Source organism: Trachypithecus francoisi, unplaced genomic scaffold, assembly GCF_009764315.1.
Source record: "Trachypithecus francoisi isolate TF-2019V2 unplaced genomic scaffold, Tfra_2.0 Lachesis_group5, whole genome shotgun sequence".
NCBI lineage: Eukaryota > Metazoa > Chordata > Mammalia > Primates > Cercopithecidae > Trachypithecus > Trachypithecus francoisi.
The window spans coordinates 41,906,971-41,973,421 of NW_022681470.1; the positions used below are offsets into that span (position 1 = coordinate 41,906,971).

Below are 66,451 nucleotides of genomic sequence, written 5' to 3' on the forward strand. Positions count from 1 at the left end.
AGGTTGCAGTGAGCCGAGATCGCGCCATTGCACTCCAGCCTGGGCGACAAGAGTGAAACTCCATCTCAAAAAAAAAAAAAGAAAAGAAAAGAAAAAAGAAAGAAAGAAAATAATCTCTAGCTTCTTGAAAAAATCTACACTGAGAATCAGAGGATTGGGATAAATAATAATGTTGAGGGGAAACTCCAGAGATGTTTGACTCATATACCACTTACTAGAAAGAAGAAAGATACTGTAGTTGTGTGTGCGGCACAGAGTGGCAAGGCAGATGTGGCAGAATGGAATATATCCAGCACTTGGAGTCAAATGACCAAGGTCTGAGCCTCAGCTCTGCCAGTTACTAACTCAATGTTTGGGAGAGTTATTGAGCTGCAGAAGTCACATTTCCCTCCTCCATAAAGTAGGAATAATATCTTGGAAAACTGTTCTGAAAATTCATGAAATAACAGATCTAAAGATTCTTTATAAACTGTGATGCATACATAGCTTAGCATTAACAGATGGTTGGTGGCCTGCATTCTTCATCTCAGATGAGTATTAACCATTAAATGCTTGGAGCATGGCTGAAAATAAATTTATTTGGTAGACATAGAATAGGCAAGTGTGAATTTCCATTTAAGACACACTGCCTAAGTAGAGAAAGCCTCTGGAGAGACTAAACAAACTCTTGACAGAAACTTTCTCTGTTAAGTAATGAAAGTGAAGCAAACCAAGCTCATATGTGCTATTCTATTTCATATACACACTGGAGTCAAAGAATCTCATTCTTTCCTTCTCTTAACACCTATTTATTGAGCATCTACTAAGTGCCAGCACTGTGCTAGTCTCTAGGTATCTGCTGGTGAACAAGAATTTTGCTTTCAAGGAACTCATATCCTAGTTATATTAATGGTTTTATTCCAAGTACTTAACAAAGTGTTTGGCACATACTAGATGCTCAATAAAAGCTGGTTGAGCTGAACTAGTTTTAATTTTGTAGCCTGACTATAGCAGAATGCCAGTTAAGAGGTTATTATATATATATATATATTTTTTTTTTTTGATAAGGAGTCTGGCGGTGTCACCCAGGCTAGAGTGCAGCGGCATGATCTCAGCTCACCGCAACCTCAGCCTCCCAGGTTCAAGCAATTTTCCTGCCTTAGCCTCCCGAGTAGCTGGGATTACAGGCGTGTGCCACCACGCCTGGCTAATTTTTATATTTTTAGTAGAGAGAGGGTTTTGCCATGTTAGCCGGGCTGGTCTCAAACTCCTGACCTCAGGTGATCCACTGGCCTTGGCCTCCCAAAGTGCTGGGATTACAGGCATGAGCCACTGTGCCCAGCCAAGAGGTAACTTTTGTGATCACTTAGAGATACCTACCCAATTCACCATGTAATTAACCTGATACTACTTCTGAAAGTGTTAAAGGAAGACAATTGTTTTTTAACTAGAATTCATCTAGTCATTACCCATAATATACTTCTATTAGGTAGTGTTAATTTAATGTTCTTCTACTTAAAAGACAAATATCACTTCCAATTAGTACATTTAACATGCAGATAGAGCGTTACTAGAAAATGTTTTTTAGAACGATATCCGTTACGTCAGGTCAAAACACTAGCAAAAAGAATGTGGTCTGGATATGTGAATCACTACTGATACATTTACTGTGGAGTTTACATCGATATAATATACGATTAAAACAACAGGGAAGAAAATGGAAGGTCCACTCTATTTACATGACAGTCAACTCTTAATAAGTAAGAGAGTTTACTTTTGAAAGCATAACTTTCTTGGGGTCACTCAAGAGAACCAATGTTACAGAATAAAACCTCTTAGAGTTTTCCCATGGCATCTAGGAACCGAGTGGTGAGGTCAGGGTGGCTGACATTAGCATTGTTCACCAAAGTCCCCGCTTCCCTTTCTGAACTCAGTTCAAGGACTTAGTCCCCTTGCAGATGTGTGGGGCTGTACAACAAGTTCTGGGCAATGAAATGTGATCACTGCTCTCTTTTCCAAGCTAAGGCAATGAAAAATTCACGGGGATTCTTTAGCCATTTTCTTCCTCTGCTGCAGAGAATAAGTTTCTGTGTTCCAGGGTGATACAGCTACAAGATGGTGGCATCTCTATCAGCCTAGTTCCTGGAGTGACTGGAACACAGTGAGTTGGATCCACATGAAGCATGAAGCATAACCAAGCAATAAACTTTTGTTGTGTTAAGGCATGTAGATTTTGGAGATGTTCGTTACTATACCATAACATAACCTTTCCTGATTAATATAGTTAGGGAAGATCCAGTACCAAGTTTCTGAGTAAGAGATAAAATAGATAAAATGAGTTCCATTAATTTGTCAGGAGTGTTTTTCATATTAAGGATGTTAGCCTGCAGTCTAGCTTTTTAATCACATTTAATCCAGATATCCCATAAGTTTTCCATTTTTCCACTAATTCTCCTGTGAGTCTTTTTAAAGCACTATATTTAACTTTCATCCATAAAGTTCCTGCGCTTTCTACAAATGATCACTTTTCTCAACATGAATTGAATTGCTTAATCTAACCACACATCATGATTTTCAAAAGCATTTTAATTAGAGCAAAAGTTCTAAATTATGAACATCCTGTCTTGCTTTAATTGAACTACACATGTACTCCTCAAGAAGAAAGAAGGGAGATGCTCCTGCAACTGCAGTTTCTAGAAAGTGGACTTTCACAAGAAGAGAGAAGCAGAGCGTCCCTGATTATTTCGATTTCGTTGTTGTTGTTTTCTGTTTTGAGATGGAGTCTTGCTGTGATGCCCAGGTTGGAGTGCCATGGAGCGATCTTGGCTCACTGCAACCTCTGCTCCCCAGGTTCAAGAGATTCTCCTGCCTCAGACTCCCGAGTAGCTGGGAGGGACTACAGGCGCGCACCACCACACCTGGCTAACTTTTTTGTATTTTTAGTAGAGATAGGGTTTCACCATATTGGCAAGGCTGGTCTTGAACTCCTGATCTCAAGTGATCCGCTGGCCTTGGGCTCCCAAAGTGCTGGGATTACAGGCGTGAGCCACCACACCCAGCCTTTTTTTCCCCCCACATTGGAGGACGAGTTTAACCTTGAAGGGCTTGTAGAGTCAGATAATTGTCACTTGTTAAAGTTACAGATAGTAGGCAAAACTTTTCAAGCCACTGAGAAAGAATGCTTGTTTCGTTTGACGGATTGTTAGGTAGCATACATAAAGTGCTGTATTTAACACCTGTCCTCTTTCTTTCCATCCATCCAAGGCGTCAAAGACCATCTTAAATCCTGGCTCCTCAGGAAATCATCCCCCAAACACACCAGCTGGAATTGATATTTTTCTTTTCCAAATTCCTGTGTAAACTCATATCATTTATTTGGAATTGCTTATAGAGAGTTTTAGAGCGTTAAAGAACTAGAAAGGACCTAGGATTCAATACAATTCTCCCATCTCGCAGACGAAGAAAATGAAGTGCAGAGGAGCTACGCAATTTACGTAAGTCACATAGACACACATTGGAGGTTATGAACCTAGTTTGCCCGATTCCCACTGCAGTCCATTGCTTTACGCCTCAAGTGCCTTCAGATTTATGGTCTGGTATTGTTGGCTATCTTCTCAATAGAACATGACATCTCAACAATAGTACATCTTGAGATCAGGGAACTTTCCATTCTTCCTTACTTCAGCTCATAATTTATACGCATTAAATGTCGGATAATTTACTGGAGACTAACTGGCTGTGTTTTAGGTAATGATTACATCTATTAATCCATTACTTCGTAAATCCTCAAGTTCAGAAGATAATACCGGAAGGTGCCAAGGAGGTAGGAATAAAGCAGCAGCAAGGTAAATAGTAAGAGCTGATGACCACAATCACAATGTTAAGCTAAGTTTAGAGTGGAAGGTCATTTTCCCTGGAGTAATTACACTTGCAGTTTTATCCTGCAAGGATGAAAAGTGTGTGTTTGTTGTACGAGTGTGGAAGGGAGCCGAAGTTCATGTGAAGTTCTGCAGACCAAAGCTTAATGAGGATTTCCGCCGGTGGGATAGGTTTAAGAGGACGAACTCACGAGAAAGAAGTCTGAGTCCAAACCTCAGAGGCTGGCCAGGGCAGTGTAAAGAGTGGGCCGAAGCCAGGGCAGAAGAACCCAAGCAAAGGTTGAGCACGAGGTGGAAGCGCAGTCACCCGGGCGTTGCCCGGGGGCTGCGTCTGGCCATGGTGGGCGCCGGGGGGGCGTGGCCGGCCAGCCCAGGGCGGGGCGGTGGCTTTGGTTCTGCAGGTCAACACGCGGCGGCGCACCCTCCCCTCGCGCCGCGGGCCTCCCCGCGCCGTGCACGTCCTCGTCCCGCGCCTCCGCCCCTCGCTCGCTCCTTCCCGCCCTCCCCGCAGCGCCGGCCGAGCCGGCTTCCCCTCAGTCTCTCATGAATATTGAGCGGCCCCTGTTGTATTTCCCGAGCTCCATTGCGGAAGCCGAGGCTCGCCATATTGTGCGGCGGCGCCGGCGGCCGCGGCAGCTGATACCCGAGTCTTGCTCCGGCCGCGGCAGCGGAGCCCCAGGCTGGGGCAGGAGCCGGTGAGTGGGGCGGGCGGGCGGGGAGGCGAAGGGCGCGGAAGTGGCGGGCCGGGACGCGCGTCTGCTCCGCCGCGTTGCAGGCGACTGACGGGGACCACGGAGTAGGGGGGGGTGTGTGTCCGCGGGGGTGTGAGGGTACATGGCGCCGCCGCCGCCCCCGGCCGCTCTCGGGGCGGAGACGTGGGGGGGGGAAGGGGCTTCTTATTGTTCCCGTGTCTTCGAGGGTCGTGGGAGGGAAGGGAGCTGGTTTGCGGAGGACCCAGTCAGCGAAGCGCCGGGATTCCTTCCTTCGCCGCGAGCCTTTCGCTACCCTTTTCTCCGCGCGGAGGCCGGAGCTGCGGCGAGACCCCCTTGCCTGCGGGGGCGGGGGCCCCAGCCTCTCTGCAGCCCTACTCCGGAGGCGGACGGAGTGGAATGCGGGTTTTTTCTCTGGGCTTCCCCCTCGCAGCCAGGGATGTGTGTCTGCATCGTGGGGGTGGGGTAGGGGCACTTTGTGCAGATATCGCTCCTTCCTCTTGGGGGGTCGGAGTCGGGGTTCCAGTGTAGAGAAGCTGCTCGACGTCGGAGTTCCTCGGGGAGACCCCTTCTGCTTCACACATTCCTGGAGTGCCGCCTCCTGCTCTGGAGTATCTGTTGCTGCTTTCTAAAGCCGCGAGCTTACCCAGGAGGAGTCGTGGGGGGAGGGTGTCTTGGTTAGTTTCTGCGGGAAGCTTCGCGTTTTGAACCCTGTCGTTTATGCTGAGATCCTAGTACCCACTGTTGCCGGGAGCCCACCCTGCTAGTCAGAATCGTTTGCTTTCTGCAGAAGTCGCCTTCTTGCTTTCAGAGATAGTGTTAGTAAAAATTGATCTCAAACCTTGACGTTTATTTCAGTTATTTGCCCCCTAAGACCAATTATATACCCATCTATTTGAAGCCCCTTTGGGTATCTTTTTCGAGGCTGTCGGAAGTTTTACAGAATGTAACTTTACATTATAAAATGGTTTGAGGATGTCAGGTTTCTTTGAGGTGCCGTGAAAAGGATATAGGTTTGCATTCAGCATTTTAGTAATACGCTGTTTTTTAATTCAAAAAATTAAGGCATGGTTTCAGTGTTTTAAACCGCGGATGTGTTTAAAACGAATGTACGAGCGATTTGCATTACATAATCTACTTTTGGTAGTTGAAGATGATCAGTTGGAATACTTAGTCTAATTGGTAGCTAATCTGTCTGTTTTGCATTAAGTGCAGTTGTTGAATATTTTAATAACTTAGGTTGGTGTGAGAGTTTGCTTCTTATAGTGAAATTTGATCCTTTGATTTATAAAGTATTTAAATAACAGCAATGTGACTCTTGGTTATTCCCTTTTTCCCCTGAAATTTCTACTTTTCACAATCAACAAGTATCTTTAAAAATCTTGATTGTACTCTTAACCTACTTTTTAGTAAAGTAATAGCTGGTTATTAAATGTGACTCCTTTTTTAGGAGTAGCACAGCAAATATGGTCTCTCACTTTTTGTAAGGATTGTAGTTATTTCCCTCAGGTATCCTTGTGGCATCCACATTTAAGGTTAATTATAGTAGAGGCAGATTTATGAAAAAATCTGCCCGAGTCAGGCCAATCCGTTTGAATATTTGAAAAATAAGCTAGTTATCGTAAAGTGTGTTGCATAGAAAATTTTCCAGTTACTAACATAATGTAGGCCATATAGACTTTAAAAATACTGGGAATCTGGAATTTTTCTCTGCCTGTGTGAAGCTCCCAGGTTTGAATGGATAGAAATATAGACCAGGTCAGCAAACATGTTTGGAATTTTATTACTGACCTACAGTTTGTGGTGTCACGTCTGTGTCTCTAATCTGATTTATTCATGATTTGTGTTTATATTATGCAGACTTTGGAGTAAAGGTGATATATATGCCCAATGAATAATATATAACCAGATGTTTCAGTGACAGTTTCATTTCTATACATTAGCAAAGAAGCATAATTTCTTCCAGCAAGAGAAATGAGTTAACATTAAAACGCACTTTATTAAAATTATGGCAGTGTTTCTGGTATGACTTAAAGCGCTTCATAGTTTTGTAATGACTCATTTATTAAATTCTGGATAAACTAAAAATGCATCACAGTTTGCAGCTTTTAAGAAAGGAAAAATACGAGATTATGTACTCTGCCCACAGATGTACAATTGATTTTTAATTCGTGTTGTTTATTGCACACACTGTAGAAGACATTGTCATCAGACAATGGTTAATTTCTTGATTGATTCATTTATTTGACATCTTAGCTGTAATAGCAACTTATTGACTGTTGCTTTGCATTTAATACTGAGTAGGTGCCCATATAATTTAGGGTACAAAGGTGGTATAATAGCATTTACACAGTCCATTCCTTAAAGGTCCACATATCCTGACCGTTTGCCCACTGGTCTTCTCCCCTTTCTACCTAATGTGTCTACTGAGTCTTCTGGTATTTCTCGCGGGAAGTGCAGTTTGATTGGTCTTACATAAATATTTTGACTGTGGTCATGAGACTCTTGGCATTTAAGTAGAAGCTAGTGTTAGTGTGTTGCCAGGTAGGAGCTAGGTAATGAGTCCCTGACTATAGGTGCTAAGAGCATAGGTGACCCATTACCCAGTTTTATGTTGTGTGGAGCAACTCCGGTAGAACTGGCCATGTTCTTAATTCTCCTTTGCTTTACGGTTTTTAGGCAGCTGAGGCAGAGTGGTGTGATTGGGCTTAGTTGTATATCTTGTTGGATGCTCAGGAGCTATAGACATTGCTGAAAATTCTAAGATTTCTGTTGCTTAAATTTACCTTCTCCCATTTCATTTTGAGAATTAACCTGTTTGCCATTTATCATAATTTTTAAAAATCAGTTTGTCTGTATTAAGTACAATGGTGAAGTTATTTTTGAAATTAACCTTGGGTTAAATTTGCTAATGAGGGCATACTGTTAAGTGAAGTAATGAGCCAAATGAAAAACGTAAGCATTTTGGTCATTTGTTTTTAAAAGATGTGTTACTTATGGGCTCTTCTGCAAGGGGGATATCTTTTTTTTCTATGCTATAGAGTGGAGTTGTATGAAAAGGTTAGATTCTAAAGTCGATGCACAGAATGAAAATCACATTTAGTAAAAAAAAAAAAAAAAAAAAAAACTTGAAAATCCCTCAGGAAGGCACAACAACATACCAATAAGTTCAGCTAAGCTTTGCTGTTGGAACAGATTACCATTTCTTTGAGCACTGCGTGAAGTAGTTAGCTTGCATTTAGGGACCTTGCATTTGGGGCAGGGGTGGGGGAGGAGCGTTTGAAGGGGAGTGCCTTTAAATCTAAGAATCTGGATCCCTTGGGAGGCCGAAGTAGGTGAATCACGAGGTCAGGTGTTCGAGACCAGCCTGACCAACTTTGCGAAACCCTGTCTCTACTAAAAATACTAAAATTAGCCAGGCATAGTGGCATGTGCCTGTAATCCCAGCTACTCAGGAGGCTGAGGCAGGAGAATCGCTTGAACCCAGGAGATGGAGGTTGCAGTGGGCTGAGATCATGCCACTGCACTCCAGCCTGGGTGACAGAGCGAGACTCCGCCTCAAAAAAAAAAAAAAAATCAGGATCTCATGCCACAGTATCAGAGGATGTGAGAACTGGGACCACTGGGGAATAGCAGAACAATTTTATCATTTCACATTATTTCTAGGATATGTGCTATATTAACAGAGGTGAGGGCATGTGTTTGGAATAACTTGCACTTTTAAAATTGTTTCTCATTTTCTCTATCATTTAAACAGTGTAGTAGTTTAAATCACAAAAAGTGATTTTTATGCTGCAGCTTAACAGAAGCAAATTTAGAGGGTTTCAAGTTATCCTCTATGAAATAGTTTTTATAAAATAACCCAAATTTTGTTTACGTTCCCCTTCAGTGAAACAGCAAGATATCTGAGAGCAGTTAGAATTATTGTGTTTTACAATGTACTAGGGTACAATAGAGGAAATGGCGACTTCAGTAGGAATTTCAACAGAAAGGATTTAATATAGGGAGTTGGTTAGATGAATGTAAAAAAAAACAAAAGCGGGGGAGGGGAGAACATTACAGTAATCAGAACCTAAGAGCTCAGAGAAGAGGTTCTGTGGACCCGGTGGTGGACTTTTGAGTAGGTCAGCATTGTGCAGTTGCTGCTAGTACTTATAAAGGCATGTGTTACTGCTGGTTCTGGGAGAACCACAAAAACCTGGAGACTGGAACCATTTGCTAACTGCCAGGGTCAGGGACTGCAGTTGCTACTGACAGGAACTGGAAGGTTGTCCCTTCTCCCATCTTCCTGTGTTCCAGTCTTCACTTACTGCTGCTATTGGCAAAGCCTAATGAGATCCCAGCTGGCAAAGGAGTTGGTGAAACATAGTAGCAGTCTTAGCCATAACAACATAGAGTCTGGGAGGGTAGTTTTGGAGTTTAGAGACAATAAATAAGTAAATGATGTGGACAAATAGTGTAGGTTAAGATGTAGTAATTTAAATAGGGATATCTGTGTTAACATTGCCTTTCAAAAAATATTTATCTTCGGTATGCCAGACCCTATGCAAGGGATTAGGAATAGAAAAATGAATCAAACAAGGTCTTTGTCCTTGAGGAATTTATAGTTTAAGTGGCAACAACAAATAAACTACTGTACAGTGTTTTCAGTGCAATAACAAATGAGTGCTGTGTTTTGGGAGCCCAAAGGACATAGCAACCAACTTGCCTCTTCTCTGCCTACCTAAACTTTATAACTACTCTTTTTATCTTCTATCCCGATTAAATCCAATTTCATTCTTTCTGACTACTGTGTTCAACCCAGCTCCTGTGAAAGCTTTTTCTCTGAGATACCTCAATTTTGTCACATAATTATTATTTTGTATTTCTCTGTGCTTTATTCATCTAGATTATAAAGACCAGTGCTTTCTTTGCGCTTTTAGCTTAGTACTGTGCACATAGATGCTTGAGAAATACTTTTTTCAGTGGCTGATGGAAATAAAATATTGATCATTATCTTTCTAGACATCATTTCTTCCTTCCAAGGTCATTAGAAAATAGTTTGGGTAAAGTGTTACTTGATTTTACAGACAGAAAAATTGAAAGGGTAAAATAATCAGCTGGTTTAAACTGCATAGCACCAATAGGTGATCTAAAAATGGGGCTTTGGATTTCTGATCCCCTATCTTTCAGAGCCAGCAATTTTGACAGGCATTCCTTTTGATGGCTAAATAAAATTCTCTCCTACTTCTTGGTATTTTATAAACTAGTGTTCTCAATCTCAAGTTATTTTGGTGTGGGGTAGGGAGAAATTCCTCATTTCAGTTCCCAAAATAAAACATTATGTAGTTTCTTAATTGTCCACTCTTTGTTGTCTTTTTTTTCTCCTTCCTGTATTGATGACCACTACCTCTATTCGCTATTGCGAAATGTGCACATCGACAGTACTTCATTTTGACTTTTTAGAAGAACGTTCTGCTTGTTCCCCCACCATTCACACACCATGTTGATTTACTTTAAAAGCAACTAATTCTTCACTTAAAAAAAAGATGTATGCCTCCATGCCAGTAATTGCATTAAACCCTCACTATTTACACTGTTTGCTATATAGAGTCTTATTCAGTCTGGGACAGCTGTCTTGGAACCCAGCCAAATGTTTTCTAGAAGGCTTTACTATATTACAGAAGGGGTAGTATTGTGTATAGTAGAAGGAGTTGCAGAATTGAATGCAGGAGACTTGGTTTCTAGGTCTGGTTCCACTACTAGCAAGATTCTTGGCCTGAGCCTGTTTTCTTTTTTCAAAAAAAAAAAAAAGTTTAAAAATGTCACCCTCACTGACCTTACAGATTATTTGAAAAGATACAAGAGGTAATGTAGGTAAAGGGGTCTTTGTAAAGAGTAAAGCACGTTGTAAATGTAAGGGGTGTATGTGAAGAAAGAAAGAGTGAGCGTGAGATCCATTGGTCCCTGGCTTGGATCTTAGGGATGGTTTTGTGTCTACTTTCAAGTTGTTGAGTTTCTGTATTTAAAAAGTGTTTAGGGTGGTAATGGGGTGTGAGAGGAGTTGTGGATGTCCTATAACCCTACTTGTCACAAATCTGGTTGATAGTGTAGCATCCTCCCCCCCCCCCCCCCCCGTTAAATAATGTCTTTTTTTTTCATCTTTCAAAATTTTTTATTGAGGTATAATACAACTATGTACAAAAATACACACCAAGTTTTACATATATACACATTTTATGTATATATGTATATACATATTATAAACATGTATATATGTATATTATAAATATGTATATATGTATAAATACAAATACAACTTTTACATACATACATTTTAACATATATATATAAATATATATGCATGCACCCATGTAAGCATGTCTCAAATTAAGAAGTAGAACCTTCTATTACCCAGAAAAGTTTCAGTGTTAGCCTTCCCCTGCTGATCCTTTTCCCTCACCTGTGACACCCCCCATTATTTTCCTCCTATGTTTGATCTGACATCATGGAATATCTGTTCTTCCTTCAGACCATTTCAGACTCATTCCTTCTTCTTGTTCCTTTTTGGAGACCTTTCCTAATAACTGCAGCACTCTTAACTCTCCTACCACCAAAACAGAGGTATGCAAAGTAGGGGATAGGCAATCCAGCATGTAACACACAGGTTTCTAGCACCACTATTCATGATACCCAAAAAATTGAAACAGCTGAAATGTCTGTCAACAGATGAATGGATAAACAAAATGTGGTATAAACTTACAGTGGAATATTATTCAGCCATGAAAAGGAATAAAGTACTAACACGTTACACTGTGGATGAACCTTGAAAATATGCCAAGTGAAAGAAAGCCACAAAAGGCCACATAATGCATGAGTCCATTTCTGTGAAATATCCACAATAGAAAAATCCATAGCTTGGTGGTCATCAGAGGTTTGGGAGATGGGGATGAAACTGCTTAATGGGTAAGGAGTTTTACTTTAGAGTAATGGAAATGTTTTGGAATTAGGGTTAGTGGCTGCACAAGACTGTGAATGCACTAAGTGCCACTAAATGTTCAATTTAAAATGGTTTGTTTCACCCCAGTAAGGTTTTTAAAAAATGAAGTGGCTATCATTTTAGGTGAGCTGAAAAGTTTGAATGAGGCATAGACTCCTTGAATTTTTAAGCCGTGAAGCGCTGGGCAAATATCAGCTGGGGATGCTGAAGGAAGAAACTACCTGAGGGTAGTTTCAAAGCTCTGTGGCTTCAAAAGCTCTGCCTCAAGTAATGATGGTGATAATAAGAGATGATGATAATAATAAGAGATACTACACCTACAATGCTTAATATGAGCCAGGCACTGTTCCAGGTACTTTACATCTAAAAATTACTAAATCCTTACAACTCTTAAGAGGTGGTATGACATCACATCTCCATTATAGACAAGGAATTGAGACGTTTAAATGCAGTCTCCAAGACATGGGAAATGACAGAGTCCACATTTGAATCTAGGCAAGTCAGACTCTAGACACTGAAGTCTCAACGACCAGGCTCTGCGCTAGGAACTCTCCAGGTTTTATCTCATTTAATCCTTTATTAAGGAAGGTATTGTTATTTCCATAAAAAAAGATCCCCTTCATAGTCTCCCTACATTCCGTGCCTTCTAGTTTTTCCCCTATGTTTATTTTTATGTTGATCCACATATTCCTGTCATTATTCTCTCATTTTGCTTCATTTTCCTTTTTTCTTTTCTTTTTTTTTTTTTTAAGAGACAGGATCTTGCTATGTTGCCCAGGCCGGAGTGCAGTGAGGCAGTCATAGCTCACTGCAGTCTCCAACCCTTGGGCTCAAGTGATCCTCCCACCTCAGCCGCCTTTGTAGCTGAGATTATAGGAGTGTGCCACTGTGCACACTAATTTTCTTATTTTCTTTCTTTTTGTAGAGATGGGGGTCTCATGTTGCCTAGGCTGGTCGTGGACTCCTGGTCTCAAGGAGTCCTCCCATTGTGGCCTCTCAAAGTTCTGGGATTACAGGCTTTGGCCACCATATCCAGCCTGAATTTTATTATTTGCATTTTCTTTTGGTCTCCTATTACTAGAAGGCAGGGATTTTAATTACTGTTGATTTTCCAATATCCAAAACAATGTGTGGTACATAATAGGCTCCAAAATATCTAAAAGGAATAGTGCACGTGACATTAACTAGTATTAGGTCTTGTGTGCCTGTGTTTGAGTAAGATTATATAATACGTAATAGTCTCCTTTTTAAACTTAATGTCTCATATTAAAAAAAAAAAAGTACCTAGATGTAGTTCATTCTTGGATGTATGTTAATAACCCAGATTGGATGTAGCAGCATTCACTTAACCAGTTTCCTGTTAATCTACATTCCCCCCAGTGTTTCTCTAGCATGCAAACAATATGGCATTAAACATCTTCAGAAATGACTTTTTTTGTATATGTGTACTTATTTCTCTGTAACTAGTGTCTAGCAGTGAAACTGCCGGGAAAAAGGATATATACTTTAAAAATCTCTGTAGGTAATGCCAAGTTTTGCTCATTATCCACTCCTGGCAGAGCTGCTATGGCACGCAATGGGTTTCAATATGCCTTGGACCAAACTGGATATTATTATTTCTATTTGCTAATCTGATGGCGGAAAACGGACCCCCAGTTTACAGATAAGGAAATGGCGGCTTAAGTTCCGGGACTGTTCACATAACCGGCAAGTGGCAGGGCCGTGATTTGGCATCAGAAGCGACTCCGGAGAGGATGCGACAAAGCTGGACACTCTGCTCTGTGTCCTGGAGCACGTCTGGTGATAGATGGGCCTTGCCATACTGGCAAGCAGGCCTTCCTCCCCCATCTAGGCCTCTGGCACCGCCGGGCCGGCCGAACGCTGGCTCTTCTCCATTACGAGTGCCGTTCCTGAGAGCGGGTTCCTCAGCTCTGAAATGGCGGCAGGACCCCGAGGACACGCCCCTAGAGGCAGGGCCTGAATTCCTAAATAATTGTCTTTCAAGACTGATACGCCGCCTCAGTTTCTTTTTTCTTTTCTTTCTTGTTTTTAATTTTTTTTTTTTTTTAAAAGACAGGGTCTGTTTCGCCGGGTTTGGAGTGCAGTGGCGCCATCTCAGCTCACTGCAACTTCCGCCTTCCGGGGTCAAGCGATCTTCCCACCGCAGTCTCCTGAGTAGCTGGGACCACAGGCGGGCGCCTCCACGCCCGGCTATTTTTTTTCTATTTTTGGTAGAGACGGGGTTTCTCCATGTTGCCCAGGCTGGTCTCGAACTCCTGAGCACAAGCAGTCCGCCTGCCTCGGCCTTCCAGAATGCTAGGATTACCGGCATGAGCCAATGCACCCGGCTGCTTCTTTTCACCTGGGATGCATGTGTTGATTATATCTTGAGAGAACATCACAAAAGTTTCATTGTTCCTTGTTGGAACAAAACTATCACTTTGAAGATTGTTTAAATGACTAGGGCCTGAGGGAGTAGGGAAAGCATACTCTACAGATCGAGTATCCTTTGTCCAAGGTCCATAGGACCAGAAGTATTTTGGATTTCAGATATATTTTTCCAGATTTTGTAATATTTGCTTTATACTTAGCAGTTCAGCATCCCTAATTCAAAAATCGGAAATCAGAAATGCTCCAATAAGCATTTCTTTTTAGCATGACTTTTTTGAGCATCATGTCCATGTCCAAAAAGTTTTAGATTTTCTTTTTGGGGTGCTAAACCTGTATCGTTTATTTTGGCTGGAAATTACTATTGTAGTTTTTTGTTTTTTGTTGTTTTTAAATTTAAATGGAGTCTCGCTTTGTTCCCCAGGCTGGAGTGCAGTGGTGGGATCTCAGCTCACTGCAGTCTCCGCCTCTCAGGTTCAAGCGATTCTCCTGCCTCCTGAGTACCTGGGATTACAGGTGAGCGCCACCACGCCCAGCTGATTTTTGTATTTGGGTAGAGATGAGGGTTCACCATGTTGGCTAGGCTGGTCTCGAACTCGAACTCCTGAACTCAAGTGACCCGTCTGTCTCAGTCTCCCAAAGTCTGGAATTACTAGGTGTGAGCCACCGTGCCCAGCCTGTAATTTCATTTTATATGAGGGTTATATCCGATTCAGAAAATCTCTGCTTTTAAAAATATACTTGCAAGATTGGAAGTTATATCTTGTTTAGTTTTAATGAACCTATCCTTTTGTCGTTGATCTTAAAATTTTTAGTTAGCATATTTGTGAAGAAAACAGGGCTCTTCAAATTAGTGCAAAGGTGTTTTTTTTTTTTTATATATATAGATAGCTGTGGGTTGCTATCCTCTAGGAACATTTCCTCATGTAATTGTAAAGTAATGTATGTTTTTAAAGGCTCTTAAATATTAAAGTACTATCTAGAATAGTAAGACTAAATTTCTTTGTTCTTGATGTTACTAGAATTGTTACAGTTGCATTGAAATGTAGATCCCATTTATCAGTTTGGGTTGTTCTATGATAATTTGTTAGTCTCTTGAAATTTTTTTTTCAGGAGTTCTCTATTACTTGAAGAGTTCTTCATTACTTGAAAAGATAATATTATAGTTGCGTATAATGTAGATAACGTTATTAATGTCAGTTTAATTTGTTCTGAAAGCTTTTGAGTAATCTTTGGAATACTTGATTTAGGAAAATTAAAACAATATTGGTGTGCAGTGAGAAAAAAATTTTACAAGATAAGTTACCCATCGTTTTTTTTTTTTCTTTTTCTTTTCTCATTTTTTTAGAGACAGGGTCTCCCTCTGTTGCCCAGACTGGAGTGCAGTGGCATGATCATAGGTCACTGCAACCTTGAACTCCTGGGCTCAGGAGATCCTCCCAACTTAGCTTCCTGAGTAGGTGGAACTATAGGCGTCCACCGTCACACCTGGCTAATTTATTTTATTATTATTATTTATTTTTGTAGAGACAGGGTTTAGCTATGTTGCCCAGGCTGGTCTCAAACTCCTGGCCTCAAGTGATCCTCACTCCTTGGCCTCCCAAAGTGCTGGGATTACAGGCGTGAGCCACTGCACCTGATCTGTCATTCATTTCTTAAATGGATTGTTTTTATTTTTAATTCCTATGTTCAATATGCTGCTTAGTCCTTTTGGAAGTAGTTTAAGAGCTAAGAATGGGGGGAAGTCCATAAATTATTACTTAAATTGCCTTTGAATAAAATGTTACAGCATTCAGTTGTTGCTTTTTTCATTTTTAAAATTTATTTTTTAAATTTAGGAAATTTGAAGAAGTAGGAAAAACTGCTGTTGGTACTTAATCACACTTACATTTTGCTCAATTTATGTTTGGAAATAAATTTTAGATTTTGGTTTGATTTTGTTTAAAACATAGTTTTAACTGTATTTTATATGTAGATATAAATTTATGTGTGTTTTAAAGTCTGGGCTGGGTGCGGTGGCTCATGCCTGTAATCCAACACTTTGGGAGGCAGAAGCAGAAGGATCACTTGAGACTAGGAGTTCAAGACCAACCTGGGCAACATAGTGAAACCCTGTCTCTATGAAAAAGAAAAATAAACAAAATTAGCAGGGTGTGGTGGTGCACACCTGTAGTCCCACTTACTATGCAGGCTGACGTGCAGGATTGCTTGAACCCAGGAGTTCGAGGCTGCAATGAGCCATGATCATACTGTTTCACTTTAGCCTGGGCAACCCTGTCTCAATAAAAAAAAAAAAAGAAAAATCTATCATTAACATTTTCTGTGCCATAGCTAGTTTGTTAACATTTTTAATGATTAATATTTCAGGTGTCTGAACCATAATGTATTTAATCATTTCCTTGTGGTTGGTTTATAAGGCTTTTTAAGATTTGTATTTATGTTGATGATAAGATCATCTATTATTCATGTGGCAGTGGGATGGAAGTAAAGCAGTACCTGTTGTCTGTGTAAGGTTACCTTTCCAAGAATGAGTCTGTGACTGGCTTTGATGGCAGTAGCTTGTTGTGCAGTAGAGTTGAAGAAAACAAAGAGGGAATGAAAGAAGATAGCCTATTTCCCCATGTAGGCTTGAGAATTCTTTTTTAGGTAGTGCAGAGCATATGTTCGTGACCTTCAGTCCAGGTGTCTCTAAGGATCCACAAATACAGTCATCCCTCTGTATCCATGGTTTTGTTTCCTTGGATTCAACAAACTGCAGATGGAAAAATACTCTCGAGGAAAAAGAAGAAAAACCACAATAAAAAATAAGAGTACAACAGTTTAAAAATAATACGAGTTTTTGGCCCGGTGCAGTAGCTCGTGCCTGTAATCCCAGCACTTAGATGGATGGATCACTTGAGCCCAGATGTTTGAGACCAGACTTGGCAACATGGTGAGACCCTGTCTTTACAAAAACTATGAAAATTAGCCGGGCTTGGTGGTGCACACCTATAGTCTCAGCTACTCAGGAGGCTGAGGTGGGAGCATCACCAGAGCCTGGGAAGGTCGAGGCTGCAGTGAGCCTTGATTGCACCACTGCACTCCAGCTTTGGTGACAGAGTGATACCCCGTCTCAAATAATAATAGTAATAGAAATTTTGAAAATGCAGTCTAGCAACTAGTTATATAGCATTTATATTGTGTTAGGTACTATAAGTAATCTAGAGATGATTTAAAGAATATGGGAGGATGTGTGTAGGTTATGCAGCTTACCCCGTTTTATGTAAGGGACTTGAGCATCTGTGGCTTTTGGTGTCTGTGGTGTGTATCTTCAGAACCCCATGGATACTCAGGGAGGACTGTACTCTGTAATTTTGTGTGCATGTGCTTTTGTATGTCTTTTTTTCTCCCAGAGGTGAGAGTTCCTTACTTTCATCAGATTCTTAAGGGGAATGTAGACCCAGAACAGTTAAAAACCATGGATTACAGGAATTTTGTTAAAAGTAGAGGTAGAGGGAAAACTGTAAAAAGTATTTGAAACGGTATCTGTTGTCTTGAATTAATGTTAGTTTTCCTTCCTCTTTATTGTTAAGTAATGTGGAATGAGTTTTGCTTTTGAGAGAATGGATTTTGCTACTTTAACTTCTTAAGTTTTTGTTTATTGTGTTATGGTTTTCTCTTTTTAATATTGATTATTTGAAGAACTCACATTAAGATTATCAAAGTCTAGTTGTTTATAAGTAGCTTTGCCCTAATGGGCATTTCAGTATATGTATTTTTGTTGTTTGGAGCTCTTTGCATTATTTCCAGAGCAGTAGATTTTTTAAGATACCACCTAAAACATGCTCATTTTATGGAAAAAGAGGTTTAGGTCTGTATATTGACTTTGTTAAAGTCATGTTGATTTCCAGTGTATATGAAATGTGCCATACTTTTGCTGCTTTTGTGAACCTAAATACTATGCTAATTTTAGATTTATCAGACTATAAAACTTCTAGTAGTTTCTGGTTTCTTGTTCTAGCTTCCTCTTCCTGGTCCCTGGCTTTCTTTCAGCCTTTGAAACCTCTGGAGCTACTTCTGCCAGGATTAAGCTTTTTTGTTGCAAGTTGCAGAAATCTGGAGACAAGGCCAGAAGAGAAGAGGGAGATTAAATTAGTTTACCTTTTGGAATTGTTTCAAGAATGAAAAATGAGAATAGAAGTCCCCTGAATCCCAGTCTGGCTGCTACTCCATAATAGTGGTTTTTTTCTTTTTCTGCAAAAGAAAATCTACCTATGTGACAGGGGACATGGGAACCACATTCTTTGCTTATCTGTTCTTGGCTATTTTTGCCTTAAAACTGCTAAAAAAATCTGTGCCTTATTGTAATATGGTAACAATAATAATGGGAGTTGAAAAATTGAGGGAAAAAAGTACCAAGCCTATATTACCTTCTAGAACATAACTTACGTAGCTGTCCTTGTAGCGCTGATGCAAATTAGTGTTATCTCTAATCACATTACCTTACAAGTACTTCAGTCGTTACATATGGTATTGTTATATTGAACGACTGGAAAAATGTCCTGGTTGCAGCAGATACCTTCATATTAATGGCTTTATTGTTGTAGTAGCAGTAGTAATAAATAATATGTTTGGTTGGTGGCTAAGCGTATGGCCTTCTCACTCAACCAGACCTGGGTTTGAGTCTTGCCTCTGACATTTACTGTGAGACCATTAAGCACATTAATAGCATTGTTTTCCACAACTGGGATTACTTGGTCAAATCATACGAAAATTATATTTTTATCTCTAGAAATGAATTCCTTAGCTGGTTTTTGAATGGGTTATTCCAGTTCTTGTTAGAAGAGTGTAAAGGTATTAGCCTTCAGCTTTTCTCTTTATTATCTTTCTGAATCTGATTATTTTCTTAGGTCTCTGCCTGACCACAAATTTAATTTGCCATTAGATTGTGGCCTTCCCAGAAAAGTAGAACTTGTTAGTATATTTCCAGTGACACAAGGGAATGTTACTGTGACTGCTTGCGTTGCTACTTGCTAAAGCTAACATTGGCACTTGATGAACATTTATCTACCCAGGAAAGGATAACAATCTTGAAATATACCACTTTTCAGAAGCTGCTGACTTATGCTATGGCATATGAGGCCTGGACTAAGAGTCAGTAGTTAGACTTCTCTTTTTGTTTTGTCTTTAATTCAAATTTATGTAAATCTTTCAGCTTTGCTTTATGCCTTAGTTGTGTTTCACATATCCGTCACAAAGATACAGATAACTGAACTGTGTCATTAAGTCTACACATTTATTTATTGGGGCCAATCATATGTGGTGTCAGCATAGAGTGGCAGTCAACAGTCAGTAGTAACCTGGATACTGCCACCATATCAGTATACTCCCTCGTTTAGAGGTTTCTATGATCTGGGTAGGAATATAAACTGAAGTTGGTAGTTTCCTCGCTCACTTAAGGACTTAAAATTTTTCTGTTCTGCTTAGGAAATTGTTGACATCCTTTGGTTTTCTTGGTCTAAGGGCACTCGGAGAATTAAAGGTAGTCCTTTATAAGAATGTGATGAATTTGTGGTATAGAGTTGGTATGTGTTCAGGACTGAAAGCCTGGGTTATGCCAAAGTCTGAGGTTTAGATGACTAATGGGTCACTAGATTCAAATAAATTGGATGAATCAGTAGACTGGAAACTCCTTTGGCAAGCAGAGGTTGAAACATCCTTAGAGAAAACGAAAAAATTTAGCCTGGCAGATGAGAACCAGGAGGAATGAGTACTGGTATAAGGAACATGTCTTGTCAGAGGGACAGACCATTAAGAATTGAGGAAACAGGCTGGGCAAGGTCACCCACATCTGTAATCCCAGTACTTTGGGAGGCTGAGGTGGGAGGATCACTTGAGACCAGGAGTTCAATACCAGCCTGGGCAACATAGCAAGATCCCGTCTTTACGAAAAGTTAAAAAAGTAGCTGAGTGTGGTGATGAGTCTGTAGTCCTAGCTGCTTGGGAGGCTGACATAGGAGGATCGCTTGAGCCCAGGAGTTTGAGGCTACAGTGAGCTATGAGTCACTGAACCACTGCACTCCAGTCTGGGTGCTGGAGTGAGACCCTATCTCTTTTTTTTGTTTTTTGTTTTTTTGAGACGGAGTCTCGCTGTGTCACCCAGGCTCGATGGAGTGCAGTGGCGTGATCTCGGCTCACTGCAAGCTTCGCCTCCCGGGTATTCATGCTATTTTCCTGCCTCAGCCTCCTGAGTAGCTGGGACTACAGGAGCCCACTACCATGCCCGGCTAATTTTTTGTATTTTTAGTAGTGATGGGGTTTCACCGGGTTAGCCAGGATGGTTTCAAGACCCTATATCTTAAAAGGAAAAAAAAAAAAAAGGAAACAGAAATGGAAGATTCTGATTTCAGGCAGAAACCAGCCAACCAAACAAAAAACCACACAAGATCACAAAACCCCAAATGTGCAGCCTTTAGCACCAAGGCTACCAGTATAGAGGAAAATCGATAGCTTATTGTTTCAAATACATATGCAATTATGGCAGGTGGACGTGGAGAAGTATGGAAGTAGCCATTCTCTTTAAGACAGCGTGGAAAAAAACGGCAGGAATCCTTAGCTATGACTTGGGGTAGGCTAGATGCGTGAATTTTAATGCAATATGCCTCTTTTTGACTTTGAAAATAAAAGATTGGAGGAAACAACTGGTTGTTGGCTGAAGTATTCAAGTTGAAAGAAATTGCTAAAGGTAGAGTATTTTCTTAGCTCAGGAGAACAAGACTGTTTTTAGGCAATGCACTGTCAGAAACATTTAATTTAGCCTGCTTTGATCTGCAGAATATTAGAGTTTAGAGAGCTCTTGATGCTACTTAACATAAAGGTTTAAATTTACAAGTGAGGAAACTGGACCCCCAGCTGTAAGTGACTAGCCCTGTGGTTCACACAAGAATCTAGAAGCAGTGATTCTTTACCATAGAAAATTTGTGCCTACTCCTGTTTCAGTAACCAGTATTCCTGTAATCAAGTTGTCTCCACCTTGTGGCAGCAAATATTTTACAAGGCTGAGTACAAACATGGAAGAAAACTGCTAGGGAGAACTTTTAACTGCTTTTGAGGAAGAAAGAGGCAGGTAGCTTTGTGACAGTTGTGTTGCTTTTTCAGAGGCAGCTGTGGGGACAGTGTTCCCATTGCCTATGTTCATATTTTGTAACCTTATTAAGGCATTTATATACTCTGTATACCTGAATCAGGCAATCATTTATTGTTGACAGTGTAGGAAGTTACAGTGTTAAGCTTATCTTTTATAGTTTTCGGATATACACACATGCATATTATATACACATAAGACATATGTGTATATATTCACATATACACATATTTCTCACTCTTTTCCCATTTTTGTCATGAGTTAGAAGAGCATGCAACTTTGTCAGTGGAGAAGAGAGAACTAAACAATAATGATGTTGGGAGGGATTGCATTGGGAGTTATACATGATATAAATAATGAATTGATGGGTGCTGACGAGTTGATGGGTGCAGCACACCAACATGGCACAAGTGTACATATGTAACAAACCTGCACGTTATGCACATGTACCCTAGAACTTAAAGTATAAAAAAAAAAAAAAAAATGATGTTGGGAAACTTGCTCATTGCATGGAATGGAGTAGCTAGATCCTAGCCTCTTTAAATATAAAAAAAAATTACAAGAAAGTATAGGTGGTTGTTTTTTACAGTTTTAGAGTATGGCTTCCGAAAATGCCACAGAAGAAAAGTACACTAAAAATATATAAAAGATAAAAGTTGTGTACTGAAAAAGTCAAAAGACAAAGCAGCAAAATGGGGAAAATTAACACTCATGACAGGCAAAAGGTCGATTTCCTTAAAAGAAGGAGTTATTACAAGTTAACTTTAAAAAGAACTAACAGAAATGGATATAAATAATTGGTAGACCAAAAAAAAAAAAAAAAAGAAAAAAAAAAAGGCCAGTAAAACTGTGAAAAGATATTTTGTTTATCTCATGATTGAGGCTTGCCAATTAAAACAATAAAGTATCATTTCCCTCCCACTTATCAGATTGGACAGGGTGTTTTAAAAAAAACCGTTGTTTTTCTCTAATTGGTAGAAATGTAAATTGGTATAATGATTTGACAGTATTTATCAGAATAAAAAAATTTACTTGCCCTTTGGTCCAGTAATTCCACTTCTAGGAATTTGTCCCAGGCAACTTTTTGCCAAAGGTAACTTCTTATAGTTAAAGTTAACAAAATATACACTAAACCAGTAACTGTAAATGAGTGAATTCTGAGCAGTGTCTTTATTTGGGGAAGTACCATTTGGAAATGCCAGATGTTTCTTAGATCACTGAAACAGTAATTTTTTACACAGAACACATAGAATAGTGATTCTCAAAAGTGGCTGCACATAAAAACCATTTGGCTGGCTTTTAAACTCGGGGTGGATGAGGGGTAAAGATACTGATTCAGTGAGTCTGAAATGCAACCTTGGTATCAGAATTGTTTAAAAGCCCTCCAGATGAAAGATGATTCCTTATATATAGCCAGGTTTGAGAACTACTTCTTTAAAGGAAGACTTTTCCTGTGGGTGCATTTGGTTTTCTTTTGGTAGAAGACAAGACTATTGAGCAAATAAACTGAAGTTCGCATTTTTTGTCACCTTCTCCCACTCTTACCATTTTCTCCTGATAATTAGGGTTCAACTGGTGTATTAGCTTCATATAGTTGCTGTAACAAATTACCAAAATGTAGTGATTTGAAACAACATGAACTTATTGTTTTACAGTTCTGGCAGTAAGAAGTCCAAAATGAGTCTTATGGGATTGAAATCAAGGTGTTGGAAGGTCTGTGACCTTTCTGGAATCTCTAGGGAATAATTCATTTTCTTCCATTTTCTAGCTTCTTGAGGTTATCTGCATTCTTTAATTTGCAACCCCTCTTCCATCTTCAGGCCAGCTTCCCAGTGTCTTAGATTGCTCTCTTGGACTACTTACCCTGGCATCCTTCATAACAGCTTCTTTGACTCTGCGTCTCACATCACATCGCTTTGTCTGCCTCTTAAGGACCTTTGCAGTTACATTGGGCCAAACCTGGATAATCCAGGATAATCTCCCCATCTTAAGAGCTGTAATTTAATCGTATTGGCAAAGTCCATTTTGCCATGTAAGGTTAACATGCACAAATTCTGGGAATTAGGACTTGGATACCTTTGAGGGATCTATTATTCACAGTGCCATAGTTAGAGACTTAATTCAGAAGGGCATTTAAAATTAACAAATGGAATATTTCAATCTGTCTTAAATTTATATCATATTCTAGCCCTAAATAAGCTTCTCTGTAGTAAGTTATGATTAATGTTTATTACCTCAGGAACAATCTTCAATTTCTACTTTATTCTTAGGAATGTAGGTTGGATGGGATAGGATAGCTAGTCTTACTGCACCAATAACAATAGCTATTGTATATTCTTCACAGAATCCTACTGAATAGGTACTTTATTTCAACACTGACAGGATTTCATAGTTTGATTTTTTTGGTAATGCTTTGGATAGTCTAGACGGTCCCCAGTTTACAGTGGTTCGACTTACGATTTTTCAACTTTACAGTGGTACAAAAGCAATATGCATTCAGCATGCTTCTTGACTTGTGATGGGGCTACATCTGGATAACCCATCTTAAATTGAAAACATTGAAAGTTGAAAACACTTTAAGCTTATATTTTCAACTTACTATGGTTTCACTTTAGACTTAAGATATTTTCAATTTATGATAGTTTTATTGGGATGTAACCCCATTGTAGGTCAAGGAGCTTTATTGTTATCTTAACAATATTTTGTCTTCAAATCCATGAACATGGGACGTCTTTCCATTTATTTATGTCTGATGTCTTTCAGAATGTTTTGTAATTTTCAGGATACAAGTCTTTTGCCTCCTTGGCTAAGTTTATTCCTAAGTATTATTGTTTTATATTACTGTATATGGAATTTTTTAAAATTTCCTTTTCAGATTGTTCATTGTTAGTGTATATGAATGAAATTGTTTTGTTTTTTTCTTGCAACTTTGCCAATTTCATTTATTCAGCGTTTTACAGCTTTGTGTGTATGTGTGGAGTCTTTAGGGCTTTCTGCATATAAGATCATGTTGAGAGGTGAAGCCATCTGGAGTTCTGGGTCAGGTGGGGACTTGGGGAGCTTTTCTGTCTAGCTAAAGGATTGTAAAATGCACCAATCAGCACTCTGTAAAAATGTACCGATCAGTGCTGTGTGTCTAGCTAAAGGATTGTAAATGCACCAATCAGCCCTCGATGTCTAGCTAAGGATTATAAACCCACCAGTAAGCACTCTGCAAAAACGTACCAATCAGCGCTCTGTGTCTAGTAAAGGATTGTAAATGCACCAGTCTGTACTCTAAAAATGCACCAATCAGCGCTGTGTCTAGCTAAAGGATTGTGAATGCACCAATCAGCACACTGTAAACATGGACCAATCAACTCTCTGGAAAATGGGCCAATCAGCAGAATGTGGGCAGGGCCAAATAAGGTAATAAAAGCTGGCCACCCAAGCTAGCAGCAGCAACTTGCTTGGGTCCACTTCCATGATGTGGAGGCTTTGTTCTTTTGCTCTTCACAGTGAATCTTGCTGCTGCTTACTCTTTGGGTCCGCACTACTACCTTTAGGAGCTGTAACACTCACCTTGAGGGTCTGCGGCTTCATTCCTGAAGTCAGCGAGACCATGAACCCACCGGGAGGGACAAACAACTCGAGACGCTGTGAGACTGTTAGGGCTTTAAGAGCTGTAACACTCACTGCGAAGGTCCTTGGCTTCACTCCTGAAATCAGCCAGACCACAAACCCACCAGAAGGAAGAAACTCCAGACACTTCTGAAGGAACAAACTCTGGACACACCATCTTTAAGAGCTGTAACACTCACCGCGAAGGTCTGCGGCTTCATTCTTGAAGTCAGCAAGACTAAGAACCCACTGGAAGGAATAAACTCCGGACACAGTGTCATCTACAAAGATATTATTTTACTTCCTTTACAATTTGGATGCCTTTTATTTCTGTTTCCTTTTTTTCCCCTACTTGCTCTGGCTAGAACTTCCACTAGTATGTTGAGTAGAAGTGATAAAAATACTACTTCCTGCTTTACTGTCTCATTTTTTTTAGTATCAGCATGTACACAGCCACAAGCTTAGGAGCCCTTCTTTCTTTCCTTCCTTTCTCGTTTCCTATATCCCATGTATTTTACTATTTAGTTATTTTTGAGCACTGCCTTTTCTAATTTATTCTTATTAACAGCTCTACTGTAGGCCTTTCTCGTCTCTTCTTCAGATTATTGCACAGATTAGGATTCTTGACTTTCTCAGATCCGTCCTTTACTATTGCCAAAGGTGATCTCTTCATCATTGCACCGTCGATCTTTCTTGACACCTTTGTATCTCATACTAGGCCTCACTGATGTAGTTCACATTTAAATTCTTCAGCCTCACCCTGTGCTGAGTCTGTACTCCCTAACTTCTTTCCCACTCATTTAATAGTGAACTACTTGGAGTTTCCCAGACATGCAATGCTGAGTGTACTTTTCCTTATTATGTTGGTCCTTCAGGACTACTTTCTTTCTTCACTTGGTTAACTTTCACTTAACCTTAAACTCTTCCTCCAAGGATGAGTCTCTTTCTCCAGGAAACATTTTCTGATTTCTCCTCTCCCATTTGACTGCTTTTTTATGCTTTTTTTTTTTTTTTTTTTTTTTTTTTTAGCATTTATCAAATCATACTGAAAATGTTCAAGGATTGTCCGCCTCAGTAGCCAATACATTCTTAGAGGTTCTTATTTTCTATCACATGATAGCTCAATAAATGTTTCGTAAATTGTTGAACTCAACTGGTTTTCATTATGGATCTGTTAGTATCTAATATGGGTATGCAAAGGAACAGAAAGAAAATAAGGCTGCTACTGTTATAATTAGTGTTGACTCAGACCTTGATAGGTAGGTGTATCTTGAAACCTTAAAAACAGATTAAATTAGGCTATTAAAGTATCTATGTCTGTGGTGGGGGCAGGGGTAGTGTTAGAGGAGATGAGCTAGTGATGGGTGATGGGAGAAACGTGGTAGGAAGCACAGATCACAGTAAATTAGATCTGCATTTTAAGGGAAGCTTTAAAAATCTTAAAAAACATTTATTTTCCTTGTAACACAACTTAGTTATAGAGAGTCTAGAAATGTTAAGTTTATTATTAGTGTTCAAAAACTTAAGACCGGATAATGGAGATTTGGCAAATTACTTTGGAGTGCTTCCTGTTGGATGTTCCACATCGTGGAAAAGATACAATTCAAGGCCGGGCGCGGTGGCTCAAGCCTTTAATCCCAGCACTTTGGGAGGCCGAGACGGGCGCATCACGAGGTCAGGAGATCGAGACCATCCTGGCTAATACGGTGAAACCCTGTCTCTACTAAAAATACAAAAACTAGCCGGGCGAGGTGGCGGGCGCCTGTAGTCCCAGCTACTCGGGAGGCTGAGGCAGGAGAATGGCGGAAACCCGGGAGGCGGAGCTTGCAGTGAGCTGAGATCTGGCCACTGCACTCCAGTCCGGGCAACAGAGCGAGACTCCGCCTCAAAAAAAAAAAAAAAAAAGATACAATTCAATTAGGAATTGGTATTGCTTTTTTAAATAAAGAAGCTATTAGGTTACCAAGAGTAATTTAGATGCGTATTCCAGATGTTTAGTACAGTGACAAGCTTTTCAATAAAGAACACTTTGTGTCTTTAGAAGCTTACAGAAATTAGTGTCTGTCTTACAGCTGTTTAGATTGAACTGCGGAAAGTGGTTTTTATGAGGTGATAGTTACTGCAGGCAATATTATGATGGCAGTTGGATTGCTTACTCAATTTATTATTGCTCCCTGGTTTGCCTAGTCTTGAGTAAATTTCTAAAATCTAACACCTGTATCCTGTAAGCAAGCATTGCTTTAATTAAGGAAGAAAGTATTTGCTCATTCACATGTTGTGTAATATAACATAAAAGGAAAAGAAAAATGCTAAAGATCGAGAGAGTTAATTAGATGTGACCTTTATTTTACTGTGTGCGGAAGGAACAGTAGCTATGGGAGAAAAAGATACCTCATTAAAAGAGAGAGAAGGCATCTTAGTTTGTCTTTGTTTCATAGTGCTTAGGGAAGTGTATGTCAAATGAAAAAAAAATGCTTTGTAGGAAAGTGGAATAATAAGTAATTTAAAAGTATACTTTTTTTTTTTTCTTTGAGACGAGGTCTCGCTCTGTCACCCAGGCTGGAGTGCAGTGGCGTGATCTCGGCTCACTGCAACCTCTGCCTCCTGGGCTCAAGAGATTCTCCTACCTCAGCCTCTCGAGTAACTGGAACCACAGGCACGTGCCACCACTCCCAGCTAATTTTTGTATTTTTAGTACAGATGGGGTTTCACCGTGTTGGCCAGGATGGTCTTGAGCTGTTGACCTTGTGATCCGCCCGCCTTGGCCTCCCAAAGTGTTGGAATTACAGACATGAGCCACTGTGCCCGGCCTTTTTTATTTTTATTTTTTTTTCTTTCTCTTTCTTTCCTTTTTTTTTTTTTTTTTTTTTTTGAGACAGAGTCTTGCTCTGTCACTCATGCTGGAGTGCTGTGGTGCAATCTCGGCTCACTCCAACCTCCGCCTCCCAGGTTCAACTAGTTCTCCTGCCTCAGTCTCCCGTAAAGTGGTTACAGTTTCTGAAATGTATTTCACATTTGTTTAAAAAAAAAATTAAGGGAACAGCTTATATGCAGGATAAAGACTTAAGTGCTGTCTGTGGGAGTTGGTTATATTCATTGATGGGTTATAGTCACTCTTATCTTTGGTCAGTGTGGTAGGCTGAAAAATGTCCCCCAAAAGATACCTACATTCTAGTTGCTGCAACCCATAAATGTTACTTTGAAAAAGGGTCTTTGTATGTGTGATTAAGTTAATGGTATTGAGATGAGATTCTCCTGGATTATCCAGGTAGGCCTTAAATGTTATCACATGTGGCTTTATAAGAGCAGGGGCAGAGGGAGATAACAGCCACAGAAGAGCATGAGGCAGTTTGACCACAGAGGCAGATTGGAGTGATACGGCCAGAAGCCAAGGCATACTGGCATTTGCCCCAACCTGAAAGAGGTAAGGAACAGATTCTCTCTTAGGGACTCTGGAAGCCAGGTGCAGTCCTGCCAGTACTTTGATTTTGGCCCAGTGATATTGAATTAGGACTTCTGGCCTTCAGAACTGTGAGAGAATAAATTACTGTTGTTTTAAGCCTTCAAATTTGTGATAATGTTACAGTGGCCATAGAAAACTAATATAGCAATCATTGTTCAAAATGTAAATGGACATTTCTAAGTAACTCAATTTACCTAAACTCTTTTTCCTTTTTGGGAGTATAATTTATAGCTCACTCATATTAAACGATAGCTTTATTTCAGATGTTCTCTGTAGACCAGAAAATTTTTACGATTAAAGCAGCTGGTAAACTTTTTTAGGTGCAGAACTGTTGACAGTTTCACTCAAAATGTTATATTTAACGTTCCTTTTTTGAGAAAAATGTTTCATCCAATCTGGAAGCTCCCTCATGGCTGCCTTCTCCCTCATAACTACTCTAGTAAGAGTACAATTCAGGCTCCTAAAATTTTACAACACAGTGTAAGCTTTTTTGCCTGCAAATCTGCTATTTAGTATGAATTCCTCTTTCACCTAAACTTGAAAATACACATTTGGCTGGGTGAATGGCTCATGCGTGTATTCCCAGCATTTTGCAAGGCCAAGGCGGGCGGATTGCTTAAGCCCAGGAGTGCCCAAAACCAGTCTGGGCAACATGGTGAAACCCCATCTCTACAAAAAATACACACAAAAAAACAACTTGGCATGGTGGTGCATGCCTGTAGTCTGAGCTACTTGGGAGGCTGAGATGGGAGGATCACCTGAGCCCAGGAGGTAAAGGCTGTGGTGAGCCGTGATTGCATCACTGTGCTTCAGCCAGGGTGATAGAGTGAGACTGTCTAAAAAGAAAGAAATAAAGAAAATATGCATTTGAGGCTATTTATCTAAGAGTTGAGCTGTTGAGTTCACAGTGATCCAGCACGTGCCAGGGTCTCACTTGAGACTTTGGTTTATTGACAGTCTGACAAAAGAGTAAAGGCCATGGAGATTCTGTATACCTTAGCCCTATACACTTTTTTTTTTTTTTTTTTTGGGAGACAGAGTCTTGCTCTGTCGCCCAGGCTGGAGTGCAGTGGCACAATCTCAGCTCACTGCAAGCTCCACCTCCTGGGTTCACGCCATTCTCCTGCCTCAGCCTCCTGAGTAGCAGGGACTACAGGCGCCTGCCACCACGCCCAGCTAATTTTTTTTTTTGTATTTTTAGTAGAGTTGGGGTTGCACCGTGTTAGCCAGGATGGTCTCGATTTCCTGACCTCGTGATCCGCCCACCTTGGCCTCCCAGAGTGCTGGGAACAGGCGTGAGCCCCCATGCCCGGCCAAGCCCTATACTCTTAATCATCAGACAGCAGTGTGCCTGCTCTATAATATCATAATCCCCTCAAAGATTGGAATATATGTTTGGAACTAGGGAGGAGGGTAATCCAAGAAACATTTTGTAAATAATTTGCTAATTTCTAATGAAGTTTAAGCCAGAAATGTTCCTGTTCAGTATGTTTCTTTTTCCCTTAAGCTTCCAGGAACCGAATATTTAGCCACATACAGATTACTAACAGTTGACAACTAATAAAGAAATCTGCCCTTTCTGGCAAATTTTGTTTGTTATAGAATAAGCCTTAAATGAGTAGTCTTGAATCAGCTGTATGAGGCACATTAACCAAAGATTTTAGTATTTTCTGTATTTTCTTCTCTAACTTATTTTTTTGAAAGAGTATTAGTGTAAAATTCTCGGTAAGTTGGGGGTAGCTAAATAATTTTTTTCCCTGGTCTGTTACATGTTAGGGGACTAGGAAATAGAAATGCTTCTTCAAATTGAAATAATAGAGAAGGTGATATCATCTGTTTTATGACTGTCATGTATGGATGTGCCAGGTACTTCATATGAATATCTCATTCAGTTTTGCCAGTGAACCTGAAAATTTTTATCACTTTGCAGATTAAAAAAAAAAAAAAAACCTTAAGAGTTTGAGAAATTTGCCTATGAATCCACAGCTAGTGACTGCTAGAGCTAGGATGCAAATCCAAACTGATCCAGTTCCAAAGATCATTTACTGTGCTTTCTGACTGTCTCATTTGTTGTTTTATAATGTAAAGGGATCCCTAAAATAGTTCTCTGCCTTTACTCTGGGGGAATTTATGGTTTAATGGATCCATTTTTCCTTAAATGGTCTTGGGAACAAATGTATGGCCTAGTCAGAGGATTCGAGAGTCTTGGGATCTCAAAGAGTTGAATGGGAACCTTAATTAGTATTATCCTAATTTTTTTTCATATGAACCTTATTCTTTGCTACATCTAACTCCTGTAGACTGCAGTGTTTTCATACTCCCCTCAACTAACTTAAGGATTGTAACATAGGAGTGGGATAGAAATGGTGTTTTAGGGAACCTCTGCGTAAGTATACTTTGTTTGCCAAGTAATACAAAGTGAGTATTTGTGTAGAAATAATGTTATGATTAGTGGTTAGGTCCTTAGACTAGTCTTCAGAATATTAACCTATAATATAATTGAACTAGTATACAAATACAGATTTTCCAGTAGTTCAAACACATCAATTTTTTTGTATTTTTGAGATGGAGTCTCACTCTGTTGCCAGACAGAAGTGGGCTGGAGTGCAGTGGCGCGATCTTGGCTCACTGCAACCTCTGCCTCCCAGGTTCAAGTGATTCTTCTGCCTCAGCCTCCCAAGTAGCTGGGACTACGGGTACATGCCACCATGCCCAGCTAATTTTTTTATTTTTAGTAGAGACAGCGTTTCACCATGTTGGTCAGGATGATCTTGATCTCTTGACCTCGTGAGCCGCCTGCCTCAGCCTCCTAAAGTGCTAAGATTACAGGCGTGAGCCACCATGCCCGGCCAGGTATATGTTTTTAATGGAAAAATGTAGAATGAACATTTTAGTTTCTAGTTGGGGATTTAAAATTTTAGTTTCTAGTAGAGATACAATTTCTGGAGCAGAGACAGAGTAATTATTACAGCAATAACTGCACCAGTTCTCCTCTGCCCTAGTTCTTTCCCAGGACAATGTGATGAGAGCAGGATATCCGTTTGATATATGAGGAACCAGAAAATACTAATCTGGGAACTTGTATATATGTTGTTCAACCCCAGCTCCTGAGAGAGGGAGATAGACCTTTGCTTCCTGATATAAATCTTAATCCTTAAGAGCAGAAGGTTGAGGAGGAACCTAGGTTCTTAATCTTTGGAATGTAAATCAATATTTGGGGTGAGGAGGGAGATCAGACTAGTTTCAAAATTTACAGCCCCTGGAATGTCTCCATAGTCTGAGGTTTCATCTTCCTTGAAATGTAAACACATAGTACCAGAGAGGTAAGTCTCTTACTGTCTATTATTACATTAAAATGTCCAGTTTTGTCCTTCAAAGGATAGATTTCTTTGCTAAGAAATAACCTGACCATGCAGAAATGTAGAAAATATTTTCTCTTCGTATAGAAAATAAACCAACTGTTAAATCTTTCTTTTCTCATACCTTTTCCCATGTTTTGGTTTGGGTTTTGTTTGTTTGTTTGTTTTTTGCCAAAGTTCTTTATTTGAAGGAATGGTACAAATGAAAGAATTTAAATGGGTATTTTGGTACAACTTACAGAAAAGTTAGGATAACCAAACATGCTTGCCTTGCACTGGTTACCAGGGAAGTCACCCCCATTGGCTATGGGGAAGTGAGCCTAAGGATTCGCACATCATTGTTAACCAAAAAGTGACTTAAGGCAGGTCTCTGCCATTAGAGGTTTGTTTAACCAAGGTTGAGGATGTATCCTGGAAAAAAAAAAAACAGTCACAGGAGCATCTGTGACCTGTGCTTTTTCCAAAGGGGATTGGGAGAACTTGATTATTTAAAGAGGGAAAGAGCAAGCAGGAGGATTAAAGGAGGGAGGGTAGGGAGTGAGGCAAATGTTTACATTCTTGTGAGGCTCTGATTAGCCTCAGTATATCTATATTTTCCATGTGAAAAGAGGGAGTAGGGGAAAAAGTCAATTATACATTCATCTCAGGGTAGTCCAAGGGATGATTTCTGGTTTTTATCCTTGTCTTCTACCTGTGGATATAAGCTGGTAATTGACATTGTTAAGGTGAGCTTCAACAGAACTCAGTTTTCGGGCTGGTTTATAGGGAAGATATGTATCCTGAAAGATTTAGATTAAGATGAGGGAAGCCATCTTGGGAGATATGTGGCCCTCTATTGTTGTGGGAACGTGGCTTATGGATGCGGCTATGTATGTCTCGGTTGTGAAATTATAGCTATCTGGGACCAAAAGGAAAGCAGTATTGCCTGACTTAGTTCCTAAGCTTTACTTTCCCTTTGGCATAGTGAGTTTAGAGTCCCAAGATTCTATTTTCTTTCACATCATCACTGTCTTCCAGGATGTACTTGTCAAAGAGTTAACTCTGCCATGCTAGATTAAGACCCACCTCCCCGCCAATCTTGGACAAGTTGAACATCGTCACCCAGTTCTTTGATAGATTTCACTGTTCACTTAGGTAATGCATCTCAGTGAAGTCACACAATGTGTGTGGTTTTGTCAATGACCAGTTCATGCATTTTCAGTAGTGACTGATTCATGCTTTTTTCCAAGTTTAATGCATGTTCCATTGTCTTCAACCTGCCCTCCCATTTATTACGGTCTGGTTTCTTGATGGCCTGAAGGAATATTAGGCCTCTCTGTTGGTTGTGCAGCTCCGTCACCTTCTCATTATATCTTCTTTCGTCATGACGTTGGTGAAGAAGTGTCATGGCAAAGCCATATCATTGTGGACAAAGTAGTAAGACATGAATTCGGTAGATGTAGAGACAAAGCTCGAGATTAATCTGGCAGTTGATGGTTCTGGTGGTAGGGGTTGCTGTCATCATGGGAGGCGGCTAAGAGGTAGCACTGAAGTGGTGGCAGGAGCCTTGGGGCTGCTAGAGGGTTCTGTGAGGAGGTAGCAGGGGGCTGACTCTGAGCTGCTGGCTAGGGTGGGGGTTCCAAGCACAGTTGAAGCAGTAAACCAAGGTGACTGTGAAGAATGTCTGGACTCCTATGTTGGGGATTTTTTGGGTTATTTTTTAGGCATGAAAATGTGAAATGTTGAGGTTGCCTAATTTCAACTCATCTTTTTATTTATTCATCACCATTGATGAGTTCTTGAGCAAATATTTATTGAAATGACTACTATATGCCAGGTACAGTGCAAGGTATTGGGGATATTGTGGTAAATAAGAGATAACTACTCTTAAAAAGCTTAGAAACCATAAAAATGCTATGGTTAAGAAAAGAGAGAGCATGAGAGAAAGGTTAGAATTTCTTTAGAATGTATGAGGGAGCTAGCTATGGGAAAATCTTTGGGGAAGAAATCACTCCTTTCCAAGCAGAAGGACAAGCTAGTGAAAGGACTCTAAAATGAGAATGATCTTTGCAAGACTGATGAAGAAAAAGATGGCAAGTGTGGCTAAAACATACAGCTCATGCCTGTAATCCCAGCACTTTGGGAGCACTACTGTTACTTATAAGGAATGCAGGTAAGATAATTACATCAGCCAGTACATTTTTATTGTATGTCAATCAAAGATAATAAAATGGAAATACATCTACTTCTGTAATCTGTTTCTTCTCACGACATTTCTGACACTATATATGTGGATTTTTTTCTACACTAACAATTCTCCAACTCTTTAGTCACCAACTGGGTGTCCAACAATTGATTCAAGTCAGTGATTACGCTACTCAGAGTGACTGCCAGACCCCACACATTAAGGGGTCAGTCCCCACAACAGACTGCCTCCACTTCAGATGCCATTAAGCCCATGCCTCGTGTACTTCTGACCAATTGGCTATAAGTTGGGGATTTCCACAGTCCCCTTCTCAGGTTTGATAATTTGCTAGAATGGCTCACAGAACTCAGAAAAGCATTTTACTTATATTTATCAGTTTATTATAAAAAGGGCACTATAAAAGATACAGCATATTAAGAGGTAGAGAGAGTGAGGTCAGGGTTCCAACCATAGGAGCTCGTATCCTATGGAGTTAGAATGTATCACCCTTCTGGCACCCTGACCTTCCACAAATTTCATCATTTAAGAATTTAGCGGAGATTCCATTACATGGACATGACTGGTTAAATCATTGGCCATTAGTAATTAGCTGGATCTCCAACCTTTTTTCTCTTCTTAGTGGTATGGGTAGGATGGGACTGAATGTTCTGACCCTCTAATCTTGTGGTTGGTTCTTCTGGAAACCAGTCCCTGTCCTGAATCTATCTAGGGGTCCACCTAGAGTAACCGTATTAGCATAAACTCAGGTATGGTTGAAAGGGGCTTACTGTGAATAAGAAAAGTGGCTCCTCTCACCCCTATGACTCAGGGATTCCAAAGGTTTTAGATGATCTGTGCCAGGAACCAAGGACTAAGACCAAATACAAGGAAAAAAAAGAGACCAAATACAGTCTGCCTTCCTGTATCAGTGGTTTCAACCAACTACAGGTTGAAAATATTAGGGAAAAAAATGGTATGGTTGCATTTGAACATGTACAGATTTTTTTCCTCATGTCATTATTCTCTAAACAATACCGTATAACAATTATTTACATAGCGTTTACATTATATTAAGTATTGTAAGTAATCTAGAGATGACTTAAAGTACACAGGAGGGTATGTGTAAGTTATATGCAAATGCTGTATCTTTTTATATAAGGGACTTGAGTATCCATGGATTTCGGTATCTGGGAGAGTCAGAGGGTGTCCTGGAACCAATCAATCCCTCTTAGATACTGAGGGATGACTATGTATGTTTTGGCCTCCCAAAGTGCTGGGATTACAGACATGAGCCACTGTGTTGTATAGTTCTTACAGCATGTCCATAGAGATTGTGTAATGGCCCCATATAGCTTGATTCAACCATTTTCCATTCAAGAAATACATTCCTTATGCTAAATACTGTAATTATGCCTCAACTGCCAAATTGTTCTGTCCCCAGAACTTTGCCGATGGTTTGACAATTCCTGTTTATGCACACACTTTTAAACACTAGCGTTCTCGCATTACTGTGACTCCCTGAGACTGGATAATTTATAGAGAAAAGGGGTTTAATTGGCTCAAGGTTCTGCAAGGCTGTACAGGAAGCATGGCTGGGGAGGCCTCAGGAAACTTACATTCATGGCGGAAGGTAAAAGGGGAGTAGGCAGGTCCTAGATGTCTGAAACTGGAGGAAGAGAGAGCAGAGGGAGATACTAGACACTTTAAACAATCAGATCTCACGAGAACTCATTATCATGAGAACAGCAAGGGGGACATCCATTCCCATGATCCAGTCACCTCCTGCCAGGCCCCTCCTCCGACATTGGAGATCATAATTCCACATGATATTTGGGTGAGACCACAAATCTTAAACCATATCAACTAAATATTAGTCATCTTAATTTTTGTCAACATCGCAGGTGAAAAATAGAGCCTATATAGAACACATTGTTTTGATTTGCAATTTACTGATTATTAGTGAAATTTAGCACAATTTAATTGTATTGGTTATATTTTCTGTCAATTACTCATTCATCATTTTGCTTATATTGAATTGTCTTTTAAATGGATTTGATGTTGTACTCAGTATATATTACAGATATTGTCCTTTGTTAATTTACATATGTTGCACATACTTTCTTCTTAGCTATTGCTTATCTTTTAAATTTGCTCATGGTGTCTTTTGTTGATTTTGTATGCAGGATTTAAAATTTTGTGAGGCGAAATATGAACCTTTAGTCTTCTGGGTATTTTATCTTGCTTTTAGGCTGCCCCTCTTTTCTTCTAGATCTTTTATGGTTTTTTTTTTTTTTTTGGAGGTGGAGTCTCACTCTGTTGCCCTGGCTGGAGTGCAGTGGCGCAATCTCGGCTCACTGCAACTGCTGTCTCAACCTCTGTCTCCCGGCTTCAAGCAATTCTCCTGCCTCAGACTCCCAAGTAGCTGGGACTACAGGCAGGTGCCACTATGCCCGGCTAATTTTTTATATTTTTATTAGAGATATATTTTTTATTCAGAAGTATAATTAATGAGCTGTAATTGGAAATTGGGCCTGTGAAACATTTATGGGAGGCTATTGTTCTAGACTAGCCTCTTTCTCTGGACCCCACCAGATCAGAACAAACCAGAATGGAGTCACTTGTGCTAAATGCCACATAGTCAAACTTGGAAATAGGCCAGTTTTCTAAAAAATAGGAGTTTATAGTCAGCCTGAGTCTTCGTAATAAGGAAGTCCCTGTTTTAACCTTTTAAAGGAAAGCATCTTTGAAACAACCAGTCTGCTTTTTGTACTGTTTCTGCTTTCTTCAGCCTTTTTCTTCTTTTAAAGCCAACCTCCTCTCCTCTCATTGGAAGTCATTTTATTTTATAAAATGAGATGTTGTCCAATTCCAGGAGCCCAAATAAAAGCCAATTGTGGGCCGGGCGTGGTAGCTCATGCCTGTAACCCAGCACTTTGGGAGGCTGAGGTGGGCAGATCACCTGAGGTCAGGAGTTTGAGACCAGCCTGGCTAAAAGTACAAAAATTAGCCACGCGTGGTGGTGGGCGCCTTTTAATCCCAGTTACTCAGGAGGCTGAGGCAGGATAATTGCTTGAACCCAGGACGTAGGCCGAGGTTGCAGTGAGCCAAGATCGCGCCACTGCACTCCAGCCTGGGTGACAAGAGCGAAACTCTGTCTTAAAAAAAAAAAAAAGAAAAAGAAAAAAGAAAAAGCCAATTGTGTCTTTAAACTTGTTATAATTTTGTCTTTTGATAGGCCCCTGGTAGACCTAGATCTTGTTCTGTTGTGTGACAAAGATATTTAGGCTGTCGTGGTATAGGGAGCACATTCTTGTCACTGGAAAAAATCCTTAAGCTCATTTTGTGTGGCATCTCGCTTCGTATCTTCTTTGCTGGCTTCCACTCTACTCTTCAGCTTTTCAGACTGTATCTTGGTCACCCATTCTTGTTCTTTTCCTCTTTTTGTACTCTGTGTATATGTTAGTATCTATACATAGGCGACTCTCAAATATTGTTCATTGAAATCACTTTTCATTGAGATCTGAAAAACAGAAGCTAAATGTATTTCACATTCTTGGTTTGGGCAAGGGGGAACCACAGGCAGAAATGTAGTTTCTCACTAAACAGAAGAGGAAAGATTAAATACAATTTTGGGGCAGGGTGAATTTAAATTAAATTTAAATGAAGATGTATACTGATCTAAAGCAAAGAGACACTAATTCTCCAAGAGTGTATCTGTTCAGTGACATGTTGATAAGAATTGAGGTAGTGATTTTGGCAGTCTGCGAGACTTTGCCCCTATTTTTGGTCTCAGGATCACCTGCTGTACTGTCTGGTAAGATAGCATCCATGTGGTAGTAGTTAAGACTGTAGATACCAGAGAACGTATTACTGTAATACAGACTTAACAGAAAGATAAAGAAGAACTAGAAAATTCTGCAAAGTCATGAAGAGTGTAGTTTTTCCAAATGGTACCAGGAAATTCTGGAAGTGCAGCTAACTTGTCAATCACTCCTAAGTCTTATTTGCCACAGGAGTACAGATATCCAAATCAGATATAATTTGGTTATGTGCAAGATAACTAGTATCTCTAGAAGTATAATACTTCAGAATATTTTATTTGATAGTTCCTATTAATTTTCCAGGGCAGTGTTCAGTAGACACAAGGAGTGTTCTGCTTGTAATTGGTCCTAGGGTAACAGTTATAGGTTGGCACATGGGTTAGCATTTGGAATTCTTAGAAATTCCTCCAATGGAGTTTTAGAAATTCCTCCTGAGTAGTTTTGGTTCTCTGAAAGATTTATTCTGTTGTAGTAGGATATATGTTAGAAATAATGGCACATGTGTTAGTTTGGTACAAAAGTAATTGCGGTTTTGGACTGTGAATTTTAAATCATCATAACTAGGCTCAAACACATCTTTATTAATCAAAATGGGAACCATTACAATCAACACATTTTTGCCAATGAGAAATAAATTTGTTTATTCCTGTAGTGTGAAAATCCATGCTTTGGGATTCAGTGAACTCTTGGAAAGTATTTTCTGCATCATGCTAGTTGTGGAAGTGTCTTCCCTGCAAAAAATTGTCGAGATGCTTGAATAAGTGGTAGTTGGTTGGCAAGAGGTCCAATGAATATGGTGGATGAGGCAAAACTGTAGCCTAATTCTGTCAACTTTTTTTTTTAGGTGGAGTTTCGCTCTTGTTGCCCAGGCTGGAGTGCAATGGTGCAATCTTGGGTCACTGCAACCTCTTGCCTCCTGGGTTCAAGCGATTATCCTGCCTCAGCCTCCTGAGTAGCTGGGATTACAAGTGTGTGCCACCACGCCTGACTAATTTTTGTATTTTTTGTAGAGATGGGGAGTTTCACCATGTTGGCCAGGCTGGTCTCAAACTCCTGACCTCAGGTGACTACCTGCCTCAGCCTCCCGAAGTGCTGGGATTACAGATGTGAGCCACGGTGCCTGGCCTCCTTCAACTTTTGAAGTGTTGGTTGTGTGACATGCATTTGAGCACTGTTGTGGATAAGAATTGGGCCCTTTTTGTTGATCATTGCCAGCTGCGGGCATTGCCATTTTCAGTGCATCTCATCTATTTGCTGCGCATAGTTCTCAGATGTAATGGTTTTGCCGGCATCTGTAGTGGATCAGAAAGCTGTAGCAGCAGCGGACCACCAGACGGTGACCATGACTTTTTTTTTGGTGCAAGTTTGCCATTGGGAAGTGCTTTGGAACTTTGGAAGTGCTTCAGTCCAACCACTGAGCGGGTCATCACTAGTTACCACATAAAATCCACATTCGTCACAAGTCACAATCCAATGGATAAATGGTTTATTGTTGTTGCGTAGAATAAGAGAAGACAACACTTAAAAATGGTGCTGTTTTTGATTTTCGCTCAGCTCATGAGACACCCACTTACCGAGGTTTTTCACCTTTCCAGTTTGCTTGAAATGCTACGACCGTAGAATGGTAGACGTTGAGTTCTTTGGTAACTTCTAATATAGTTATAAGACGATCGGCTTGTGTGATTGTTCTCAGATGGTCGTTGTCAACTTGCGATGGCTGGTCACTATGGCTCTGCGTCTTCAAGGTTCTTGTCTCCTTTGCAGAACTTTTTTTTTTTTTTTTTTTTTTTTTTTTTTTTGGAGGCAGAGTCTCACTCTGTTTCCCAGGCTGCAGTGCAGTGACACAATCTTGGCTCACTGCAACCTCTGCTTCCGAGGTTCAAGCCATCCTCCTGCCTCAGCCCCCCAGTAGCTGGGATTACAGGCATATGCCAGCATGCCTGGCTAATTGTTTTTATGTTTTATTTTTAGTAGAGACAGGGTTTTGCCATGTTGGCCAAGCTGGTCTTGAACTCCTGACCTCAGGTAATCCACCACCCTCCTTGGCCTCCTGAAGTGCTGGGTTTACAGGCGTGAGCCACCGCACTCGTCCTGTAGAATTTCCTTCTTGGACCACCACTGCCCTGTATGTTCATCAGCAGTTCCTGGGTAGAATGCATTGTTGATGTTGAGAGTTGTCTCCAGTGCTTCACAAACCATTTTGAACTCGAATAAGAAAATTACTCAGGTTTGTTTTTTGTCTAACTCCATTTCCATAGTGTAAACATAAACAGCAAATAATTCATTAGCAAAAAAAAAAAAATAAAGTGAGAAATGCCCATTAAAATGATATATAATAACCACATTGAAGAATATATTCCAGTATCAAATAGTGAATTCCAACAATGCAAAAACCACGATTAATTTGTACTAGCCTAATATCTACATAGAAGCTGGCCATCTATATTTATACATGGTTCACCTCAAATTCAACAACTAGAGTCATCTTCAAAGCAGCATCATTGGATAGACTCTGGCCATTGTTTTTTTCCCCGGCTGCTTTGTTTGCTAATATGGAACAAAGCCTCTTATTTTTCTGCTTGCTTTGTCTACTAATATCTTATAAGTAGGTCTTTAATTCTTAGAGGATAAAATATCTTTTGATTTTTAAAATTATTTTGATAGCTAGGTTTATTCAAAGGGTTGTATGTTTGTTTTAGTTTGTATTTTGTCAGTTTTCTCAGGTTCTTTGAATGTTTTCAGCTACATATTGGAGATTATCCAAATTTGCAATTTTCCATTTTAATTTTTTTTTTTAATTTTATAAGTCCTGTATTTTATGTTTTAGCTTATGAACAAGAAGACAGCCAGGGTTTTTATTATATTAACTTTGGGTCTGTTCCACAGTATAAAGTCTTGATGGCAATTTCTCATGTCTCTCCCATCCAACTCTTCACTTTCTGTCTCCTTCCCTCTCCCTTCCCACACAGGGTCTCTCCTACAGCCTCAAACTCCTGGGCTCAAGCAGTCCTCCTGCCTCAGACTCTTGAGTAGCTGGGACTACAGGCCAACTCTTTTTCTTACTCTAGTCACTATTATTAGGTGTGTGTGTGTGTGTATATATGTGTGTGTGTGTGTGTGTGTGTGTGTGTGTGTGTATATATATTTTTTTTTTTTGAGACCTGAGCTCACTCTGTTGCCCCGGCTGGAGTGCAGTGGTGTGATCTCAGCTCACTACAACCTCAGCCTCCTGAGTAGCTGGGGCTCCAGGTGTGTGCCACCACTCCTAGCTAACATTTTGTATTTTTTATAGAGAGGGAATTTTGCTGTGTTGCCCAGGCTGGTCTCAAATTCTGGGACTCAAGTGATCTACCTGTCTCGGCCTCCCAAAGGGCTGGGATTACAGGTGTAAGCCACTATGCCTGCCGCCCCCACCTTTTTTTTTTTTTTTTTTTAAATGTCTTTTCCTTAAAAAAAAAAAAAAAAAAAGAAGACGGGGTCTCACTCTGTTGCAGACTGGAGTGCAGTGGCACAATCGTACCTCACTAAAACCTTAAACTCCTGGGCTCAAGCCATCTTCCAGCCTTAGCCTCCAAAGTGTGTAGAATGATAGGCACACAACATCACACCTACCTAATTTTTAATTTTTTTGTGTGGAGATGGCATCTTGCTGTGTTGCCCAGACTGGTCTTGAACTCCTGGCCTCAAGCAGTCCTGTGAGCCACCGTACCTCCCCAGTCTTTAAGTCTTCTTCTAGCTATCTGTTGGCTTTAACTGCTTTAATTCAGTTTCTGTTGGCTTACCACTAGAAGCAGCATTGTAGCAATTTTAAATGAGTATTAGGTCGTTGGTTTGTTTTGGGGGAGGAGACCTTGGGAAAGGATAGTTCATTTAGGATTTTGGGGGAGGCAATAGAGAAGAACAAAAGGAATATATGCTGATGGTGATGGTAAAGCATGATAATGTTAGATGCAAAAGGAGGGCACGTTTCAGATAGTTTGAGGGGTTTTGTTTCCCCCTTCTGACTTTAACAAGAGAATCTTCTAGGGATGCTGTTTTCAAGTCAGTTTTATTTTGAGACCTTGGCATGCTGGTCACAAAAGGCCATTGTATATTTGGTACTTTTTTTCCTTTCCTTTCTAGAGCTTCTCTGAGCTGTATTATCTTTGATGTGCCCCAAATTCTTCATAATAGCTGAGGTAACTAGAAATCATCCTTGGAGAAATTGTGCCATCTAGCCTACTAAGTGCAATAATTTAAGATTATAATAAGAATGCATATAGCAGGAATTCTACCAGGAGAAGCTTGCAGCTTTCACTTTGATTCACAAGAGAGGGTTGCCATAGTAGGTGTCTAATAATACTTATAAAATGGTAGCTAGGGCCTATGACTGAATAATCAAACTCTGTGATTACCAGTCTGTTAACCGTTAGCTCCAGAGTACAGGAATGAGGGACATGTTGTGTCTTCAGGGAAGCATGGGAATTTTTTTTTTTGCCTCCACTATCTACTGGACCACTCTACCTTAGTGGTCCGTGAGTAACTGAACTCAGTGTGTGTAGCAACTGTACTGCTCTTCTAATGCATACTTTTCTTTTGTATTCTCAATAAAAAATGGTTGCTTTCGCAGAGCCATATTTGACCCTTCTTTCTTAATACCAGTGTCTTGTATATCACTTAGTGGTCTGTCTCTCTGTCCATGTTTAATTGCTTTAGTTCAGATAGTTAATATCATACAGGTTTTTACCAACTTTCTCTCACTGATTTTATTGTTAGTTGCTTTCTAGTCTTCTGCCTTCTATACTACTTGAGTTTTTGTGAACAATTTGATCATGTTACTCTCCTGTTTAAACCTTTTTTTTTTTTCCTTTTTTGAGACTGAGTGTCACTTTGTCACCCAGGCTGGAGTGCAGTGGTGCCATCTCAGCTCACTGCAACCTCCGCCTCCCAAGTTCAAGTGATTCTCCTACCTCAGCCTCCCGCATAGCTGAGATTACAGGCGCACGCCACCACACCTGGCTAATTTTTGTATTTTTACTAGAGACTGAGTTTCACCATGTTGCCCAGGCTGGTCTCAAACTCCTGACTTCAGGTGATCTGCCTGCCTCGGCCTCCCAAAGTGCTGGGATTACAGGCGTGAGCCGCCGCACCTGGCCCTGTTTAAAACTTTTAATATCTTCCAATCACAAGCATGCCCATATATGGTGCTGTAATTTGCTTAGAACCCTCTTTTATACTTCCATTCCACTGTAGTAATCTCTATTAATATATTTATTTTTTTTCCCTTAAGCTCTGTTGGATTGATAATGCCTTTCTTTTTAAGGTTTATTTCATCTCTGCCAAAGCCTCCTTAACTCCTTAAATTCCCCAATCCACCTCTATAATTCCATTTATTTTTGTCTATATACCTGCTTAGACTTTGTCTTAGACTTTTTCTTATGGATTGTAGTTGAGCTATTTGCATGTATTTCCTTCTAGACAAGGACCCTGGGGCAGTTCTGCTTGACTAGTGATAGATATTTACTAAATATTTGTATGACTGGAGTCACTTCATTTTCTGTGCCCCACAGGAGTGAGTTTTTTATCTACAACCCTCTTTCCCACATTTATACTAGATGTCCCCCTACTCAAAGACAAGCAGAGAAGTTGGTCTTATGCTGTTCAGTTCATTTATATCAGGAAAGGAGGCAGAGTTAATCAGAGTGGTGAGGAGACTTTGAATGGTGTCAAATGGGGAACAATAGGAGGAACTAGGATATTTATCCAAAAGGAAAGGAAAATCAGGTGGGATGTGATACCATTTTCCCAATATTTGAAAGACTGTCATGTAGAAAAATTATAGACTAATTATTATTATTATTAGTTTGTCTTCAGAGGACAGCTATAGGATGAATAGGTAGCAGTTTGGGTCTCAACATTAGGAAGAGCTTTCTGAAGGTAATTTTTCATGAGTGAAGCTGTGAAAATAGAGGCAGAATGACTAGTGGTTTAAAGTGCTATAAAGTAGATATTTTAACTTGGGCAGCGTTAGACTAGATAGCTATGCTGAAGAATCTGAAATTTTCCTGATTTAGTTCTAAGTTCTATGACTGTAAATTTCATAAAAATATTTATTGTTAGGCCGGGCGCGGTGGCTCAAGCCTGTAATCCCAGCACTTTGGGAGGCCGAGATGGGCGGATCACGAGGTCAGGAGATCACGACCATCCTGGCTAACACCGTGAAACCCCGTCTCTACTAAAAAATACAAAAAACTAACTGGGCGAGGTGGCGGGCGCCTGTAGTCCCAGCTACATGGGAGGCTGAGGCAGGAGAATGGCATAAACCTGGGAGGTGGGGCTTGCAGTGAGCTAAGATCCGGCCACTGCACTCCAGCCTGGGCGAAAGAGCGAGACTCCGTCTCAAAAAAAAAAAAAATATTTATTGTTTTGGGTTAAGACAATCTTCTATATATTCAGTAGTAATTAAGCACTTTTGATATGTTAAGTACTTCCTGTATGCCAGCTCTTAGGAAGTCAGTAGTAGGCTTTTACTGTCAAGTAGTTCATATTTACAAGTGTAAAAGATTCTTGAGTTTTTCTTCTTTTTAATTTTTGAGAACCAGTGAATAATTTGTTTTTATTCTCAAGATTAACAATTACTAAAAATCAGTTTTGAGATTTACGTCCTGTCTTAATCCATTTGGCCTGCTATAACAAAATACTTTAGGCTGGGTAATTTATAAGCAACAGAAATGTATTACAGTAATGGAGACTGGGAATTCCAAGATCATGGCACCAGCAGATGCAGCGTCTGGTGAGTGCCTATTCCTTATAGCTGCTTCTCTGTGTCCAAACATGCTGGAAGGGCCAAAAGTTTCCATCAAGCCTCCTTTATAAAGGCACTAATTTCATTCATGAGGGTGGGGCCCTCATAACCTGATCACCTCCCAAAGTCCCCACCTGTTAATATTACTGCATTGAGATTAGATTTCAACATAGGAATTTTGGTGGGACACATACATTCAGACCATAGCACTTCCCTTCCAAATACTAAAATTGTTTTTCTCTCTTTTTTATTTCCAGCAATGTCTCAGGCCGTGCAGACAAACGGAACTCAACCATTAAGCAAAACATGGGAACTCAGTTTATATGAGTTACAACGAACACCTCAGGTAATGACTAAGATGACTGCCAAAGGGCATATGAGACATGTAAACTGGGATACATTTTTAGAACATGAAAACTTAAATAGAACATACAGTAATAATAAATTTATATTCAATCATTCCTGACTTCTGTATGTTTGCTAACACTTTATTCATTGATTGAACAAATAATCTGAATATTCTATACAAGCTTTTGTGGTAGGTACTGGGTAAACAGTGGTGAGTAAAACAGATGTAGCACCAACCATGGACTTTTACAGACATTGAAAAAGTAAGTATCTGTAAAATTCACATGCGAGAAGTTGTAGAAAGTTGGGCAAGTCCTCCTTGCTGTAATAAGTACCAATAAAGCACCAAGGAAGACTGTTTTGAGATGATGGCAAAGACTAGGGGAGGAGCAGGTTTGAAGGCAATAAACATGCTTAACATTGGATTAATTTCGAGATTCCTATACAACAGGCAGGCAGAGATGCCAGCTAGAGATGATTTTTATATTAGTCTGGACTAAATATAAAATTTTAGGGATTGACAGCAAGCACATTTTAAGCAATAGGAATGGATAAAATCATCCAGAGAGATGAGCAGAGGACCTATAACTTCATCCAGAGCTGCTTCGATATTTAGAAATTAGGTAATGGACAAGGAGCCAGTGAAGGAGACTGAGAGGAACATCCAGAGAAAAGGAAGGAAAAACAGGAGTTTGAGAGGGGAGGGATTTAAAAGCTAAAGGAAGCCTTACCAACATGGAGAAACCCCATCTCTACTAAAAATACAGAATTAGCCAGGCGTGGTGGCAGGCGCCTGTAGTTGCAGCTACTTGGGCGGCTGAGGCAGGACAATCGCTTGAACTTGGGAGGCGGAAGTTGTGGTGAGCTGAGATTGCGCCATTGCACTCCAGCCTGGGCAACATGAGCGAAACTCCGTCTCAAAAAAAAAAAAAAGAAAAAAAAGCTAAAGGAAGTATTTCAAGGAGGACGTAGTTAAAGTGTTTAACATGAGTGACAGGCTGAATAAGGTGAAGGTTAGACAAGTGTAAATTAAGAGTTGACAATAAAGTTGGTCCTCCACATATATGGGGTTCTGCATCTGTGGATTCAAGCAGCCACAATTGAAAAAATTCAGGGAAAAAAAATTTTCACAAAATTCCAAAAACCAAAACTTGAATTTTCCATGTGCTAAGTATTATGTTGAATCCATGCAAATGAGGTGCTGTACGGGCATTGTATTAAGTATTACAAGTAATTTAGAGATGATTTAAAGTAGCAGTCCCCAGGGACCATTTTCTTGGATGACAGTGTTTCCATGGATTGGGGGTGGGTGGGTGGGGGATGGTTTCAGGATGAAACTGCACCATCTCAGATCATCAGGCATTAGATTCTAATAAGGAGCATGCAGTCTAGCTCCCTTGCGTGTGTAGTTCTCAATAGGGTTCGGACTCTTATGAGAATCTAATGCCACCACTGATCTGACAGGAGGCGGAGCTTAGGCGGTAATGCTTCCTCGCCTGCTGCTCACCTCCTGCTGTGTGGTCTGGTTCCTAACAGGCCAGTACCTGTCCATGGCCTGAGGGTTGGGGCTCCTAATTTAAAGTACATGGGAGAATATGCCTAAGTTATAAGGGACTTGAGCATCCAAGGATTTTGATATCTGTGGAAGTTCCTGGAGCCAACCCCCCATGGATACCAGGGGTCGACTGTATATACTTGGTGACCTTGACAAGAGCAAGCTCACCTGAGTAGATTGTACAAGGTTGAGGGTTGAATGGAATCATGGTGCGTTCTCATCATTATTTCACACGATGAATCAAGGATATGATAATTATATATATATGGCCCAGTAAGGGGAGGGTAGAAGTGACGAAAGATGAATAGGCAGTTCTTCAGAGAAATTCAGCTATGCAGGGGAGCCAAGAAATGGAGTAAAAACTGGAGACCAATGTGAAATTGAGTTTTTAATTGTGTTTGTAAGATGGAGATAGAGGCTGGGCTCAGTGGCTCACACCTGTAATCCCAGCACTTTGGGAGGCTGAGGCCGGTGGATCACCTGAGGTAAGCAGTTTGCGGCCAGCCTGACCAACATGGTGAAACCCTGTCTCTACTAAAAATACAAAAAATTAGCTGGGCGTGGTGGGCGCCTGTAATCCCAGCTACTCAGGAGGCTGAGGCAGGAGAATCGCTTGAACCCGGGAGGTGGAGTTTGCAGTGAGCTGAGATCACACCATTGCACTCCAGCCTGGGCAACGAGTGAAATTCCATCTCAAAAAAAAAAAAACAAAAAAAAAACTAGAGGTAGAGTGCCCGTCTTCTCTCTCCCCTTGCACAGCTCTAGGATGCATCATTCATGTTTTACTATGCCGCAGCCCAAGCTGAGACTCTAATCTCTTAGGCTGATTCAATGGAGAAGGAGAGATTGCTGAAATCAGAGAGCAGATAGAATAATCAAAAGAAGAATCTCTTTGAGAGGGTACAAAGGAATACACCTTTGATAGGACAAGGTATAGTTTCTCCTTGTAACAGGAGAGATAGATGATGATGTATAGATTTCATACAGAGGAAATGAAGGAACTCTCTTTTAATGAAATACCTCAATAAATTGAGGTAAGATAGTTTATTGAACGTGAAGATGGGAAAAGGTCAGCAGATAGAAGAAAAGTGTGTAAAATAATGTATAGAAAGGAAAAGTGAGTTTGTTAGATTAACCAGTTGCTGAGCAGTGTTAAACACCCATATGAGGCTGGTGAAATTTTTAGTTATACCAAGGTGGTTTTCCCTTTTTCTCTTCCCCTACAGTGCTACATATCTGCACAAGTACAGCCCTGGTGGAGAACATAGATGGTTGAATTTATCCAGGGTTGGGATTTTGTTAGGCATGTTCTAAAGAGGCAGAGGAGAACCGACTTGATTACTCTCTGGGTCATCGATATACTCTGAGTGATAGTTTCCTTAATCAAGTTTGTCTAAGTGTTAAACTAAGGAAAAAGGAAATTTTTTATTTCATATTTATATATATTCATAGTTGTGTATTTATGTATATTTATATAGAGAGGCTGAAACCTCACAAGCATATTTTATTAATACTTGAGCCCTTTATGAACAATAGGTATAGTTTCTATGTTTTTCTTATGGAGTAATCCATCTTTGACCATATAAAGAAAGCACAAGTATGATGGACTGCCAGTGGAAACAAGAAGCACAGGAACCTATTGAAAGCCACTTACTTATACCTGCATCTTGCTTTACAATTCTCACCATACTAGAACTCTCCTCAATCTGTAGGAGTTGATACTGGTGGCTTTAGAACTGAGTAATCTATGTTCTCACTGCCAGCTTGTGGAGAGGGTAGTGAACCAAGTAGGATTCACTAATCACTCTACAGCAGGGGAGATAAGTCCTGAAATTTTACATTGGAACTCCAGATGCATTTTGGAGAGAAACTTATTTAGGCATGACAGTTAGATATAGCAATACATTTTATACTTTGGATATATTCTGGTATAAATCAGCTTCTGGGTTAGTGTGAGAAGCTGACTACTTTGTATAAAATTGCTCTGTGGAAAATAATTTTCGGGGTTCAAAAGTATTTTATAATGAAATTCTATTGAGCTATTTATAAACTAGAGACTACTTTTATTGGAATCTTATTTTAATAGCATGAAACATATAATTTATTGTGAAAATGGTGTAACTTTTGAAGATGGATGTTTTCTAAGGGTTAATTTAGCCCTAACTTTCTCATTTTGCAGGTAAGAAAGCAATGTTAAATAATTATTTAGACTAAGCTAGTTAATTTGACTAGAACTAGATCTAACCTAAGGTATATGATTCCAAATTCAATGTTTTTTTATTATACCAGGCTAATTTCCCACTAGTAAACTTTTAAATACATGAATATGTTATCTTTAGCATTAAAGTAAGAGCATTTATATAATATAGTGGTGGTGGGGCTGAGGGAAGCTGTAGGCGATTATAGCCAAAACAAAATTAGCTGTGAGTTGACAATGGCAGTGGCTGGGTGATGGGTACATATATATTTGTTTTTACCATTTCCAGTATTTTTATATGTTTGAGCTTGTCCATAATAAAAAATTAAGTAGCTTTTAATTTTAAAGTGACTCTTTTACAGGAGGCAATAACAGATGGCTTAGAAATTGTGGTTTCACCTCGAAGTCTACACAGTGAATTAATGTGCCCAATTTGTTTGGATATGTTGAAGAACACCATGACTACGAAGGAGTGTTTACATCGTTTTTGTGCAGACTGCATCATCACAGCCCTTAGAAGTGGGTATGTTGAGAAGAGTTATTATACTAGGTACTTAAATTTACCATGAAAATGCTTTCCAGGGTTTGAGAAATACTTTTTCTTTTTCTTTTTTTTTTTGAGACAGAGTTTTGCTCTTGCCCAAGCTGGAGTGCTGCAGTGGTGCAATCTTGGTTCACTGCAACCTCTGCCTCCTGGAGGTTCAAGCGATTTTCCTGCCTCAGCCTCCAGAGTAGCTGGGATTACAGGCTTGTGCCACCAGGGCGGGCTAATTTTTAAAATTATTTTTACTAGAGACGGGGTTTCAACACATTGGCCAGGTTTCAGCATGTTGAAGTCCCGACCTCAGGTGATCCACCCGCCTTGGCCTCCCAAAGTGCTGGGATTACAGACATGAGTCACTGCACCTGGCCGAGAAATACATTTCCTTTCCTTTCTTCTTTTTCTTCTTTCCCCTTTCGTCTTACTCCTTTCCCCTTTCCCCTTCCTCCTTTCCTTTCCTTTCCTGAGATGGAGTCTCACTCTGTCACCCAGGCTGCAGTGTAGTGGCACGATCTTGGCTCACTGCAACCTCCACCTCCTGGGTTCAAGCGATTCTCCTGCCTCATCCTCCTGAGTAGCTGGGATTACAGGCATGTGCCACCACGCCTGGCTAATTTTTCTATTTTTATTAGAGGGGGAGTTTCACCGTGTTGGTCAGGCTGGTCTCGAACTCCTTACCTCGTGATCCACCCGCCTTGGCCTCCCAAAGTGCTGAGATTACAGGCGTGAGCCACTGCACCCAGCCGAGAAATACATTTTCTATAAGTGTTTGATTGAGAACTAGAAATCTTTCTGAAGTGTAAGTTTTAATTGTAGGAAAATCTTTGTATTGAAATCACTGATTTTTAGACACTTCATAGGATGAGTATTTGTTTTGAGGAAATTACAAAGCGTAAAACCATTATTTTTCCACTTAAGTGTATAAAATTACTTATGAAAGTATTATTTCAATAAAATAATTTATTACATATAAATTAACATATATATTAGTGGGTATTTTTTCCTTGCAAAGCATGGATATTGGAAAGGGGAAATTTAAATTAGACGAGAATAGATTTTTATTTCTAAGATGGTTATTTATAAATTATCTTTGGAAATACTCAAATTTTTTCTTTTGACAAGTGGTATAGAGTGTTTGAGGTTTCCAGAATCTTGCTTACCCACTAGTCAGAGTTTCAAGGAAATTCAGGTTAATCGGTTTACATTTCTGTGACTTATTAAAGGTATTGGAATTAAGGTGAATATCCAGAAGCCAGATATTTTTGTCTTAGTCCAAAGATACTAGCATTGTTTACATTTGCTTTCCCCTCCTTTTATTTAGCAACAAAGAATGTCCTACCTGTCGGAAAAAACTAGTTTCCAAAAGATCACTAAGGCCAGACCCAAACTTTGATGCACTCATCAGCAAAATTTATCCAAGTCGTGATGAGTATGAAGCTCATCAAGAGAGAGTATTAGCCAGGATCAACAAGCACAATAATCAGCAAGCACTCAGTCACAGCATTGAGGAAGGACTGAAGATACAGGCCATGAACAGGTATATGGGAAAGAGGGTCAGAGAGGGTAGCTATTTTTCTGAATACTTTATTAACAATTAAATTTACTTTTTGAAAAAGTTAAAATACAGTAACAAATAGTTGTACTGCATGATTACTTTTCATGCAGGTATAATACATGCCTCCAGGCATAATAAGGTATTTCATTTAAAATACTAGAATCTCTCTTGTACCTACTTTTTTCTCAACTTACCATTCTATTTCTCCTCTTGTTTTTATGGCAAAATTCCTTGAAGGAGTTGTATCTCCAATTCTTTTCCCATTCTTTTATGTACTTCCTCCAATCAGACATTCATCCTCACCACCCCATCATATTGCTGTTATCTATTAGTGATCTCTTCATTGTGCCATCTAATGACTGATTCTCAGACCTCGTCTTACTTAGCAGCATTTGACACAATTAATTTCTCCCTTCTCTTTAAATCATTTTCTTCACCTGCCTTTCAGGAGGCCCTTGTCTCTTGGTTCCCTTTGTATGTCACTAACTGTACTTGTTTCTTTTGTACTTTTTATTTCAGTTTCCCTAACTGTTAAAGATGGTGTGTCTTTAACAGAGACTAGTGTTTGTTTCTGTCAAAATCTGTCTCCAAATTATCTTACTCAGTTTTACGGTTTTATTTACCATCTGTATGCTGATGACTCCCAAATTTATATAGCCAGCCTGGACTTAACCTGAATTTTAGACACATCTCCTTATGGGTATCTAATAAGCATCTCAAACTTAACATGATGAATACTGAACTTACTCCCTACTTCTCTTCATTCTTACTCATTTTGGGTGATGGCAACTCCATCATTCTACTTGCTTAAGCCAGAAACTTTAGAGTTGGTTTTTTTTTTTTGAGATGGAGTCTTGCTCTGTCACCCAGGCCAGAGTGCAGTGGCACCATCTTGGCTCACTGCAACCTCTGCCTCCTGGGTTCCAGCGATTCTCCTGCTTCAGCTCCTGGGACTACAGGCGCACACCACCACACCTGGCTAATTTTTGTATTTTTTAGTAGAGACGTGGTTTCGCCATATTGACCAGGCTGGTCTCGAACTCCTGACCTCGTGATCCGCCCGCCTCAGCTTCCCAAAGTGTTGAGATTACAGGCGTGATCCACCACACCCGGCCTTGGAGTCGCTTTTAAATCTCTTTCACACATCCTGTATTCCAATCTGTAAATAAATAAATACCTTTTGCTTTCTCCATAGTATATCCAGATTCAGGCCACAACAGTCTTTCATTTGATGTATTGAAATAAGTTCCCAACTGGTTTTTCTACTTCCTGTGCTTACTCCCACATAGTCTATTCTCAGCACAGCAGCCAGAGATAACTGTTAAATTGAAAGGAAGATCATGGTTTTCCTTTGCTCAGAGCCCTCTAATAACTTCTATTCACATTCAGATTCAGGCTAAAAACCAAAAGACTTTAATGATGGTTTCTAAGACCCTATATAAGATGGGCATTTTCCCTACCCTCATCTTCTTTTCCTCTCTGACATTATCGTCTGATTTATTCAGGCCTCAAGGAGAATCATTATTTTCCATAGAAGGAGATAATAGTAAAGCCCCATCTCAGTCTAGTCGTTTTCGCCTTGGCTGAACATCACACTCACTCAGAAAACTTGTAGGCATCATCCCCATCCCAGTAATCAGGGTCCAGGATTTCTGTTTTTAAGGTTCCATAGATGATTCTGTAGTGTAGTCAAGGTCAAAAACCACTGACTTAAAGGTTAAAAGATGTGCTCCATTCTAACAGTATTAAACTGGCCTACCACTCTGTTTACCAAAGTATAATGTACTAAATGTTAAATGTATTTATTTTTAAAATAATTTTACATTCCTAAGAGTTGGAAGGACTTTAATGGTTGTTCAATTTAACCGTTTGCTAAAAGCAGGACTCTCCTAGCAAATATTCCTTTGGTTTTGCTTGTACATTTCTAGTGGTGGGGCTGTGTGATAGGCACTGCTTTCTTTTGTTGGCAACTTTATTACAACTTCCTTACTGTTCTTCAGACTCACCAAGCATTCTTCTGCCTCAGAGCCTTTGTACTTACACTACTCTATTTCAGGAACCCTCTTCTTCCAAATAATCCACATGGCACACTACCTCACTTTCTTAGCAGGTATCTGCTTAAGTTCTCATCTTCCATTCTAGGACTCTATAATTCCTTACCCTCCCTGCCTCATTTTTTTCCCCATAGCACGTATCACTCTCTGATGTGTGACCTGCTACACTAGAATATGACCCCTAAGAGGGAAGAGACTGTGTCAGTATCATTGATTCTTACTAACACCATTATTTAGAACCATGCTTGGCTTAAAGTAGTAGCTGCTCAGTAAATATTTATCGATGTGTGAATTTTTAAGTTCTTCCTTTACATTGAATTAAAATTAGTCTCTTGTGTGCAGCAGTGTGGGTTTGTCTTATGTTGAAATGCTTATGTTGACTTTTACATCTATTTCAGATTCTGCTTCTGTCTTTTCAAATACTTTTATATAGATATATGTTCGTACGTGTCCCTCCAAAGGCTTAATATTCACATTCCTCATTTTTTTGTTCCTCATATGACTCTCAAGATTGGTGTCATTCTTAAAATGCTATCCTCAGGACAGTATGTAGTATCATAGATGTGATTTGATAAATGTGGGATATAATAGATTATTAATGTTCTTTATACGAACATTATTCTTTAAACGCTACCTGCAGTTCCATTAATGTAGCTCTGTCACACCATTTCTTTTTTGGAAAGAGATATGGGATAAAAATAAATATATTGAGTCTTAATAAACCTGTTAGGTCATTGTAATTTATGGTCAACTAAAATTTGCTTTAGTTGTGGATTTTAGAAGATATTTTTGTTTTTATGTTGTGCTATTAATTTTTTGTCCCATTATTTTGGCCTGTTCATACCTTTTTTTTCAAAAGTCGTGGTAAAAGACATATAACAGAATTTTCCATCTTAACCTTTTGTAAGTGTAGAGTTCAGTAGTGTTAAGTACATTCCTTTTTTTTTTTTTTTTAAAATGATCGGCTCCTCAAAGCTGAACATTCACAGTGTTGTGCAACCAATCTACAGAACTCTTTTCATCTTAGAAAATTGAAACCCTGTATCCATTAAGCACTAACTCCTCATTTCTCCCTCCCCCCAGTTCCCGGAAACTGTCATTCTACTTTGTTTCATGAATTTGACTTCTTTAGATACCTCACCTGAGTGAAATCATGCAGTGTTTGGACTTCTGGGTTTTTTGTTGTTGTTATTTACTATTATTAATTTCTCTTTTTACTTGACTATAGGCCACCAAGTTACGTATATGTACTTTGGTGCCTGGTTTATATTACTTAAATGACCTCAGCATGTCTATTCATATTGTGTGTGGTAGGATTTCCTTCCTTTTTAGGGCTGAATAATATTCCATTGTGTGTGCTTATATATTTTTGAATCATCGTTTGTTATTTAACATACCGGTCATCCCCTCTTAGTTTTGCAATGATCTATAAATTTTACAAGCAGGATTTTTTTTTTTTTTTTTGGAGTATGAGTTCTTGAGCATCTTTCCTAACTATTGGACTGCTATTTCCTTGTTCTGGAGATAAACATAATGACAGTATTCTTACAAATGCAAGGCATTCTTTCATACTTCTTTTTCATCATATATTCCTTCTTTTTTTTTTTTTTATCTATAAAGTTAGGGACGCAGGCAATGTGGTAGAAAGAATGTGGTCTGGTTCACATCCTAGCTCTAGCTCTGGCACTTACTAGCTGTATAACCTTAGGCAAATTATTTAATCTTGTACCTGAGTTTCTTTGCTTTTCTCAACTAGAAAATGACAGTAATGGTAACTGCCTTGACAGGTTGTTTTGAAGAGTAAACAAGATTGTATGTATAAAGTGCCTTGCCCGGTAATTAGTTTTAGTATCTGAGCTTGTTAGAGAGCAGCTTCTGTATCCACTTTGGTTATTTAGGTACCATCGCATTTTCCTCAGATTCATTTTGTATTGCCTCAGCTGACTTTGAGGAAGGTCAGCAGGGAGAAAGTACTTACTATTCTTCTTAAATTTTGTTTCCTTAAGAATTTCTTTAAAGAGGCATAAATATCTTCCCTAAGAACTTTTACATTTTCATATCTGAATCATGCCTTTCTTCAGACCTATAACCTCATGACATAAAATGATCACAATATAAAGATTTGTCAATTAATTCTTAAAGTCTTTTGTTTAATAAAGAAAACTATTTTTAAGAGATAGCATCTCACTCTGACCCAGGGCAGAGTACAGTGGAGTGATCCTAGTTCACTGCACTCTTGAACTGCTGGGCTCAAGCCATCCTCCTGTGTCAGCCTCCCAAGTAGCTGAGATAATAGGTGCACCACCACCCCCAGCTACTTAACGTTTTTTGTTGTTGGTAGAGACAGGATCTTGCTTTGTTGCCCAAGCAGGTCTCAAATTCCTGGCCTCAAGCTCCTCCCATCTTGGCCTCTCAATGTGTTGGGTTTACAGGTGTGAACCACCATGCCTGGCCAGTAAAATTATTAAGTGAATAGAAACAGTTGTTAAATTATTTAAATGTTTGCCTGTGAGTGAGAGAGATTTTTTTAGACCTTTCAGGAACATGTGGGAAAAAATGTCATCCAACTCAGAGCAAATTCAGTTACCAGTTTTTTTTGGAATTCTAAAGTTCAGTAGCAAACATGTTTCAGATTTGTTGCTTTAAAGACCTAAAAGTAAATTTTATGCATCCTTTTTTCCCTCTTGACTAGACTGCAGCGAGGCAAGAAACAACAGATTGAAAATGGTAGTGGAGCAGAAGATAATGGTGACAGTTCACACTGTAGTAATGCCTCCACACATAGCAATCAGGAAGCAGGCCCTAGTAACAAACGGACCAAAACATCTGATGATTCTGGGCTTGAGCTTGATAATAACAATGCAGCAATGGCAATTGATCCAGTAATGGATGGTGCTAGTGAAATTGAATTAGTATTCAGGCCTCATCCCACACTTATGGAAAAAGATGACAGTGCACAGACGAGGTAAGTGTGTGGATTAGTTTCAGATTATCTAAATTCAGAATGTTTACTTTGGAGGTAAAAGGCAGTCTTGTGTAAGAAGTAGGAGCAATATTTGTCATCCCATTGATTGCGGGGGTTCAGTTACTAGCTGCCTAGATTGTTGTTTTCTTCCTTCCTCCCTCATGTGCTTTCCACCCAAAGTTGCACATCTGAAAGGAATGACTCTCCTTGGTAGAGAAGGTAAAGGGGCCCATTCAAATTTCTCAACAATGATACTAGAGTGCCAGTAGGCTCTAAAACTCATGCTGGTAAGAATGGCACTTTACTACCGTATCTCCATCACACTGCCTGCCGTTGAGTACAGATAAGCATCAAATATTTATTGAATGAGGGATTGAATGATATATTATGCTTTAGAAATCCTTAATGCACTTTTCTTTTTTTTTTGAGATGGAGTCTTGCTGTGTCACCAGGCTAGAGTGCAGTGGCGTGATCTCAGCTCACTGTAGCCTCTGCCTCCTGGATTCAAGCGATTCTCCTGCCTCAGTCTCCTGAGTAGCTAGGACTGCAGGCTCGTGCCAGCAAGCCCAGCTAATTTTTATATTTTTAGTAGGGACAGGGTTTCACCATGTTGGCCAGGATGGTCTCGTTCTCTTGACCTCGTGATCTGGCTGCCTTGACCTCCCATAGTGCTGGGATTACAGGCGCAAGCCACCGTGCCTGGCCTCTTTTTTTCTTTTTTGAGATGGAGTCTTGCTCTGTCTCCCAGGCTGGAGTACAGTGGTGCGATCTTGCCTCACTACAACCTTTGCCTCCTGGGTTCAAGCGAGTCTTCTGCCTCAGCCTCCCCTGAGTAGCTGGAATTACAGGTGCCCGCCACAACACCTGGCTAATTTTTCTATTTTTAGTAGAGATGGGGTTTCACCATGTTGGCCAGGCTGGTCTTGAACTCCTGACCTCAAGTGATCCACCCTCTTCAGCCTCCCAGAATGTTGGGATTACAGGTGTGAGCTATCACACCTGGCCCAAATGAACATTTCTATGCTTAGTCTTAAAAAGACATTTTAATTCTTAGACAATAAGAAATTAGCTTCTATTCTGTTTCTGTTGCTGCTATAGCCAGCAGATTCTGGTCATTCAGGTTTGGGGATATGTTGTTCCTTTTTCCCCCTTAGTGCTTTGTGTATTTGTTTGATTTTTGTCACTGTGTATCATATTTTGCAGAAGGTAAGGTAGGTAAAGCTTTTGTAGACTGACAATAAGATATTGAGTGTTTACTTTCCCCTCTTCTGTGCCTATCAATAAGAAATTTAGATTGTAGAGAGGTAGATTTCTGATACTATTTTGTCAACAATTGAGACATTTCCGTTTTACTTAGTTTTTAAGAAATGCATTCCATAATTTAAGTACATTTTTCTCATTGGCATATTCTAGATATGAAATTTTTAATTATTTATTCTTCTAGATACATAAAGACTTCTGGTAACGCCACTGTTGATCACTTATCCAAGTATCTGGCTGTGAGGTTAGCTTTAGAAGAACTTCGAAGCAAAGGTGAATCAAACCAGATGAACCTTGATACAGCCAGTGAGAAGCAGTATACCATTTATATAGCAACAGCCAGTGGCCAGTTCACTGTGAGTATTTAAAATAATAGGCTGTTGAAACTGGGAGCACGTTGACAAACTGAGTGGCAAGTGGTGGGGTAGAATCTAATAAATAATGTAAAAAACCGTAACACAGTGTTAAGTGACAAGTAGTTATTCCTAAGATTGAATAAAAAGATTCTGTGAACTTCAATTTTAGTTTCATTTCATTATTATAGTTTGTGCAGTTTTCATAATTTCTTTCTTTTTTGTTTTAGGTACTAAATGGCTCTTTTTCTTTGGAATTGGTCAGTGAGAAATACTGGAAAGTGAATAAACCCATGGAACTTTACTACGCACCTACAAAGGAGCACAAATGAACTTTCAAAAACCAATTCTGAACTGAACTTTTTTATAGCCTATTTCTTTAATATTAAAGATATACTGGCATTACTTTTATGGACAGATCTTGGATATGTTGTTCAATTTTCTTTCTGAGCCAGACTCGTTTATGCTATTCAAATCTTTTCCCCTTAATTTAAGATTTCCTTTTTGGAAGGGATTGCAATTATTCAGTATTTTTTTCCTTTCTTTAAAAAAATATATCTAAAATTTCTTGTGATTTTTTTCCCCCACAAAGTGTAGTTCCACTTGGAGCACCCTTTTGACCCAGGAATTTTTCAATTTCTGTATTCTTATAAGATTCAGTTGGCTGTCCTTTTCCCACTCCCCTTAAAAGATTTTTAATCATACAGAATGTTAAATATGTATTCTTACTTTTTTCCCCCCGGAGTCTTGTATATTTATAGTTTTCTATATAAACTGTAGTATCTTCATGAAGACCCAAGGCTCAAATTTACTGTCCTTAAAAACAGTTCTCATACGATTATTCTTTTCATGGTATTTTCTTCCATAATATCTCATTTTAAAAAGAAGTTCTTTATGAACTTAGTGTCCATTGTCATGCAATGTTATTTTTTTTCCATTCTTTTTCCCCGTAATTTTGGAATTTCTGGTCCTGGAAAGAATCAAACAAAATCTTAAGTTCTATGAGAACTTGGTTCATTGACAGATTTTGCTGAAGAAAGAAAAATTAAATTGGTAGTAAAATATAGTCTTCAAGTATATATTTGAGAGTGCTTTTTTTATTAGTTCTGCTGTCACTTCATTTCCTTTATTATATGTGATTTTTTCCCATGAAAATATCAGAGATAATGGAGATATTTTGCACTTTAGCCTTGATGAAAAGTACAAGATATGTTCAGAACTTCCCTAATTTTTTTCTTATTTGTAGCCACATAAGTTTCAAGAATAACATGGCACACAGAACAATGGAAAAAAGTTTGTTTCCATTGGAAAAGTGTATCATTTTGGGGTTGCCACATCAGTTTATAAATTTGGCGCTCTTCTAACTACACTCTGTAGAAGGTTAATGGAGCTTGAGCCCTGCTTTGATATGTAGTGAAAGATAATTCTGTAGAAAAACGTCAGCCAGTAGGGTAAAGTCATTCTACTGTTCCTAATTTTTATATTGAGGGACAATGTTGGATGTTTGGGTGCCAGAAGGCTTTTTTGACAGGTCAGAAATAAGATTGACTTGTGTGTTGTATTTCATCTCTCTCCAGACTCTAGGTATGTTTCCAAGTTTATATATCACAGTATTTAAAAAGACATGTTTGCATTGAGAAATTAACCCTAAAGGGTTTTTGATAGGAGGGTGTAGACCTCCAGTACCTTTGTAACTAAAGTCTGTCTAGTCATTGTAAATATTTATCTGTCAGTTTTGACAGATTGGGGCCAGCTTGATGTTTTAAATCTTCAGCCCGGTATGAAAACTTAAAGGTATATATTCAATTTTTTACCATTTTATTGAAAATATTTAAAATCTGTTTTTACAGGGTTTTTTTTTTTTGTAATCTGTGCCATGAAATTTAAAAACCACCAAAAATCAAGGGAACTTTTATATATTCAATTCATTTTCTGGTGTAATGTTAAAGTTGTATAGATTATTAATGCATGCCCACTGAATATAACCCTGGTTTTGTGATAAAACTGCTTAGATTTTGTTGATGACGTTAGATTAGTAGTTGCATTACATAACTAAATTCCCATTGTGATTATTAATTGAAATTTTGTCTTTAAGCAGAGTTATTTGTGAAGATAAGCTTTGTGCTTAGAGAATGTATGTGTTTTTATCTGTTAGTATGGGAGGATATAAACTGCATCGTTAGTGAAATTATTGGTTGTGTAATCCTTTGTGAAATATAATTCTAGGTATTTGATAGGGTATTGAGTGTATTTTGTGTGTGTGTGTGTGGATGTGTGTTGGGGTGGGGGAGAGGAGATGCTGTTGGCCATCACTATCAACCAAGGTTTCAAAAAGTATTATCTAAGTAATTTCTGTTATCACTATCTCAACTGAGGAACAAAAGGCTCACCACAAGTGTGGTGTGAAGGCGTTGGGTACTTATTTCTAAATTTTTTTTATGGTAACATACACATAATCAAATTTACAATTTTAACCATTTTAAAGCACATAATTCAGTGGGATTAGGTAAATTCACTATCCTGTGTAATGATCACTACTGTCTACTTGTACAACTTTTTCATCACCCCAAACAGAAACTCTGTGTGCAATTAAAGTAATGCATTTCTCTTCTTAACCCTTAGCAACCTCTATTCTACTTTCTTTTTTTGAATTTGACTATTTTAGGTGTCTCATGTTAAGTGGAATCACACATTATTTCCAAGGTTCATGTGATAGCATGTATCAGAATTTCATTCCTATTTATGGCTGAATAATATTGTATGTATATGCCACATTTTGTTTATCCATTCCTCTGTTGATGGAGACTTTTGGTATTGTTTATCCATTCCTCTGTTGATGGAGACTTTTGGTAATACTGTAGCGAACATTATTGTAGAAGTATATAATTGAGTTCTGCCTTCTGTTATTTTGGGTATATATGAAGGAACAGAATTACTGCATCATATGATAATTCTATTAATTTTTTGAGGAACTCCAAACTGTTTTCCATAGCAGCTTCATTCTTTTATGTTCCCACCACCAATGAACAAGGGTTCTGGTTTTTTTGTATCCTCTGTAATACTTGTTATTTTATTTTCTTCTTTTTAAAATAATTATCTGAAGGGGTATCCTTATGATAGCTGTCTTATTGGATGTCTCCTTTCATTGTGGTTTTAATTTGCATTTCCCTAATAGCTTGTGATGCTGAGCGTCTTTTCCTGTACTTATTGGCCATTTGTGTGTTTTCTGTGAAGAAATGTGTATTCATGTCCTTCACCCATTTTTGATTGGGTTCTGTTATTGTTGAGTTGTGGACATTCTTTATTCTAGCTAGTAATCCATTATCAGATACATGATTTGCAAATATTTTCTCCCATTCTGTGGGTTTTCTTTTGATTCCCTTGATCATTGGCAGAATTTGATGTACAGAATTTTTTTATTTTGAAGTCTAGTATATGTGTGTTTTTTCTTTTGGCTGTGCTATTGGTGTCATATTCAGGAAGATTGCCAAATCCAGTGTCATGAAGATATTCCTCTTTTAAGAGTTTTGTAGTTTTAGCTCTTGGTCTTTGATCCATTTTGAGTTTTGTTTATGGTGAAAGTTCAGTGTCCAGCTTTGCTTTGTTCATTTGTATTTGGATATCCAGTTTTCTTTCTTTTTTTTTTTTTTTTTTTTTTTTGAGACGGAGTCTCACTTTATCACCCAGGCTGGAGTGCAGTGGCCGGATCTCAGCTCACTGCAAGCTCCGCCTCCCGGGTTTACGCCATTCTCCTGCCTCAGCCTCCCTAGTAGCTGGGACTACAGGCGCCCGCCACCTCGCCCAGCTAGTTTTTTGTATTTTTTAGTAGAGACGGGGTTTCACGGTGTTAGCCAGGATGGTCTCGATCTCCTGACCTCGTGATCCACCCGTCTCGGCCTCCCAAAGTGCTGGGATTACAGGCTTGAGCCACCGCGCCTGGCCGGATATCCAGTTTTCTTAGCCCTTTCTCCACTGAATGATCTTGGTGCTCTTGTTCTAAATCATATGTGAGGTTTTATTTCTGGATGTTGTGTTCTATTGGTCTATATGTTTGTTCTTATGCCAGTACCACACTATTTTGATTATTTTAGCTTTGTAATAAGTTTTGCATTATATCATTTCTAACCCTTTGAGTCTTAGGAAGACAGTATTTCCTTTGTGCACATTTGAGAAGATAAAGGCTCAGGATTCTGATTTGGATAACTAAATGTGAGGTAACTGAAATGCCAAGTGAGAAAAGGCATCTCTTAAATTCCCATTGTATTTCTATTCAGAAAAGTTTCAATTTCCCCCAAAATAGCCTCAAACCCCCCCCCCCCCCAAAAAAATCACACTCCAGAGAATTATCACTCTTGACCTATCTGGAACCTCACTGAAAAGCTCTTTTCTCTGAGCATGTCTTTGACTGGACTCAGCTCTCTTTGCTTAAAAAGCTCTGTTTGCATGGTGTTTGTGAAAAACAGTTCCCTGCAGTTGTTTAACACAGCACTTGGCTCAGGCATGTGGGGCTAAAAAGCAGCTGAGTAAAAAGTAAGAAATGTAGAGGGTTTTGAAAAGTTCCATTATGTTCCTGGGAATCTCAAAGGCCACGCTTATGTGCAAGACTGTTTGCATGTCCAAGAAAAAAATCTAAGGCACTAACCTCACCTGTAGCTGACGTTGAGGCTGTGTGCCAGCAGGAAGTGAAGGGTAAGCCACAGTTGTAAACTATATGCTGGAGTTTTGAAGGCATATCCCAGACGGAGTGCTTTAGCAAGACAGAGACTGGTTCAGAGCATTTGAAGAAGTCTGTCTAGTTATTAGCTGACCACTAAGCTAATGGAGCAGAGACTTCAGTGGTCACAGCAAAGAATGCACACATTACAGGGTTAGTCAAAAGAAGGCCACTAAACAGCAAACACAACAAACCCTGGGGACCTAAAGGGATTCTGATTTCCAAAGTTGCCACATTGTATTACAGTCGTCTTCCATTATCCACGGTTTTGCCCTCGTGGTTTGTTACCCGTGGTCAACTGCACTCTGAAAATACTAAATGGAAAATCCCAGAAATAACTCGTAAGTTTTAAACTGCACACTGTTCTGAGTAGCCTGAGGAAATCTTATGCCATTCCACTTGGGACATGAATTATCCCCGTGTCCAGCATATCTTTGCTGTATATGCTACTCGTCCATTAGTCACTTAGTACATGTTATGGTTACCAGGTTGATTGTCATAGTATTGCAGTGTTTGTGTTCGTTTTACTTAATGGCCCCAAAATGCAAGGGTAGTGATGTTGACAATTTGGGTATACCAAAGAGAAGCCATAAAGTGCTTCCGTTAAGTGAAAAGATAAGAGTTCTTGACTTAATAAGGAAAGAAAAAGTAAATTATGCTGAATTTGGTGAGATCTGTGAGAAGAACAAATCTTTTTTCTATGTCAAAGTTGAGACAAATCTCATGAAATTGTGAACAGTATATTGTTACGATTGTATATTGTTGTTGATCTGCCTAATTGATAAACTTTACCATAAGGTATGTGGGTGTAGGAAAAAAACGTAAGAAGTACTACAGGGTTTGGTACAACCTGTGGATTCAGGGATCCACTGGGGATCTTAGAACATATCCCCAAGGATAAAGGGGGGACTACTGTATTTTAAGAGCCTAGTTTTCAACAGAAAATTACAAGACATATAAAGAAACAGAATTATCTATGAGGAAATCCAGATGTTGGACTAATTAGACAAATACTTTTGTCAGCTTTTAAAAACTGTTCAAAGATCTAAAACCATGTCTGAAGAACTAAATAAGAGAGGAATGTCTCACCAAATAAATACCAATAAAGAAATTATGAACAAACCAAATGGAAATGTGGACTGAAAGATAAAAGAATCAAAATTTAAAATTCACTATAGTCTCAACAGTGGATTCAAACTGGTAGAAGAAATAACTTGAAGACAGGCCAATTGAGAATATCCTGTCTGAAAAACAAGAGTGCAAGAGTGGAACCTCAGAGACATGTAGGACACTATCAATTGTACTAGCACCCAGAACTGGAGTTCGAGAAGGAGAGGAATGAAAGGGGCAGAAAGTGTATAGTTGGAAGAAATAATTGCCAAAGGTTTAAAAATTTTATGAGAAACATTTAAACATTTGATGAGAAAAATTTGATGAGCACATTTAAAAAGCTCAACAAACTATCATATAAACTCAGATCCACAAAACTAAGAGTACTGTGAACAGCATGAGAAAAGCAATTCACAAACAAGGGGTCCTAACAGCTCACTTCTCATAATAAGCTACCATAGAGGCCAGGATGCAGTGAATGCACATTCCCAAGTACTGAAAGAAAAAAATAGCCAAGAAATCTTTATCAGTAAAATTATTCCACAAAAACGAAGGAGAAATTAATAAGACACGCCCACATAAACAAAAACAAAGACTATCACTAGTAAACCTTAACTACAAGAAATACTAACGGGAGTTCTTTAGGCTGAAATGAAAGATTAGATAGTAACATAAGTCCACACAAAGAAATAGCACTGGAAAAGGTAACTGAATAAATATAAAAGACAGTATAAATGTGTTAGCTCAGGCTGCTATAACAACGTATAGACCAGATGGCTTAAACAACAGATACTTATTTCTCATTCTGAAAGCATGGAGGCCAGAAAGAAGTTGCAGAATGTTTTCCAGGTGCTGAAAGGAAACTGCTAATCCAGGTACCTTAGCAAAAATATCCTTTGGTAATGAAGGGAGAAGAATTTGCTGCCAGCAGACCTGCCCAAAAAAGAATGGCTAAAGGAAATTCTATAAACAGGAGGGGCATGATAATAGAAGGAACCCTGGAACATGATATATAGAGAAAGGATGCAATGAGAAAAAAAATATGACTAAATTGAATACACTCTCCTCCTAAGTTCTCTAAATGTTGCTTGATGGCTGAAGTAGAAGTTATGCTATTGATGTTCAAAATGTATGTAGAGTTAATATTTAATGATTATAAACAGGAATAGTTAAAGGGAGGTAGGTTTTCTATACTTCACTTGAATTGGCAAAATCAGTAGACAAGTTGTTTTTATCTAATAGAGCAACCACTAAATGTGGTTTTATAGTGTTTACGCAGAGATACACTCTAAAAGTAGAATTCTGAAAAATGTTCAAGTAACAGGCAGAAAATGAAAAACAATACAACAAATACAATACAATGTATTTCTGAGTAGAAATACAATGGGAATTTAAGAGATGCCTTTTCTCACTTGGCATTTCAGTTACCTCACATTTAGTTATCCAAAATCCTAAGCGTTTGTCTTCTCCAATGTACACAAAGGAAATACTGTCTTCCTAAGGCTCAAAGGGTTAGGAATGATATGACGCAAAAGTTATTACAATAAAAAACAAACCCACTTAGGCCCTAATATATCAATAATTACATGAAATGTAAATAGTCTAAATGTACCAATTAAAAGATTGGGAAATTAGTTTAAAAACATGACCCAGCTGAGGCTGGGTGCTGTGGCTCACGCCTGTAATCCCAGCACTTTGAGAGGCTGAGGCGAGTGGATCACGAGGTCAGGAGATGAAGACCATCCTGGCTAACACTGTGAAACCCCGTCTCTACTAAAAATAAAAAAAAATTAGTCAGGTGTGGTGTTGGGCGCCTGTAGTCCCAGCTACTTGGGAGGCTGAGGCAGGAGAATGGTGTGAACCCAGGTCCACCTCCTGGATTCAAGCAATTCTCCTGCCTTAGGCCTCCTGAATAGCTGGGATTACCTGCACGTGCGCCACCACAGCCGACTAATTTTTGTATTTTTAGTAGAAACGGAGTTCCACCATGTTGGTCAGGCTGGTCTCGAACTCCTGACCTTGTAATCCACCTGCCTCGGCCTCCCAAAGTGCTGGGCTTACAGGTGTGAGCCACAGTGCCCGGCCTATACCTTCGTTTTTAGTGCACATGGAACATACACCAAGATTGGCCATATCCTGGGCCACAAAACCTCAACAAATTTAAATGCACGGAAGTCATAAAGAGTGCTTTTTTCCTTTTTTTTAAGAAGAGTCAAAATACATCTCAACATCAGAAATATGAAGAACATCTCTAAACATTTGAAAATTGAACATCATGTTTCTAAATCATCCATGGGTCAAAGAGAGAGTCTCAAGGGAAGTTAAAAGCAAACAACTTTGAACTGAATGAAAATGAAAATACATCAGAATTTATAGGATATAAAGTGTTGAGGGAAATTTATAGCACTAAATGCATACCTTCAAGCAGAAGAGTCTCAATAAATTACCGCAAGAAACTAGAAACTCAAGGTCCAAGCAGAAGGAAGGAAAGATAAAAGCAGAAATAGATGAAATAAAAGGAGAATTACAATGAAATAAAAGGCTGGTTATTTGAAAAGATCAATAAAATGGACAAATCTCTAACAAGATAAATGAGAGAAGGAAAGAAGACACATATCCACACCATAGATGAAATGGGGGATATACTTACCACTACATATCCTACTGACATCAAAAGTATAAGAGAACAAACAACTCTACACATGTAAATTTGATAGATGAAGTAGACCAATTACTTAAAAAACAGAAGCTAACACAACACACCTAATATTAAAAAGATAATTTACATAGCCCTCTAGTATTAAGGAAATTGAATGCACAAATTAATAACTCCCCAAAGAAACCTTCAAGCTCCAGTGATTTCACTGGAGAATTCTACCAAATGTTTAAAGAGGAATTAATGCCAATTCTACAGTCTCTTTCAAAATATAGGGGAGAAGGGAACGTTAATTTATTTCATGAAGTTATTTTCACCCTAAACCAAAACCAGACAGTTAAGAAAATCACAGGACTGCATTTTTGATGAATACAGACTAAAAATAAAAAAAATTTTGGCGAGTAGAATTCAGTAATGCATACAAAGAGTTATGTATTATGACTTGGAGTTTATTCCAGATGCAAGGCAGTTTCAGTATTCAAAATTCAATTAATTTAATCTTCCATATTAAAAGGCTAAAAAACAAAATCAACTGATGCAGAAAAAGCAGCTGATGAAATTCAACACCCATTCATGAAACTCTCAGAGGCCTGGCATGGTGGCTCATGTCTGTAATCCCAGCACTTTGGGAGGCCAAGCGGGTGGATTGCACAAGCCCAGGAGTTTGGCCAGCCTGGGCAACATGGGGAAACCCTGTCTCTACAAAAATTAGCTGGGCATGGTGGCATGCACCTCTGGTCAGTCCCAGGTCCTTGAGAGGCTGAGGTGGGAGGATCACCCAAGACAAGGAGGTTGAAGCTGCAGTGAACCTTGATTGCACCACTGCACTTCAGCCTGGGTAACATAGTGAGACCCTGTCTCAATAAAAACAAAACACAACTTTCAGAAAATTAGG

The 66,451-nt window shown here is 39.3% G+C and overlaps 1 protein-coding gene across 3 annotated transcripts; it reads left to right on the forward strand.

Annotated features, from left to right (window-relative positions):
• The first annotated feature begins 4,230 nt into the window (after nucleotides 1-4,230).
• Nucleotides 4,231-59,308, forward strand: RNF2 (ring finger protein 2). 3 transcript variants are annotated; one of them, XM_033196436.1, is made up of 7 exons: nucleotides 4,231-4,552; nucleotides 44,506-44,594; nucleotides 48,711-48,898; nucleotides 50,211-50,426; nucleotides 55,191-55,463; nucleotides 56,908-57,079; nucleotides 57,307-59,308. In XM_033196436.1, the coding sequence occupies exons 2-7, from the start codon at nucleotides 44,508-44,510 to the stop codon at nucleotides 57,406-57,408; spliced, it is 1,038 nt and encodes a 345-aa protein (XP_033052327.1). In that variant the 5' UTR covers nucleotides 4,231-4,552; nucleotides 44,506-44,507; the 3' UTR covers nucleotides 57,409-59,308. The 3 variants fall into 3 exon arrangements, with proteins under 3 accessions (XP_033052327.1, XP_033052328.1, XP_033052329.1); XM_033196437.1 differs by having other exon boundaries at nucleotides 48,711-48,871; XM_033196438.1 differs by lacking the exon at nucleotides 50,211-50,426 and having other exon boundaries at nucleotides 48,711-48,871.
• The last annotated feature ends 7,143 nt before the right edge of the window (nucleotides 59,309-66,451 follow it).

What these genes read in the sequence shown, in the direction of transcription:
- RNF2 (XM_033196436.1), top strand. Translation starts at nt 44,508, where the DNA reads ATGTCTCAGGCCGTGCAGACAAACGGAACTCAACCATTAAGCAAAACA. An exon ending in AAGATACAGGCCATGAACAG is followed by an intron (nt 50,427 to 55,190) that starts GTATATGGGAAA and finishes CCTCTTGACTAG; the next exon opens with ACTGCAGCGAGGCAAGAAAC. An exon ending in CAGCCAGTGGCCAGTTCACT is followed by an intron (nt 57,080 to 57,306) that starts GTGAGTATTTAA and finishes TTTTTGTTTTAG; the next exon opens with GTACTAAATGGCTCTTTTTC.